The 58,003-nt window shown below is 48.9% G+C and overlaps 3 protein-coding genes across 4 annotated transcripts in view; all 3 read right to left on the bottom strand.

Moving 5' to 3' along the window:
• Positions 1 to 667: 667 nt before the first annotated feature.
• On the bottom strand, positions 668 to 7,141 carry Serpina11 (serpin family A member 11). Its single transcript, XM_013112256.3, has 4 exons — positions 6,499 to 7,141; positions 5,029 to 5,302; positions 2,073 to 2,220; positions 668 to 986 (listed from the first exon to the last, which is right to left on the bottom strand). The coding sequence occupies exons 1-4, from the start codon at positions 7,139 to 7,141 to the stop codon at positions 783 to 785; spliced, it is 1,269 nt and encodes a 422-aa protein (XP_012967710.1). The 3' UTR covers positions 668 to 782.
• A 9,613-nt stretch (positions 7,142 to 16,754) lies between these two features.
• Positions 16,755 to 32,108, bottom strand: Serpina9 (serpin family A member 9). Of its 2 annotated transcripts, none has more exons than XM_013112139.2 (5): positions 31,799 to 32,108; positions 27,180 to 27,832; positions 21,591 to 21,864; positions 18,290 to 18,437; positions 16,755 to 17,302 (listed from the first exon to the last, which is right to left on the bottom strand). In XM_013112139.2, exons 2-5 carry the CDS (start codon positions 27,814 to 27,816, stop codon positions 17,102 to 17,104), a joined length of 1,260 nt encoding a protein of 419 aa, XP_012967593.1. In that variant the 5' UTR covers positions 27,817 to 27,832; positions 31,799 to 32,108; the 3' UTR covers positions 16,755 to 17,101. The 2 variants fall into 2 exon arrangements, with proteins under 2 accessions (XP_012967593.1, XP_040598500.1); XM_040742566.1 differs by lacking the exon at positions 31,799 to 32,108 and adding an exon at positions 30,569 to 30,808.
• A 16,595-nt stretch (positions 32,109 to 48,703) lies between these two features.
• Serpina12 (serpin family A member 12) overlaps positions 48,704 to 58,003 on the bottom strand; it is a 13,949-nt gene continuing 4,649 nt past the window's right edge. The window contains exons 2-5 of the mRNA XM_013112140.2: positions 54,977 to 55,627; positions 53,800 to 54,070; positions 50,236 to 50,383; positions 48,704 to 48,914 (exon numbers count right to left, since the gene is read on the bottom strand). Of these exons, the coding sequence (XP_012967594.1) occupies positions 48,723 to 48,914; positions 50,236 to 50,383; positions 53,800 to 54,070; positions 54,977 to 55,610 (1,245 nt within the window). The 5' untranslated portion in view covers positions 55,611 to 55,627 and the 3' untranslated portion in view covers positions 48,704 to 48,722. The remainder of the gene's footprint in view (positions 48,915 to 50,235; positions 50,384 to 53,799; positions 54,071 to 54,976; positions 55,628 to 58,003) is intronic.

The following is a 58,003-nucleotide window of genomic DNA, read 5'->3' as shown; positions in this document are numbered from 1 at the left end:
AGGTGACACTGCAGGAGGACATCATCTGACTTAAGCCCAGGCTGACAGCTGTGAAGACAGAAGCTTTCCCATTCCCTGTGTGCCCTAGTTGTCTTTTCCTGTGTCCCTGGCCCTAAGGCTACTCAGCAAACATCTGCAGTGGAGGTGGTGGATTTGCAAAGATCATGGAGTGAATGACTAGAAGCTGCTCTGGGCATTGCCCTCGTGCAAGCATGGCTCACGGGACTTCACACAGCCAAACTCAGATTTATTAGAACTGCAGCTCAGGGGTGTTGCAGAATATTACTTTACCTATGTAAAGATGTTTTACATTTGTTTGTGGCTGCATCTGCTTAATGATGTAAAGATGTGTTGCTTTGCCTGCCTAAGGCATCTGATTGGTCTAATGAAAAGCTGAAGAGCCAATAGCCAGGCAGTAGAAGGAGAGGTGTGGCCAGAGAGAATAAGCAGGAAGAGGAATTAGGCAAGAAAAGGGGGAAGAGAACCAGGCAGAAAGAGAGGAAGACACCAGGGCCAGTCAGCCAGACACGGAGTAAGCAGGGGAGTGGGACGTACAGAATGAAAGAAAGGTAAAAACCCCAAGGCAAAACATAGATGAAGAGAAGCAGGTTAAATTACATTATAATAGCTAGTGGGACAAGCATAAACCAAGGCCCAGCACTCATAATTAGTATTAAGTTTCCGTGTCTTTATTTGGAAGCTGGTTGACGGCCCCAAAGAAAACCTGTTCTACAGGGGTCCTGCAGTGCAGGCTGGGTAGCCATCCCGTGGCCTCGCACCAGTTACATGGCAGCTGGGTTGACAACTCTTCCCAGGAAGAGCAGACTCTGTGTGGTCACCTCCCAGAGGAGGAGCAGGAAGGGCCTGTTGAAATAGGCATGTGGGGCTGACGTCATGTTCAGGGACAGGGGCTGGGAAAGGAGACCAGAGGCAGCTGCGGCCTCCGTTCCCTTCTCATTCATGTCCACTGTAGCCTTGTGTGACACCTAGGAGAGAAAACGGACAGAGTCAGCACTCATCTATCCCTTGAGGGCAGAGGCCACCTGTAACCCTTGGACAATGGCTTAGAGCCTGTTCAGGCCCCTCAGGTCTAGGCTGTCTAAGAAACAACTCCAACTTCTATATGTCACCCCTCTCCCACCGCCCACCGCCTCTGTACTGATGCCCCTTCCCTAGGCCAAGTTCCCTGACATGAGGCAGCCTGGGCCCAGCTGAGGAGCTAAGTGCTGGGTAGCCTCAAGTCCAGCAGGTACACAGAGCACAGGCTTCTTTGAACTTTACCTACCCTCTCTAAACTTCCTCTGTCTTCTCATCTTAAAAATGGCTTGTGGTCAATAGCAGGTTCTAAATGAGGAGGGTGGAACAGAGCCCCACGCTGCCCTAAGCACAGAACATTAGAAGTCTCGTTTTTACACAACTTCCTAACAAGAAAGAATTTAGACTTCAAAAGAAGTTGGAGAGTTCTTCTATCTCCAAAAGGGGTCTGTGAAAGATAGCTGAGGTATACAAGTCTCCTGCCAGGAACCCCTCAGCCACACCCTGTAAGTAAGTCTAATGAACTCAATGGCTCCCCAGGATGAATGAACTTGGATGGAATCATACTTTATGCTGCTGTGGGACCTAAAGGAGAATGGGTAGATATGGTTTACATCTCCTCTGGGAATTCTCACAATAAGCCTGTTGTGGTAGTGTGCTGGGATCTAGGGGATGCTCGTTACTGTAGCAATGCTGACCACTACATCTCCTAGACATACTCTATTACTTTCTTCAGCTGCAACAAAGACAGATAGAGCTCCAGGTGCCTGAAGAGGAAGTATTCGAAATAAAGGAATGCTACCTCTAACCTGGCATGATTCTGGCCCTGTGGATGACTTCAAATGATTACTGTTCTACTTATAACCCTATGTTTCTGCCCTGATGAGTGTAAATCTAGGGTAGGGGAGATGAAATTGGGGTTGTCTGTGAATAGAATCTGCAGTCTAGGAAAAAGACTGGGGGACCTTGGTTTCCCAATGCACTTCCCGTGGGAAGAGAAATATCCCTCCTCTCCACGCCCACCCTCCCTGCCTTACCCTGGAGACAGTTTTGTTGAGTTGCCCCATGATTCCTGATAGGTCAGCTTCCACGTCAAACATGGTGCTGAGACCAATGAGGGGCAGGATCTCTTCCAGGTTGTAGGATGCAGAAATTGAGAACCTTGGCAGGTGCAAATCCAACAGACTAGAGGGGGAATCAGAGAAAAGGTACTGTCCTGTGGTGTGTTGCAGCCTGAGCCTCAAGAAAGAGCAGGGTACCCCAGCTTGTGGGATAATCAATCTTCCTGTGATGTGATTGGCTATGGTGGACTATTCCATTACCAACACCCTCCCAAATCTCTCTCTACATAGGCCTCACGGTGATTCGTGACTGGATCTGAGAAGTTTCCTGGCAGAGGAGTCTGTCTCCATCACTGTCCTTGTGTTTGTGGAGAGCGTTCCAGGTGCCAGACACTAACCAGAATTTCCCAAGACTCCGCTGACTGAATCCACGCGATACCAGGTAGAGTAAATACCATGTGCTCTTCCCACCCACCCCCACATCTGAGTCAGCTGCAGCTGCTTTAGGCTCAGTTTCCCAACTGTATCCTAAGTTTATTTACTGACACTGCCCCAATGCGAGCCTCCATCACCTTCTTCCACCTGACGGCACAGAGATGCCAACTCCCTGGGCTGCAGCAAGCATCCAGAGCAGTGGTTCTCAGCCTGTGGTCCCTGACCCCTTGGGCAAGCCTCCGAAAAATGTTAATATTAATATTCACAACAGTAGCAACATTACAGTTATGCAGTAGTGACAGAAATAGTTTTATGGGTTGGAGTCACCACAACATGAGGAACTGTATTAAAGGGTCACAGCATTGGGAAGGTTGAGAACCAGTGATCTAGAGAGAGGGCTCAGGAGTCCTGAACCCAAAGACTGAAACTCCCATCCTCACCATCAGATTGCCATGCTGCCAGGGCTGAATGCAGAACTTTCTTTTAGCTTAGAGGTAATCTACCCTTTTTCAATGACACTAATTACCAGGGCTCTGTAAAATTGTCTGGCTAATAACCAATCCACTTGGGAATATCCCATCTGTAAAGAACTCAGTTTAGATTAATGTTGTCAAGGCCAGTCCACTGTGGGTGGTGCCATCCTTGGGCTGGTTGCCCTGGGTTCTATAAAAAAGCAGGTTGAGCAAGTCACGAGGAGCAAGACAGTAAGCAGCTCCCCTCTATGGCCTCTGCATCAGCTGCTGCCTTCAGGTTTCAGCCCTGCTTGAGTTCCTGTCCTGGCTTCCTCAATGGTGAACAGTGACATGAGAACGGTCCAAGCGTTTCATCATAGCAAATAGTAACTCTGACTAAGACACCATTCTTGGGAGAAAACCTACTGTCTAGAAGGTTCTATGGCCCTTCCTCCTGTAGGGAGGCTCATCCTAGAGGAGCAAGACTACACAGTTGGAACCATGAACCGACAGGAGCTTTACGAACTCAGGTAGCTACTTAACCCTGGCTTTTCCTCTTGACTACGACTTTCTTATTCATTCATTCACTGGTGTCTTAATCTCTGCCCAAATACAAAGCATTCTTCCTCTACTCTTGGTACTGCAGCATGATGCGGTGCTGAGAGGAAAATCTGTGGGTGTGAAGAGAGACGGGTACCCACCACATTGTTCTGGGTTAAAAGCACACCCCCAGAGATCTGGGGCTGCTCTGGCCAACTGGCTATGATAGAAATGACAGCACTCATGGGTGTGCCCATGCCTTAAAGAGTCCTGTCCTTCTGTACATTTCCTCTGGGAATCATGAGCTGCTACATAGCAATGTCAATTATACTGACATGCTCTCTGAAGCCAGCCTTGTGTTGTCAGAAAGAAGCCAGCCCGGGCCCCAGAAACTCAAAGGCAGAAACCTGTGCCTGTGTCTCTGCTGCCACCTGACCCCAGTGAGTGAGAACTGCCTAGCTGAGTCCATTCCGTGAAGAGGACCAAGAGTGCTCACGGGTTTTTTAAAGCTGCTTGGTTTGGGCTAGCCTGTTCTGCAGCAAAGATAACTAGAACTCACAACCAGATTTTATTCCAGACCATGCCATAAAGGCAGATCCCACCCCCCACAAGAAGGGGTTAGTCAGTGAATGGAGATGAGGGAAACTAGATAAAGCTAAAATTGAAGTTGGAAAACTGTAAACCAATTGCAAGGAAGATGACAGGGGGTAGGTCAGGGGTTGTGGAAGGAAGGACCTCCCTCCATCTCTCTTCCTCCCTCCTTCCTTGCTTCCCTTTCCTCTCATCTCTCCCTTCCTTCCTCTTTCTCTTTCTTTCTTCCTATATTGAACCCAGAGCCTTATGCATGCTAGGCAAGTAGTCCACACCAGACCTACACTCCCAGTCTACCCACCTCTGTTTTTATTGTTGTTGTTGTTTTTAAATCTTGAGACAAGGTCTCACCAAATTGTCCTTGAACTCATTCTGTAGCTTGTGATCCACCTGCCTCCCAGGGACCTGGGGTTACAGGCCTGTCCCACCAGATCTGGCTTTCCTGGTGTTGATTTATCCAATTCTTTCCAAATGTTTTTTAAAAGCACTGTTTTAAAACATATGCACTGTTCTGTGGGAATCATGGTCATCTTTAATAGTTGTTCTGATCTTATTTTTTTGGCAGACTTAGCTATTTCATGGTGTTAAATTATTAGAAAATAGAGGGAAGTAAGGGAAAGGAGATTTGGCCAGAAGGACCCCAAGGAGGGATAATAAACACAGCACTTGTATTCTAGTACCTGCCTAAGTACTCACGTACTATCTCCATTCATCCCCACCCCCACGTCCATGCAGTAGGTACCGTGTCCTTATCTTAACACTCAAAGAAACCTGAGCCCCAAAGATGTGGGGAAACCACTGTGAAGTCGAGGGTGAGATGGTGAGGCAAACCCAGCAGATGGATCTTGGGATTGGAGTTGATCAACCTTACCCCGTCTCCTGAGCAAGGACAGACAGCACGTTGGGGCACTCACCTGGGCAGGAACCGCTGGCCCCACCTTCTCAGCGTCTCTGGCTTGAGGGAGGCCTCTACCTGCTGCATCTTCCCAGGGTCAGGGAGGACCAGCAGCAGCAGGGCTGTGCCGCTGTACTCAATCTGAAGGACAGTGCACGATGCTTCCTGGTCATACAGGAACCTGTGCATTTCCTTCTGCCGCATCATAGGGATGCGGAGCACCGTCCTCCGGTCCAGGAAGAAGCTCTCCTGCTTCCGGGTCTGGTAGCGATCAAAAGGATGCTTCCACTTGGCTGAGGGCACAAATGAACACGAGGGCAGGACCGCAATTCAGGGAAGCCTCCACAAGGCCATGCAGGGTGATGATGTCCTCGCGAGTGTGTCGGAAGTAGCAGGGCCCAAAGCCAGGAGGGCCTTGTGTCCCTAGCATCAGAACTCAGTGACCTATGGTTACGCTATACTGAGAGAATTTCCTTATAAAGCAGACACAGGGTGGCCCTGCCTTCCTTGCATAAAGCCTTATTTCTCTCTATTAGGAAAGATTTACTTTTATTTTATGTGTAGAGTGTTCGCCTACCTGTATGTCTAGTCACCGCGTATGTGCAGTGCCCAAGGGGGCCAGAAGAGGGCATCAGATCTCCCTGGACATGGAGTAAACAGTTGTAAGCCTGTTCTAAGAATTGAATCCAGGTCCTTGGAAGAGCAGCCAGCGGTCCTAACCATCGAGCTGTCTCTCCAGCCCCTGAAGAACTCTCTTAAGACACAAGACTTCAGGAAGCAAATGGGTTGGAAATGCGTGATGTGAAGACACAAAGAGTGAGCATGACTTAAGTCATCAGGACGAGTGAGAGCGCGCTCTTTGGAATGTAGTAGGTGTGAACTGATTGACACACCCTGGTTTCCAGAGCCATGGTGGTGTGAGCTGCGGTTGGCAGCCTGATCCTGACAGCACAGCTCAGGTTATGTGGGAGCGCGGAGGCAAATCATCTGACTATGTGCCTCAGCGTCTGTGAGGAGCTTCAAGCTGGGGATGGTGGCCCCCACCTGCAGTGTCACCACTGGGAAAGCTGTGAGGCAAGAGGATCGCTTACGCATGGGGCTGTCTCCTCAGCCCTCCATTCATTTGTTCATCCATTCTTTCTTTCATTTATGCATTTGAGGCAAGGCCTCTCTGTGTAATCCAGACTGATGTCCAATTGGGATGTTCCTGCCTCAGCCTCCCGCTAATGTGCCACCGTCCTGAACTAAATGTTCCCTTTTCTGGGAAGTCATGCCTTAATCCAGGGTCTCTGCTGGGAGTTCTATGGCCCATGTTTGCAACATTCCCTTGAACTGTGATTTCTCTTTCCTTACTTGCAATCCACAGGGGACATGAAATACACAAGAGTAGGGGAAATATCTTATCCATGAGTGGCAAGCCCCTGACCAGCCAGTGAAAACAGAACAGTTACTTACAGAAAGGGTAATATTTCTGTCAGAGGAGTCTCACCTTTGAAGAAGATGTAGTTCAAGAGAACCATGAAGGTGTCATGGCCAAACTCTGGGAGACATCCCACCACCTGCCCGTAGGTCTGCTTCCTCACCAAGTCATTGATCTGCTGCCCTGTGGCACCTGCATCCGTGAAGTTGGCAGAAAAGGCCAGCGCTCCGTACAGCTCCTTGGCGCTGTCCAGGAAGTGCTGCTGAGGCTTCAGCTGCCTGTCTAGGAACAGGGAATGTCCCACTTTCAGTTCCAGTTTGGAGCTGGGCAGGTCAAGTGTGTGCAGGAGGCTCTGGAAGCCCCGGTGGATGTCAGGGGCTGGGGTGTCCGTGAGGTTGAAGCCCAGGCTCTCCAGCATCCGAGTCTGGGTGTCAGCAGATGCCCCAAGAGAGAGAAGAGCCACAATGCTAGAGAGGCTCACGGGGGAGAAGAGCACGTTTCCGGGTACCTTCTCTGCTAGCTGCTTGTATAGACGCAAAGCAAAATTAGTGATGGTGGGAGTGACCTTGTGATAGGCGGGTGCTGGCTCCAGGAGCTGGGGACTGGCTGGTTGAGGCACCCCCAGACTCTTCTCTCCTTGGGCAGGAAATGGCTGACAAGGTACAGGGAGCAGGACCTCGGTTACTATCAGCCACAGCCAAAATGACCCCATTATCTGAAAAGAAGATGGAGAAGATGTTCGTCCTCTTCATAGATGATACCCATCACCCCCAGAGTTTACAATGAAACCACCACCCATGCCTAATCCCTTACTTCACTGCAGAGAGGAAGGGAAAGGGGGCCAACTTAGACTCTAGCTGGAAAATAGATCCTGCAATCCAGGCTTCTTCACCCATCCCTGCCTTCCTGCCTTCTTCTCTGTCTCCTTCTCTCCCTCCTCCTTCTCTCTTCCCATCCCTTCCTCCTCTCTCCTTTCCTCCATCCTTCCTCCTCTTTCTCTTCTTTATTCCTTCCCTCCCTCTTCTTTCTCCACTTTATTCTCTTCTCACTTTTCCATCTTTATCTCTTATTTCTTCCCATCCCTCCTCCTTCCTTCCTTCTCTCTCTCCTGTTCTTCCATTTTAACTTTTATGGATTTCTTTTGGACCCAGTTGTTTTTTAAATCATATATAATGTCCAAGGCTCCATCAGCTCTAAAGGTATGTTAGGCACTGCGTATATTACAAAGAAAAAATTAGCATAGTCCCAAGACTTAGAGTTTAGAGCTACCTAATGCTGCAACTCTTCAATACAGTTCCTTATCCTATGGTGGCCCCAAACTATAAGATTATTTCATTGCTATTTCACAACCGTAATTTTGCTATTGTTATGATTTGTAATATAAATATCTGATTATGATGCAAGGGGTCTTGACCCACAAGTTGAGAACCACTGAAACAGGGCAGAGTTGAGGCAATATCCAGTGTTGGGCTAGGCAGATGCTTATGTAAAATTCATTAGAAATGAAGAGGACGTGGTAGAATAAATGTTCTACATGAACATGGGTGATGCTGGGCCCCTTGAGTGTAGATGTGGGTTAGTTCAGTCAGTTGCAAGGAAGAAGGTGGTGTACAATGCCTCCTTTAGACCCCAAGGAAAGGGGTCCTCTACCATTGAGACCTTACCTGTGAGGAAAGTAACAGGACCTATGGCTCCCGAGAAGAGACCTGAAAGAGATATGTGCTTTATCTCCACATCTCCACACCCCTGCAGAAACAGAAACACTTGTGTGCGAGTATAGAGGGTTACCATCCACACTGTGTGCAGTGATGGAAACCCATGTGCATGGATGCAGGGGTACCATTTACACTGTGTGCAGTGATGGTAACACCCATGTGCATGGATGCCGGGGTACCATTCATCTTGTGTGCAGTGATGGTAACCCATGTGCATGGATGCAGGGGTACCATTCATCTTGTGTGCAGTGATGGAAACCCATGTGCATGGATGCAGGGGTACCATTTACACTGTGGGCAGTGATGGTAACCCATGTGCATGGATGCAGGGGTACCATCCACACTGTGTGCAGTGATGAAAACACCCATGTGCATGGATGCAGGGGTACCATTTACACTGTGTGCAGTGATGGTAACCCATGTGCATGGATGCAGGGGTACCATCCACACTGTGTGCAGTGATGGTAACCCATGTGCATGGATGCAGGGGTACCATCCACACTGTGTGCAGTGATGAAAACACCCATGTGCATGGATGCAGGGGTACCATTCATCTTGTGTGCAGTGATGGAAACCCATGTGCATGGATGCAGGGGTACCTTCTATGCTGTGTGCACTCACAGAAAGACCTGTGTGTATGGATGCAGGAGTACCCCTACACTGTGTGTAGCAACAGAAACACCCATGTGTATGGACACAGGGGTTTTGGAAAGATCTGTCATAGATTGAGTTGTGCCTGTCCAAAATTTATATGCTTAGTTCCCAAACCCTAAGGATTCATAATGCTACTTTGCTTAGAAATTGAGTTCTTGGCTGAGCAGTGGCAGCACACCCCTTTAGCCCCAGCATTTGGGAGGTAGAGGCAGGCAGATCTCTATGAGTTCGAGGCCAGCCTGGTCTACAGAACAAGTTCCAAGAAAGCCAAGGTTACACAGAGAAATCCTGTCTCAAAAGAAAAAAAGAAAGAAAGGAAGGAAGAAAGGGAGGAAGAAAGGAAGGAAAAGAAATGAAGTCCTTACAGATATAATTAAATGTGACAAGTAAAGTAGGTTTTTAACCCCATGCGATTATTGTCCTTGAAAGAAGGGGACTTTGGATTCTGAGAAGCACCCAAGGAGGATATTGGGGAAGATGAAGGCAGAAACGAGACACTGCTGCAAACCACAAAATGCTGAAGGTCCCAGGGAGGACCTGGAATGAGTTTTTGCCTTGACTGTGACCCTGAACTTCTGGAAGCGCAAGGCAAAAGTGTCTGTTTAAACCCCAGCTCCTGTGTACAGAGGCAGCCCACTGCAGGCAAATGCCAAATGTCTTCTGCTCCAGTTTCAGTTATGGAACACGCCAGAATAGCCCTGGGTCACCTCCACGAGGTTCCAAGAGAGGCAGGAGCTGGAAGAACCTTGGCTTGAGTGCGGGGGGGGGGTTGGGGGGGAGAGGAGCCTGCTGTGTAGACAAAGCTGGGCTCACCCCACTTTGCATCTCCTTCCCCCTTTTCCTTTACAGGTGTCTCCCACCCCCACAGCCATGCAGAGGAAATATCCTTCCTCCCCAGCCTGTATTCTTCTGGACCCTGATAGCCTCCTTTGCCCCTACAAACAAGCCCTTACATTTTTTAAAATGACACAGTCAGTAGCTACAAGCTGATCCTTGACTCTAGCTTGTCCTGAAGGCATCTACATTGTGATCAATACCTTCTGTACCTTTGGCCCATGTGTCAGCTGCTGGAGTGGTAAGGGGGGGGGAGCCCTGAACTGCCCCTGGCTCTCAGAATGCCTGCCAAATTACAATAGCCACCTGCTCTCAGAAGGGGAGTGCTATGGCGAAACACATTAAGTCATGGCAGACATATCCCGAAGTCACAGCCTCCCAGCAGCACCAGCTCCATGTACGTAGATGAAGGGAAGTTCTGCGTGCTTGGGACTTTCCCTAGATAGGAAAACTGGAAGATGTAAAAATAACCGAATCATTGGTCTGCCCTTGCTAAAGTAAGGGCAGAGGTGGTGAGGGAACCATTCATGGTCATTGAACTCAGCACCTTTCCCTACCCTGCTGCACCCCGAAGGTGACTCACAGAAGGTGACTCCCAAGGAAGACTGAACTGTAGTCAGGGCTACTGTACATAGCCTGGGATTGAACTAGGGCTCCGCAGTTACTCACCATGCGCTACTGTCTCTGCAATTCAGGACCTCCTTTTGCCAAGTTCAAATAGCAATGCCACCCCCTTTCCTGATTTATGTCGTCTGACATGCAAAGTCTCAGTGTGTGGGAAAGACACTGCAGGAGATTGTCTCACACTTCTCCCAAGGCTTGGTGCAATAGGAATCCAGTGCACTTAACTCGGTCTCCAGGCAGATTCTCCGAGAAAAGTCAGAACTCTGTTCCTGAATTATAAACCTTCTCATTTCGAAATGTTTGCTGAAGTGCTGGGTGCATCGGGCACATTGCATCACTGGTCTGCAGACAGAGGGTGAGAGTGGGTGGCATCCCAGGTCTTATCAATGACTGGAAGGTGAGGTATTGCTTTTGTTTCCCAGCTGAGATGTGAACATCTGGAAGCTACTGAAATGCCAAGCATAAACCACGTTCCTGTGGTGTCTTTGCTCTCTTTTGTTTAAATCAATGCTCCTGAGACCCTCCAGCCACAGAGACTCTTAACCCAGGTGTGCATATAGGGAAACTGAGGCAAGGCACGATTCCAGACCTGGGCTTCTGTGCCCGGGACCTGTTGCCATAATTGAGTTCTTAGTATAGGTTCCTTATTGACTTGCTAATGGTATTGGGAGTTTGTATGTCACGGTTCCCAGTGACTGCATTTTCTAGAGAAGGTGACTGAAAACCTGAGGCTCTAGCTTTAAGATTCAGAGGCAGCACTCAGCAGGGACATCCAGGGGACTTACTGCCCATTTCTGCCTTTAAAGCCAACAGCGATAGATAGACAGACAGACAGACAGACAGACAGACAGACAGACGGAACGACAGAGGCCTAACTCCATTTGGGTATAGTGCATACTCACAGAGAAGTCACCCAGGTGGACCCAGCTCCACACAGCCTCCTATCCACAGAGCAATAGTGTTTGAAGACCACAGCAGCCTGGTCAATATTTGTCAGACCAGGTCAATGCCTGGAACTGACAGGCAGGCAAATGGGACAAGAGGGAAAGGATCTTTTCCCAATGTGTGTCCCAGCTGCTGGTCCCACAAACAAGCAAGTGACTTGTGCCTCAGGGCTCCATTCTATCTGAGGGTGTTGTGACACTGGTGATGGTGGTGGTGGGGTCAGGGAGTGTGTGCGATGCTGGCCTGTGTGCGGGGGCTTTGCAGGGTCCAGCAACCCTGGTGGTGAGGCAGTGAGGAATGTGTGGCCATTCCTACTTCACAGATGGAAGCGTGAGGCCCAGTGGCTGGCTCAGCTGTCACCTCAAGCCTGCGCCAGCATGCCAAAGCAGTCCATCGTTTTACAGACATTTTTAAATAGAGAAGGTGCTGGAGAGAAGTTCAGTAAGCGTTGAAAGACCTATGAGGTGGGGGCTGGAACTGTGGCTCAGTGGCTGAGAACGGATGCTGCTCTTGCATTAAGACCTGAGTTCAAATCCCAGCACCCACTTCCAGTGGTTCCCAGCTGCCTGTAACTGGGATCTGACATCTTTCTACAGACTCTGAGAGAACCTGTCCTCATGCAAACACACACACACACACACACACACACACACACACACACACACACACACACATACACAGAGAAATATACAGAGAGAGAGAGAGACAGAGAGAGAGACAGAGAGAGAGAGAGTAGCTGTAGTTTTCTTGCCCCACCAGGACCAGCTGCTTCAGCCTCAAATGAATACACAGACACTGTATTAATTATAAAACTGTTGGCCAATGACTAGGGCTTCTTACTGGCTAGCTCTGCCTTAATTATTGACCCATAACTACTAATGTATGTATTTCTACATGGCCTTATCTTACCAGAGAATTCCTGGTGTGTCCTGTCCTCCTAGTCCCTCCATGGCATCTCTCCCAGAATTCTCCTTGTCTCCTAGTCCTGCCTATCTTTCTGCCTCTACTGGCTATTGGCTAAACAGTGTTTTATTTATCAGCCAATAAGAGAAACATATATACAGAAAGACATCCTCCATCACACAGAGTATCATAATAAAATAAAAATAAGTATTTGCAAACAGAAAGACCTGTGAAGTGGGATGCTGGGTTTTCTTTTTTTCTTGTTTGTGGGATATGGTAGGGGCGGGGTAGATTGGGGGTGGGCCATGTGTATGTGGAGGTAAGGGGTCAGTTCCAGAAGATGTCATTGCTCAGAAGTTGTCTACCAAGGTTTGTGAGACAGGGTCTCACAGATTGGACCCTGGGGTTCACTGATTGAACCATATTGGTTGCCCAGGGAGCCCCAGGGATTCACCTGTCTCTGCCTCCCCAGTGAGATTTGCAGGCTCAAATCACCACACTCCACATTTTGTGTGGGGGCTAGCAATCTAACCCATGTCCTCATGCTTACGGGGCAGCCTTTACCAACTGTGGCTGCACACAGGCTCCTGTGGGGAGAAGAAGACACAGTGCAGGGGAGTGGGTTCAGGCCTGAGCTTTAGGGAGGAGAGGCCGTGTTCCCTGCCCTAGGGCCGGGTTCTGGGGCCCCCTCACCAGAGCCTCTCTTGAGGCTCACAGGGCCTGTCCTGCATTCCTTTCTAGAGCACTGGATTACAACCCCAGGTGCACTAACCCTCATCTCCCCTTATGTCGCTTGCTGCTTCCTGGCCTCCTCAAGAGGCCAGGCAGTGCCTAGCTGCTCTCCATTCTGAAATATGCCCATTTCCCCCTTACAGTCGCCAGCGAGTCCCTTTCTCCCAGATGCTCATGAAGCGATTACTAAGCTGCCACCATCATACCTCACCTGCTACCCCTGGAACTCTGCTCTTGCTCCATCTGGAACAATCTCTGATAAACACAGGAGTCCTGCTGTCTTTTGTGCACACCCTGTCCCCTGCCTAGAATGCTGCCTCGCCCCTTCTGCTTCTCAGGCTGACACCAGACCCTGAATCTGGGGATTCAGCCCAGATCTCTCCAGCAGAAAGCCACCCTAAAAACAGCCACCCTCTCCCCACCTGCCCTGGCTGTGCTAATTCTTCCCCCCAGGAATGCTTATAGCACTCTATCTCACCCCACATTCCTCCTGCTGGCTTGCAAAGTGCTGCATCTCCCCTTGGTCTGTGAGGTCCTTGTGGAAACAACTTGCATCTGTCTGGAGCTGTGTCTGTTGTCAAAGGGCAAGCACATGAAAACACACACATGTTGTTTTCTGCCCAGAAACTCTCTCACTTTGATGACCTATTGGCAACTAACAGGTTCTGGAAGAGGGAGTGGCGTGTTATCCAACTGTGTCCCCACTGGTGAGTGTACCAGGCTCTGGTGGTGGGTTGTTTCAGAGTCACACAGATGGTGTTAGTTAAATTTTGTGGGACATGAAATCACGCAGAAACTAGTAAATATTGGGGAGGTACCCTTTTGAGGAAGAAAAGGTGCCGGCTGGGGTGGAGAGAAAACAAAAGAGGAAAAGAAAGAGTAACCAGTATGTATTGTATAACATGTATAAAATTGTCTAAGAATAAACTTTATTAATTATGAAAGAAACTCACATTCTCTTCCAGCATTTTGCCTCTGTCAGTATGGTAGGGCCACCTGTGACAGAGGAGGAAGGGAATGTGACTTATAGGCCCGTTATGAACAAATGGCTTGTGACTTTTGGACAGTGACAGTGGCCGTCTCTGTGCTGAGCAGAGCCTGTACCACACACAGGTCCCTGTGCCAGACACCTGCTCTGTGTTATCACACCAATCTTCACAGCCATCGCAAAGCAGGTGACAATATCACTGTCCCCCACACTCATTATATGAGGGCTCCTTTGGGCTGTGGAGAGGGGTTGTGTCATCTCTGGTAAGCAAGTGCGCACCTCGGGGAGGGAGGGTACCCTCTCCTGCAGCCAATTCTGAGCTCCAGGTAGGATGGAGGGTGCCAGGAGGTGGGGGTGCCAGGTGTCATGGGTGCCTCTGAGGATGGGGAAGCGGGGAGGTGGGTGGTGGGCAGGAGCCGGGATGACATTCTGCTTAAATGTCTGTCTTTCTCCGCAGCTCCCAGGTAGGGAATTAGCTTATCAGAAACACCCTTGCTTCCCACCCTCCAGACTAAGAGCAACAGTGTACCTGGGCAGGGCTCACTGACCACCGATTATCTAGGCCGAGTCTTCCTCGGGATTCGCAGTGTGTTTGCTCCTTTGACAACCTAACGACATGGCTGCCATGGATTCTTAAGACAGAGTCCCAAAGTGTGCACAGTCAGGGGTTGGGGTGGGCAGGGCTGCTTTTCCATTCTGCCTGAGAGAGCCTGAGCTGAACCCCTGAACCCCTCTGTAGTCGTCCGTCCTGAGCTTGGTCCCTTCTGCCTCTTGCCGGCAAGCTGGGTACCTGTGATGCACGTGAGGTCCCCAGTGTCAGACCCCAGGAGCTGCTCTTACCTGGGTGTGTGCCCTGCAGGGCAGAGGCAAGTGGAAGCCATGTCACTGCACTTGGTGATCTTCCCAGTGCCTTCCTCTCCTCCTCCTACCCCACCGCAAACCCCACAACGTGGGAGTGCCTCCTCAGCACACCCCAGCCTCAGGGCTGCTGCTTCTACCCACAGTAGGTGGCCAGCTCAGTTAAATGCCTGCAGAGCAATTCACTGAGTAGGCGATGAAGAACGGGCATCCACTTAGAAATTCCAAATACCTGATGCCCTGGGCAGGGTGCCCACATGCTCTACAGTGCTCTTAAAAATATCCCTGCACAGACAGGCGTGGGTGGCCGGGGTTTTTATTTACATTCTAAGGTGCTTAGGTAGCTGCCACACAGCCAGCTCAGCCACCCACGCTGAAGGCTGATTAGCACTGGGAAGCCCATATTCTGCACACCCCAGCCGGGTAGAATACACAGTGAGAGCAGTGAATGGTCTGTGGAGAAAGAGAGATGTTCCACCGAGGAAATGCCTGGTATGTAAGGTGCAACGCCTTGCTAGAGCAATTCTTATTGTCGCATTGCTGTGACCAAAAATCAGCCTGACAAAAGTGGATTACAAAAAGAAAAGTGTGTGCCTCACAGCTTGGGGTACATTTCAGAGACGTGTCAGTGGCTGGTGTTAGAGGCAGGTGGTCATACTGCATCTGTAGCCAGGAAGAAGAAAGCAATGAATGCTCGCATCTGGGTTTCTCCTTTACATTTAGTCAGAAACCCCAGCCCAAGGAATAGAACCCCTACCTCAGTGGCCCTCATCTTCACACCCATTGAAGACACACAGAAGCTTCTCCTTGTCTAGCTGACCATTGCAGCCTGAAACATCGTACAGGGGACTCTGGGATTGTATGAGCAGGCCAGCGCCTGGTGCTCTGGGTTCAGGACTGAAAATCTATAGTTGTCTGTCTGTTTTGATGCCCTAGTCACCCTGGGCTCTATTCATAATACTGTTAGTCGTCTTGGACCAGGCACTCATGCCAAGCTCAGTCATTCTTGACATCCTGTAGCTGATGAGTTTGAAGTCATGGGCCAGCCTATAGGGATGATTAGTTCCTGTCCACACAGAGGGAACAGTCAATCCTTCCTGCCTGCGTTTTGCTTGCTGACCAGCAGAGGGCACCCCACCTGACTTCCTTCTGAAAGCCTATGGCTGTTCCCAGCTTAAGTCTTTCTGTGTAATGTAACAGAGCATCGGGAAGGCCCCTGGGTGACACATTTAGAGTGTTGGGGCACTGGTACCTCCAGAAAAAGAACTCCAGCTTTGCTGGAGGCTGTATGGGACACGTCAGTGCCGAGAAATGAAGTCCTCAGGCTCCCACATGGAACACCTGGCAGTGGGTGACAGATGGGACAGTAGGGAACGAGGCAAAGACTGTGAGTTGCCTCCGCCTTGGAGCCTCCAAGGCCCAGGGCATTCGATGTGGCTTTCAGTGTACAGCAGACTGTTGTCACTACAAACAACCACAGCCAGGGAGAGGCTGCGTGCTCGAGGGCTGTGTCACCAGGCCAGGAAGCTGACTGCATTTGAAGAGGTCTTTACAGCCCACACTGCATTGATACTTGCTGTCTTCCTGCCCCAGAAACCCCATGGGATTGCGCTTCCCATCCCTCACCTGGCTTAGGTGGTCTTCTTGGTGAGTGTGCATTCATGTGCAATCCTCTCTCCATTTACCTGAGTGCCAGTGTCCACCTTTGTATCTCTGACAGACAGCGACATTCCGGCCACAGGGCCTCCCCACTGTCCCTCTGAAGCTGACTCACTGCAGAGCCCCGTAACACTCTCACGCCTTTCTCGTGAGTGCCTGGGCTAACCCACACAGCCTCTGGGGCATTTACCCCAATTTGTCACAAACTCTTTAATCCACAGCTTTGTTTCATCCCTATTGAATGGTCTCTCTCTCCTATCTAGACCCAGCATGCCAGGAACCTTGTCCTTGAAGTATTCAATAGGCTGAACAAATGAGTCACGACTGACAACCCAGCCACTCAGATGTGAGCAATGCCTCATTTTCAGATAGGACCCTGGTGATGGGATGGGGTGGGGCCTCTGGTCACTGGGTTCACATCTCAGGTTTATTGAATGCAGTGCTGGAAGCCAGTGATAAAAGCAAGGGCACTGAACTCTGTGTGGTGCCATCCCCAAGAGTTCTGAGGGGTGGAGCCCTGCCTGCCCTGCCCCACTCCCGGAACAGGTGACAGGGACCACTGTTGGGGTAACCAAAGTCTGTTGCCAATTCGATGATTGAGCCTCCAGAGAGCCCTCCCTGAAAAAAATGTACCCCTGGTGGGGTCAGGTGGATCTCAAGGGAGGAAGAAAGTCTTGACATCGCCCTGCAGGTACCATCCAATGCATGCCTTATTTCTTAGGCATCACAGTGTGAGACCAGCCAAGAGTTCACATCCCAACTACATCTTTGTGGGATTTTCAACTTTCCCTAGAAAGAGAATAGACTCTGTACTTCTATCCAAGAGTAGCATCAGGAAGGGTTGGTTGAAGGAGATGACAGAAGAAGGGCTGTCTCTTGAGCGGACTATAAGCTTGGTGGTGGTGGCTGCCGCAGCTTCTGTCCCCTCCTCACTGACGTCCAGCACGGCCTTGTGAGCAACCTACAAAAGGGGGGAGCAGATGTCAGTGGCTCCCACAAAAGCTGTCACATGAGCATGTTGCAGCCAAAGACCGGTGCTGCTTCCTCTTCTAGGGAGGAGGTTCCAGCCTGCAACAGTGGCCAAGCTACAGGACGGGCTGGGAACCACCCGCGAGGACAGACACAGTGGCCAAGCTACAGGATGGGCTGGGAACCACACGCTACGACAGACATTCGTTTTCCCAGGTACATGTGCATGTTTCTCCTTGGGCAAAGCTCTTCCGGGCTCATCATATCCCATGGGAACCTTCTAGCCTTTCTTCCCTGGGGACCGATGACAAAAATGTCCCCAGAACCACATCTGACCATCGCAATCCACTATCAAATCGACATATTTAGCTAAGGATCAAAAACCTGATGGATCTGGACTTGGATGTGGATAGAGGCTAGACAGTAAACAAAGAAACCTTCTGCGGGAATAGGGGTACCTGGGTCACCTGCCGGGCTAAGAGTCTTCAGATGCAACAATTGCTATGCCGTGTGGGAATTGGATTCAACAATTCCTCACAAGAGAACCAAAAACCTGGAATTTTATATCCGACTCCTCCTCCACTTCAGGAAAAACACCCCATCCACTGGTATGAAAGGCACCTGGGCAGTGTCTGCCATTATATCTGCTTGGAAGTTCAGCTGTGTAGGGAAGGAAGTGTCTCTGGATGCTCTCTGCTCTTCCACAGCAGATTAAGTGGCAACAGTGTTGCTTGCTGGCAACAGATCTGCTTTTCCAAGAAACTCAGATTATTTGTTTGAGGGGGGGGGTTATGGGTACCTGTGAGTCAGATTGTAGTGGCCATAATGGCCCAGGCCTGGCAGCCATGAGACTCGGCCTTTGTTTTGGCCATTTAATGCTTCAGCCTCTCTAGTCTGTCACCTTCTCAGTACCTTGAGAGTCCTTTGTTAGCTGTCTGTTTCAGCATGGACTTTCTTACAAGCGTCTCCATCAACTCACTTTAGAAACCTGCAGGATGTGTGTCTTTGCAATGCCGGAAAAGTCAGCGTTTCCGTCGAAGGCATCGTGGATCCCCATTTTGGGCAGGATAGTTTCGAGGTTGTAGGAAGCAGAGATGGAAAATTTGGGGATGAACACCTTGATCCACCTATGGAGAACAGAAAGGGAATAGGTTGGGTCATGACGTCTCCATCTCTGCTTCCGTGTGGCATTTCTGGAGACTCTGATGTCTCTGGCATGTTAGTGACTGCTAAAGCAGTCCCCACACCCCAGCCCCAAACTACCAGGCTGACTGTGAGTCTCCCAGCTGAGCAAGCCCATCTCCGGGGATCACAATAAACCACCAGGACCCTATAATGAAGTAAGAACTGGAGGTGAGATGATGGTCCAGTAAGTGGTGACATCAGGAAGTGATGGTAGCTCGCCTACCAGCTGCCCCACCTGGCCGTGCTCAGAAGGACTTCCTGAGACAAGCAAGTCTTGCTAATCTCTCAAAGTGACACCCCCCCCACACACACAAGAATGCACCACTGTTGCTGAGAATATACCTAAACCTTCCCTGTTTGCTGGGACTACAATTATACCTACCCTGTCCAATATGGTTGCCACTGGCCACATGACTACTGAACAATATGACACATGCCTACAGCAAAAAAAGGAGCTAACCTCTTACTCTAATTAATTAATTTGCTTACATTGATTGATGGGGCTTGGTGTCACATGTGTGCAATATAAATAGTGTGTGTGTGTGTGTGTGTGTGTGTGAAGTCAGAAGACAACTTTTGGGAGTCAGTTCTCTCCTTCTAACTCGAGGATCTTGGGGATCAAACTCAGGTTGTTTCGTTGGAAGAAAGAACCTGTATCCAGTGAGCCATTTCACTGTCCCCTAATATTATTTCATTTTACTGATTCAAATATAAATGACCACAGTGGCCAGTGGCTACCATATGGGATAGCACAAACTGTGTTATCTGCCGTGCTATCTTCTTCTGCACTAGTTTTCTTACCTCAGAACGCATGCCCACCATTTACTGAGTGAGCAATTACCTTGAGTCCCTATCCCAGGCACACCCAGCAATGGTTCTCTCACCTTTAGAGGTGGTTAAGCTTAACTGTAGAGCTTTGCCTATGTTTACATTCTTAGCTTCTCACAGATATGAAAGCGTAAGACACTGGAGAGACACACCAGTCTTCCTGTCAAGTCTCCTTGACACCTAGTGCCACAGACAATTCCCTCTTCTGCTGGCCTGGGTGTCTCTGCATTCTCTGGCTCCCTCTGTTCTACCTTCCTTCAGCCTCCCCCATGCCTCGTCTTCTTTCTCCACCCAGCACTGGTGCGGTTAGAGAAGAGAAGAAACCCCGAAAGTGCCTCTTGATTCTTCACCTTCCATCTCTCTCAGAGATGTGGTCTGCCTCAGAGATGCTCCCTCATCCCCGTCTCTATGAGTTTCTGTCCCACCCGAGGCAGGCAAGAATAGGGGAACAGCTCAATGACATGGGACTCCAATTGACCTGGGCCCCTCCAAAATATGTACCTAGCAACCTGTTGGCCACCTAGGACCCCTGAGCTGCACAGAGTTGCACATGCAACTGCTTTATCAATGGAATCACTTACTTCCCTTAAGAACCCCTTGATAAAAGTCCTAAAACACAATCAGGAACTATGGACAATGGGCCTATGCAGCCTAGACTGGTTTTAGATGCTAATAAATAAGGTAAACTATGTGAACTTTTAGGGAGAGCTCCCGTTTTAGCAACTTATGTCTGTGCACCATTGGGTATGCAAATGGTTAAAATGAGACGCATTATGAGAAGAGACATGAACTGCAAGCAAATGACCTAATATATCAATCAAAGCAGGGATCCACCCTTGCTATGCCCTTAGAAATCACACTCCTCTCCTGATCCTCTGAAAAGGAAGCTCCAGGCAATCAGGCCTTTGAGTAGCCCCAGTTGTATGACCCACGACCAACCTTGCCGTCCTGTTTCTTTCTGATCTGTATTGTGGCTTCACTTTGAAGAAAGTTTCCTAGCTACTTTGAAATCTATGCGGTCTTGCATTCCATTTGAATACGAGACAGGAACCTGGAAACATCTAGCCAAGACCCTCTGCCTGTCCATGCTTGTGGCAATGCCATCACTGTCCCCTTGAAACATTCCTGTGCCGACAGCAAGCTCCCTTTGCTCATGAGCTCCTTCCTGGGCACTTTGCCTGTCTTCCTGGGACGTTTGGTCTTTGTCTTACTTAAATGACTATTATTCTTAGACTTAGCTTTTCTTTCCTCTTAGACGACAAACACCTGAGGATGATGAAGATGCCAAGGAAATCACGTAAAGAGATTTTAAATAAATATTCAATAATCTTTTGTATCATGTAATTAATATCCTCATTCTCTCTATGGTATGTGCAGAGCTAACAACATTGCTGTTCGTTAGGCACTTATACTGCCCAGATAATCTCTGGTACTTTCCAATGTGGCTTCAGCAACCTCTAACTCCAGTGCTCCAGTGACACCGTGGCCCTCGCTTTACAAGTGAGTGCTGAGATCTTGATAGGTTTGCTTTCTTACTTTTACAAACACAATTTCATAAATCTCAGTATCACTTTAGCTTCTGGGGTGAACTCTGTTTGAACATAACAGCACAGTGACAGAATAGCTTTGCATGTGTGGCCTTGGGTGATTCACTGTGGTGGTCTGAATGAGAAATGCCCCCAGTAGGCTTAGGCATCAAAACACTTGGTCCTGGTCGGCAGGGCTGCTTGCAGAGCCTATGGGGGATGTGCTGCCTTGCTGGAGGAAGGACATCACTAGGGTGGGCGTCAATAGTTTAAGCCTTTCCCCCTCTCAGTTCACTCTCTGCTTCATGCTTGCAGTTGAAGACATTGTGTCCTAACTTCCTGTTCCTGTCACCATGCCTACACTTGCTGCCATGCCTCCCTACCGGGACGGACTCCTACTCCTCTGGAACTGTAAGTCAAAGTCAATTATTTCCTCCTTTGGTCATGGTGTTGTGTCACAGCAACAGAAAATAACTAATACATTCACTTACCCTCAAGGATCCTGTTTCCAGCTGGGGAAGGGGGAAGGAGGAGGGAAGGGGAGAATGATGAAACTGTTCCTGTACCAGGTGATGGTGAGGTTCATGTGTGCTGTGTGGACACAGTACCAGATTCACCATCTGGCAGGCAGTGGAGGCTGGCACACAGGACTGACTACTGCATAGCTCCTACCACGTTCCCCACCGTCCGCCAACCTATCCTTGGATGAACAGCTCCTAGCAGACTGACAGAGATGCACACCTTTTCTGGAGTGAGCGGCTCCACTTTCTCAGCCTCCTGGCTGACAGACTCTTCTCCAGCTGTGACATCTTGCCCTTGTCAGGGAGGACAAAGAAGGCCACAGCATCTCCCCTGTAGTCCATCTGCAGCACGGAGCAGCCCAGCTCTCTGTCCACTCCAAAAGCAAACAACTCTGTCTGCTGCATCATGGGAACATGCACGGTGGTGCCCTCGCTCAGAAGGAATGGGAAGCTCTTGATGGTGTTTGCAGCACTGAACGGCTGTGTCCAGTTGGCTAGCATGGAGAAAGAAGAGAGGGAGGGGACTGTCAGTGCAAAAGAGGAGAGGGCTTTATGTCCCTGCAGCCTGCCAGGTAAAGAGGGGTATGAGGATACATGAAAGCTCACTTCCCTAATAAAACAACTATGAGTAGATTGCCAGGCTAGACTTTAATCCCCAATACACATGTGCATACATGCACACACTACACATACCATACACACAAACCCCACATATATATGTAACACCACACATACACATACATATACATAAAACACACCCAAACACATGCATGACATACACTCCACACACAGAGGCACAAACACTTACACCACATATGTCCCCCACATATACATAACACATGTATCATATACCACACACAAATGCATACCATACACACATATCATATACCATACACATATACCACATATCACATACACACACCACAAACATACCACACATACCACACACACAAGCACTTTCACATATACACACCATGCACTACATACATGCCACACACCATACACACTTCCACATACATAAATATACCCCAAATATCACATATCACACACACACACCATTAACATTTACACCACACACATTTGCACACATATGAATACACCCCACTTATTGAACATTACATACACACACCCTACAGCACACACACACACACACACACACCTAGCCAACAACAGTAAGAATCAATTCATTTCTTTTTTTTTTTTTTTTAGTTTTTATGAGACAGGGTTTCTCTGTATTGTTTCGGAGGCTATCGGTCCAGCCCGGCCTCGAACTCACAGAGTTCTGCCTGCCTCCCAAGTGCTGGGATTAAAGGCGTGCGCCACCACCGCCCGGCTGAATCAATTCATTTCTAACCTTAGAAAATACTTAAATCCTTATGGCTAACTGAGAAACAAAATACGAATGAAAATAAACAGCCTAGACTCCATTCTCTGTTCTTTTTTATTTATTTAAATTAGAAACAAGCTTGATTCACATGTCAATCCCAGCTCCCTCTCCCTCCCTTTCTTCCCCCACCCCACTAGCCCCCACAATCCCCTATCCCCCTCCCCTCCCAAGGGTGAGCATGGGGGATCTCCAAAGCCTGTCATATCATTCAGGGCAGGGTCTAGGCCCTCCCCCCATGTGTCCAGGCTGAGAAAGCCCATTCTCTGTTATGTATGGTCGTGAAAAATAACAGCCAGCATTTGCAATGAAATCAAGATGGGGCTGGAACACTTTACAGACTCATTCTTAGTCAGGCATGATGACTCCCACCTGTAATCCAGAACTCGGGAGGCCAAGGCTGGAAGACTATCTCAGGCTACAGAAAGAGAACATATTTCAAAACAACAGCCATAGACTAATCCCCAAAGAATTGCCTTCCTTTAGTTGACCTACCCATCCTGCAATACCAAATAAACGACTTATAAAAATCTGTCTTTATTTAACCTGACTTGGAGTTCAGCCAAGGCAAATATCATTTCCCCAAGGACAATTGCCAAGACAGTGGCAGGCGGGACTCTGAGACACCTCGGGCAGTACATAACAGTTGAGACAAATAATCCACTAACCACAACGTTTAAGAGGGCAAGCTGAGAAAAGAGGAGGAAGCCCCTGCCAGAAAAATGGCACAGTAAGTCCCTCTACATATCCACCCTTCCCTAAACATGGGTCCAGTCTTTTAGAACTCTGACAATCAAAGCCTTGTGGTGACCCGAGGAGAGCTCATTTAAGACAGATGGCTGAATCTTGTGTGAATGGCCAGCTTTGTGACACCTTTACTGGCATTAGGCCCATCCTTAGCCATCCCACAATTCATCACAGAAGTGGTCTAGAATTGTACACTGGATTAGTGCAACCAGAGGGACAGGAACACAATTGTAGGGAGAGGCTTTCAATGTGTCGTTACCAAAGAACTATCATGGCGCGACCTGCATGGGGATGGGTCACACAACTGATTGAGGCTTACTTGGTGCCTAATGCCTTCTCCCTAGAGTTATGGGGGTGTGTTTCAAATGCAATTACAGGCAAATGTCCTCACTTCCTGGCTGCCTGGGGGTGCCAATAAAAGATAAGACAACAGAGAAATAAACAAACAAATTGTCTAAAAAATCAAATGTTTACAGGACACTAGGAAACTTCCAGTATATCTGAAACATGCAGAGGTCCCAGACATGAGCAACGTTATTGGCAGCTGGGGAAATGTCTACGTATTTCAGGGCTCTCACTGTAAGCTGGCCTTGAGCTTCACAAATAGAAAATGAAGGGTGAGTCAAAATTATAGACTGCTTAGTCGAGTGTGGATGCCAAGCTGCAATATGCATGCAGAGACCCTCTGTAAGCCTGGGATATCTTCCAGCCAAGAAGACATCTGTGATTTTAAAGAATTCATTTGGAAGAAACAGGAAACAAGTCCTACAATGAACAGCCCCATGGATGGACCTTCTGGAAGGGGACTTTATGTCTAGAATTGGTTTACGTTATTTACAATGTTAGATTGAAGTCATACAAAGGGGCTAGAGAGATGGCTCTGAAGTTAAGAGTCACCTTCCAGTGGGCCCAGCTCAATTCCCAGTTTAAACTAAAAATCAATAATAAAATGTTTTTAAGAAAACAAAAAACAAAGGGGATATGAAAAGAAACAAGAACATTATGGGATGGGAAAAAGTTAATGAAAGTGTTCCTAAGGAAACCCAGATATGGTTCTTATTAATCAAACATGTCAAAGCAGCTATTTTGAACATGCTCAAAGAGCTAAAAGAAATTGTACTTGAATAAGCATTTGCCCGCAATGAAAGAAATGATCTGAAGCTGTCACATAGAGGCTACATCTAGAAAATATGCTCGCAGAGTGTAGTTTCTGTAGAGATACTCAACAGCAGATTACAGTTAACGGAAGACAATAACCAGTGAACCAGAAAAAGGTGTCAGAATGTGAGAAATATTGAGAAAAAAAGACAGAGGAAAACCAGCAACACACCAGACACCCGGGACACACCATTGAGCATGTCAATACACACATCATGTGAGTCCCAAAAGGAAAGAGAAAGAAAGGGAGAGAGTGGCTATGGAAGAAGAAACATCCAGAAACTCCCAAAATCTGATTTTAAAAAAACTAAAACCTTGCAGCATAGTCAGCGATTTCCACACCCAGACATGTCATAATCAGTTCAAAGGAAAAGGAGCTTCACAAGTAACTTGTCACATTTCAGGTGGCCTCAATAAGATCAACAGATGAATTATGATCAGAACACACGAGAAGCCAACAGTAGTTGGATGAAACTAAGCAAACAAGCTTTTACCAGTGCTACAGGAGCCCCTCAGGTTGGAAGGAGACAGTATGATAGACCCATATAAGCAATGCAGGCCTCAGTGAAGGTTGTTATACTATTGAACATGAACACAAAGGCCTGGGGGTGATGAGGCCTGGAATCCTATTTTACTTTATTTGAAATGTCTGAAATAGGCAGGTTGCAGAAACAAAAAGTAGATTGCTGGTCTCTGGGGGGAAGGGCAGGAGTTGGGGGGGTCTTCGTCTCTCCAGAAGGAGAGAACATGCTGTGGAATTACAGAAAGCAACTGATATCTGCCTTCAAAGCTGATGCTCACTCAACTTCAGAACAGTGCTCCTTAATACACTGTCCTGGGAAACAGCAGAGAACAGATGTGAGTACCCTACTTCCAACCCAGAACAGCCTTGGTGAAGATGCCAGCAACCGAGGACACCAACTTGGACACTTTCAAATGGACTTCTGCTGTGTGCATGACCCTTCGTTAGAACTAAACCAAACTGGAGAATACACAGCAAACGACGATAACTCACCAAAGAAGGAAAGCAGCTCAATTGTCTTTCCCTTTTTTCTGTGTTTGGTGGATGTGTGGGTGGATAACTAGATTAATGGGCAGATTGCATTGGTTAATAGGAAAAGGAGGATGCATGGAAGAAAAGTTGAGGGAGGAAGCACTGGTTGGGTAAATGGAAGGATGGAGGGAGGGAAGGAAGCACAGAGGAAAGGTGGGGGTGGGGAGGAAGGAACCATGACACAGTGTATGACACAGTGCCACACACAGCTCTGAAGTCCAGGCACTCAGCTTCCAGTGTGGCCCTGTGAGACTGTGTGAGCTTAGTGACTGCTCAGCCGAGCAGCTTAGACAGCACAGAGTGGCCACTTAGTCCTTGGCAGATTTTTCTTGCAGCAACACACGTAATAGTGTCGGTAGAGATCTCACATACTCACAGCACTGACCACACCCGTTTGGGTGTCATCACAGGTAAGTGGGGGGAGGCAGAGATAAAGATCACGCTCTCTGGAGGTTGCAGTGGAGGTCTGAGACCAGCAGAGCGCTGACTCTCTGCTTCCCATGTAAGTGACTTCACTCTCTCTAATAAAGTGTCATATGACTTCCCTTCCCTGAATACTTGGTGTGGCTGGATATCCCTCATCATAGGAGCGTTGAACAAGAGAGGGGCAGGGCTAGAACCCAAACCCAGAGCCATATGATTTCAGAGCTGATGCTCACACTGCTTGGGAACAGTGCCATTCATAACAGTGTCTTTGTAAGCAGCAAAGCCCTTGTGAGTGACAGGCTAGCTTGTCCACACTTCCAAACCTTTGAAACTGTTTTCACTGTCGAGGCAGATTTTCTAATCGGCCTTGTGTCACCTCTCTGAAGTTTACGGGGAGGAGTAAGATGGGCACTGGTGGCAAAGGTCTTTCTCTCCCAAATAGTTCCAGAGCCCATTTCAGGGTCCTCTTTGCTGAGCACAATGTCAGTCAGCCCTTTAGGACAGCCCCTTGTTTCATGCTAAGACAAAGTTGAATGAGGCTTCATGTTAATTAATGAATGGCAGCTGGGAGAGAGAGAGCAGAAGGCAGCCAAGGATGTGCAGGTAGCTACTTGCGAAGCTGACGAGAACTCAGGCACACCCTGCTGTCTGGGGCTTGTTGTACACACTTGTTTCCTTGACTACACAACACCAAGAAGAAAAGAAATGTAAATCAGGGGTGGACTAGCCTCCTGTCTCTGTTAGTACATTTGTGGTGCGTGCACAGAGCCCTGGGTTCAGTCCCCCTGCGTAGCGGGGTGTGGTGAACGCACCTATAATCCCAGCACTAAGGAGGTGGAGGCAGGAGAACCAGATGTTCAAGGTCATCCTTAGCTACATAGCATGATGGAGGCCATCTTGAAATACATAAGACCCCGATTCAAACCCAATTCAAAAAACAAAAACAAAACAGCAAACAAACAATCAAACACCCAGGCAAATAAAAAGGGAAGGAATGGGGAAAAAGAAAAGAGAAATGAAGAAAAAAGAAACAGCCTCACCTTTGAAGAAGATATGGTTCACCAGGACCATGGCTGTCTGAGAGTCAAGGTCTTGGATCACATCCACCACCTTCCCCTTGGTCTCCTTCTCCACATAGCTGTTGATCCGTGCCTGGGCACTGGCTGTGCTTGAGAAGTCTTCAGAAAAGACTTTTGCCCCATAAAGCTTCTTGACACGGTCCAGAAAACTAGCCTGCAGCTGCAGCTCCTTCCTGATGAAGAGGACACTGCCCATCCGCAAGTCCCGCGTTTTGTGGCACACGTTCAGGGAGTGGACCAGATGCTCAAAGCCCAGATGGATGGTGGGCTCTGGCACTGCCATGAGGTCGAAGCCAAGGCTCCGAAGGATCTGCATCTTGGTGGCTGAGCGGGCCCCCAGGGACAGCATGGCCAGGGAAGTCGAGATACTCACCGGAGAAAAGAGAACGTTTTCACCTGGGCTGTCCTGAACCAGCCTCTGGTACAGGAAGAAGGCGAACATGGTGTTGCTGGGAGACACCTTAGAGGCTGGGTTGCTCTTCATGGAGGGAGGCTGGGGGGACTCCCCATTGCTGGGATTGTGATTGGATGAGAACAGGCAGAAAGTTGGAGCAGTGAAGCCAACCAATAGGAGAACTCGGTAAAAGGAAGAGCCCATTTGGCAGGAAGGAAGTCTGTAAAATAGAAGGGACCCATTGTGGGGAGGTAGGCTGAGGGCCCAGGTGGGGGCCTTCCACTCTGCCTTGGAGTCTCATTCAAATCTCACAGAAATCCTGTCAAGTCAGTGCCGTGTATGTTCTGACCCTCCTCATGAGGGTGTGGTCGAATAACTTGGCACAGTTCATAGGTGAGGCTGTATGCTAACTAGGGTACCAGTTAGGGCTCCATCCCAAAGCTCAGGCTTTGCACTGTCTCTGATTTATGCTTTAAACCATCAGGATATTGAATGCGTGTTACCTTGCAAACGCGAGCACGAAAGTCCTGATCCTCAAAGTTAGAAATTCAAGGCCATCCCTACTATGTAAGCGTTCAAGTCCAGCCTAGGCTACACGAGACCCTGCCTCCCCTCTAAAAGGACAGAAAGCCAGCCTTTAGTTCCAGCACTAGGAAGGCAGAGGCAGAAGCAGGAGGATCTTTGTGAGGTCTAGGCCAACCTAGCTTATACAGAAAGTTCCAGGCCTACCAGGGCTACATAGTGAGACTCTGTCTAAAAAAGTGGCAGGCATGTATGATAGGGTGTGCCTGTAATCCCAGCACTGGGGAGGCTGAGGCAGGAGGACTGCCATGAGCTCCAGACCAGCCTGACCTACATAGCCAGATTCTGCCTCTGAGATTGCAGGTAGGTACCACCGTGACTGTTAGCTGGGGAACTCTGAATGGTTTATGATCTATACAGTTGCCTAATTCTGTCATTATAAATAAACCTGACTGAGATCTGCAAAACCAGAGCTTGGGGAGGAAGCCCAGTCAGTGCAGTATTGCCTTACAAACATGAGGACCTGAGGTGAGTCCCCAAAGCCCAGGTTTAAAAAAGCCAGACACGTTGGCACAGCCTTGTAATCCCAGCTCTGGAGAGGCAAGGACCCGCAGATCCCTGGGACTTGTTAGCAGCCAGCCTAGCCTACGTGATGGATGCTATACCAGCAAGAGGCCCTGTCCCAAAAGCAAGGGGGAATGGTACTACCCATGAGGTGACACCTAAGATTTTCAAACATCACACACACACACACACACACACACACACACACACACACGCACACGGAAGATACACAAGATTGGCTCTGTTGTCGTCTTCCATTTCACTGAGATTAAGTGGCTCAGCGGCAGTAAGAACCTCCAGTAGAACAGGACTGGGTCTGCGTTAACTTTGACATTCATCACAGGCAAGGAGCCCATCCCAGTCTCAGCTCTCAGTTTGGTTTCTGTAAACAGGAGTCACCCTTGCAGGGTTAGCCAGCTGAGAATGGTACAGCGGTTGCTCAGTGACTTTCATCGTTGCTATGCTTTAATTGACTTCCGCAAACTGATTTAGGACGATTTTGTGCAGCAATCTTTCTAGGCTTCCCAGCCCTGTTTGGTTCCTAAACCACCCCTGTGGTACCGGCAAGAATTCTGCTTTAACACATTTGCACAGAGGCCCCGTGGCTTGACTCCGCGAGTCTGTGACAGGGGGAGATAAAGGACTGAAAGGCAGTGTGTACAGGTCGGAGCCAAGACAAAGGGGAAAAAAACAGCACTTGTTCCAGCAAGTAGTGAGCTTCTGAAGGCTATTCTAGAACATTCTCCTTGATTTATAACCGCTTCTCTATGGCCTAGACAGCCTTCACTCCGTTGCCCTGTTATAAGCCCCTTCCCACAGTCATACTTTGCCCTCTGGTCAGTTACACTGCATTGTGAACAACTCCCACTTATTCGTCTCATGAGGACATATATGTTACTTCTGAGAAGGAAAGACTTCACACCCAAAACAATAATTTAGCCAACAAATGAAACAATAATTTCATCAGACACAGGAAAGGGAAAAGGCAAGAGGAGCTTTGTGAAAAGTCACAAAAATATCCACACAGTTCCTCGTCCTTGTCACACCTGGCCTCATGGGATGGCCCAGCACTTCCTGCAGCATCTGCTACGATTAAACTTAGAAGGAGCTGCACGGGGAATCCTTTTGCAAACTTCTAATTGCAGGTGTCTGTCTGGAAATCTGGCCATCTCTGTAAGTCACAGTCTAGGGTCTCACTTCCTGGCTTCTTCTCAGTCTGCTCCATGCTGACTCTGAGACGGCTGAGCAGAGTTCAGTGTCTTCCTTCTCCAAGAGACCACACTACGGGGTGCCAGGCAAGTTGCAAACTTCTCTACCACCACCGTCTTCTCTTTCCTCTCTTCCCCTCCTTCCTCCCTGCATTGTCCTGAAGGCTCTGCCCACCTCTGACTATGTGTCCTTCAATAGAACGTCCCCATTATCTCCACTATCTCTGCCTGCAGAGCCTCTTGGGAGTGCAGGCAAACACCCTCCAAGGGTTGACATCTCCTTCCGCATTCCACTCCGATGTTCGGTGCAATGACCACCTGTTTGCTCGTACTTGGCAGTAATAGCTGTCAGCTGTGATTACCACCCACCACTCTTCCCGCCCCCTGACCCAGCAGTATTGGTTCACCTCTCCATCCCCCCAGTGTCCCCCATTGGCACAGAGGGTGTCTCAGATGGAAAGTGGGATGATGTCTGCATAGCGGTAATGATGCGCGTGGTGCACAATGGGCAGGGGCTTGAGGCAGCTTGTCCTTCTTGCTTTGTGCTTGGAAGCAATATACAGACCGTCCCTGACTATTCATGGACATCAGAGAGGGGAGGAAACTAAAGAAAGGGAACACCAGCTTTACACATGGAGAGAGGCTGCCTCCATCCCTCTGACCTCAGGCAAGCGGCTGCATCTTGAAGGAGTTTAGAGGATGGAAGTCCAAGGTTCCTCAAGACCCCAATCATCTCAGTCGGTGGAGACGTCATCAGCCGGTTTTCAAATTCAGCCTCATTCCCTCTTCACTCTTCCAGACAGTTGAAGAACTGCCATGGCTGTCCCAACTCTTGTCTCTCTCCCAGCCCTGCCAAGCCCTCTCCCCTGCCCTGTTGTAGCTCAGGTGTGTGTCCACATGCTGCCAGTGGGCTCCACCTGTTGGGGGTGACAGGGACACTGTCTTTCCCGGGCTTGTCTCATCTGGGCCCATCCCTCCCATTAGCCTGGCTTTAATACCACCCTCTATTGTCTCTGAGGGCTATTACTCAAATGCCTGCCACCCCTGTCACTCATCCTGTCACTCCTCACACTGCACACAGGTCAACTTCCTTATGTGGGGTTGACATGTCCCTCCCAGTTCCTCAGGGTCCCCTTGGAGCTCAGAAGAAATACCGAAGCTTTCCACTAGGACCAGTCTCACCTGCAGGTGCCCAGCTGTTTGGTCATCCTACAGGGACCACAATTCCCAGTCTCAAGGACTTCCTGACCCAGCTTGGGTGCAGAGCATTCCATCCAACCCCGTACCCTCCCTGACCTCGTGTCCTAGCCTGGTGGCTCTCAGCCTGGTGGAGACCATTCATGTGTCTCCTCTTTGTCCAGCATGCTTGGGGAAGTTGGCTCCACTGCTGGTCAACTTATCGTTTGCAGGAAGCCATCTTCCCAATAGGCCTTCACCCAGAAACAGAGCACATGCATCCATGTACATACACATATACATGAACGCAAACATGCATGAGCACCCATAGCCAGGCTTTTCTCCCACCCTGCATCTAAGACAGACCCTCAGTGGAGGAGCTTCTCCATCCTGTGGGAGACGATGCTTTCCCATCCATCCCTACTCCACCAGCTGCCACTCCCCTTGCCCCCATCCCAGAAACCCCAACTCCATTTTCTGTATTCAGTACGCCTTCTCCCCACCAATCTGGATACTGACTTTAAACAACCCCGCGTGTAGTCCCAACAAAGAACCCAGTAACCAGATGCAACCTCCCTCCTCTTATGCATTCAGGTTCCGCCTTGTCCATCCTCAAGCATCCCTGACCCTGCACCCTCATTTTAAACTCATAGTCTGGTTTCTATAGCCGTAGAACCCTGACCCACCCAGTGAATGCGTCTGAATGTTCACCTCACCTGCCTTCCCTGGAGGAGGACAACAAGGGAAACCTCAGCTCCTGCTCCGGTCAGCCCTTAGGCAGCTGGATTTTGTTCAAACCTCTGCTCCTCCTCCTCTTCCTCCTCCTCCTCCTCCTCCCCTTGATGGGGTCCAGTCCTCCGGGTGATCCTTATAAGTCAGCTGTGCTCAGCTGATGCTGGCAGCTCTTCGTCTCCCCCACAGATCTCACCACACCCACAGTCTCATTGGGAAGAGAGGCAAATGACAGAGCACTTTTCATCTCCAGCCAGGTCCCTTCCCTCTGCACTCCTGCATCTCTACCTGCCTACCTGCCAGCGCCTCCTGACGTCACAGGCAGGTTCCAGCACAGCAGAGCAAGCTGGAATCAACTTCCCCAGACGGCTTCCCTACGAGAGTCCCAGACAAACTTCTATCAGCACCTGCACCGGTGGTACCCCATCCGCCATACCCGAGGCTCATTCCTCATTCCCAGTGTCATCCATCACCAGTCTTGTCCATGTAACTCAAGTTGAGTCATGGGGAATGAGGAAGAGTCTCGGCACAGGTGACTCTCAGGCACCCTGGTGGATGGTGGTGGCACTGATGCAGCTGCAGGTACAGGTTCCACTGTAAGTCTGGTTGGGAGGTGCTGTCTCCCAAAAAAGCTGGGAGATCCGCCGTTCACCTGGCACAGTGGGGTCTCTTCAATCTCCACTCTGCAAACCCTATTCTGCCCCATTTTGGGATAACCGCTTTGGTTTTGGTTGGACCCTATTCCTAGAGTATCTTTCTGCCATTGCCCCTGCCCCTCATTAACTCCTATTCGTTGCTTAGGTCCTAAGTGACATCACGGCCTCCAAGAAGCTGCCTTTGATGACCCACATGATTCCTCAAGGCTCCCGTAGGTGTCTCTGTGCTGCTGCCATCAGCTAATTGACAAAACAATTACCACTGTGCGATTTCACATCTGTGTGTGTTATTGAACACTGTGTGAGTCAGGGCTCTTGCCTGGCTTGCCCTCCCTGCATACCTACTGTTTGGTCAACACTAAATGTTCTGTGAGTGCCTGCTGAACGGGTCACTGCGCTGAAATGGAATTAAATGAGCAGCTTGCCTATGAGGAGTGGTGCTGACTGGAAATGGGCAGGAAGGTCAGGGTGATGAAAACTCTTTGGCTCCATCAAAGTGCCAGTAGCACAGGAAATGCATTGCGACACTTGGGTTACACTTGTGTTCAAAGCAGAGGAACTAGGATTGGTATAAATGGAACCCCTAATGCCCCATGCCCCCTAAAACCAGTAAAAATGAATGGAACCACGGAGACGCTGGAAATCACATATTCAAGTCAAGACCATCAAAAGTGGAGAGCCCAAGGGAAGCTGGGAGATGCCACATAGTGTCATTGGAACTGAACTAATTTTGGTTTAAAGTTGCACTAGACCAATCCTAGAGCTCAACAACATGATCTGACAGGACCCTAGAGCAAAATAATGGTGCCACAATGGCCCAATACCAACCCCAAATTTCTAGACAGAGACTAGTGTTAGCATAAAATCAAAACTGTGCTTTATAGGAAATATAAAAATCACTTATTCTTAGCCATAGCCAGAGAAGACAGATCCAAGTGGCCCTCCACCGTGGAAAAGACTGTATGTTATGGTCACATACCAGTGGTCTTGTGGGCACCTCAACTAAGATATAAAGTGAGAAAATCTATTTTTACAAGATTCAGGTAGTAATCACAGTCTTAGCTTTGGAGTTGGTGGAGGGTTGAGGTCTGGAAAGATTAGCTGTGCATTCCAACCCAGTGGCTAGCAGGATATAGAAGCTGATAATAATTTGCTATTGAAATGGACTATAAATAGTTGGGGATAGCTTTGGCTCTTGATCGGCAGCATTCCACATCCCCACAATCATGATGCTGTAGCCACCCCAGGTCAAGCACTTGAACATGCTTCTCCACAGAACTCTGCTTCACAATGGGAAAATGTTACTTGATGCAAGAAAAATGAGGTGATGGGAATGGACCCATCTATGACTTATGTTAAGGGATTCACAGGCAGGCTTTTAAAACAGGGCATTAAAGTATACCTTAAATTGTTTTCTTGAAAATACATTTTAACAATATATTTTGATCACAGTCTCCCCTCCCCTAAACTCCTCCTAGATTCTTCCTATTTCTCCAACCACCCAAATCCCTGCTTTCTTTCTCTAGATCACTAGAAAAACAAACAGGCATCTAAAAATGATAAAATAAAATAAAAACAAACACACCAGAATAGAACAAAACAAACAGAAAAAAGTCAAGAAAACACAAGAAATATATACAGATGCAGAGATGCACATGCTCACACCCAGAGGAAAAAAAAACATTAAAACACAAAATTGGAAAATACAGCATATAAACAAAGGACCTTTAAATGGGGGTGGTAGCTCAGAAAAAGCATTATGAGACAAACAAACAAAGCAAAGCAAAAACAAAAAGACCTCAAAAACTATCACTGAGCTTGCTCTGTGTTTGTCACCTACTGCTGGGCGCAGATGGGCCTTCCCTGAGTTGTTCATTTACCCAGTGAGACTCCACTGGAGAAAGCTAATTTTTGCTTTGCAAGTGTTTGTCAGAGGGAGGCAGCCTCTGAGTTAGGGATGGGGGCGTGTGCCCACGTCCTCTCTCAGTTCTGGTACCCATCTGGGCTAGGCCTACGCAGCCCCCGTGTTTCCTGCCACAGTCTCTGTGCATCATCTCATGTCAGTCCCATCGTGTCTAGAGTGACTTGCTTTCCTTGTGTCTTCCACCGCATTTGACTCTTATGATCCTTCTGCCTCTTCCGCAGAGTTCTCTGAGCCCCGAGGAGAGGGATCTGATAGAGACATCACTTTTAGGACCTAGAGTTCCAAGGTCTCTCACTCTCTGTACATTTTCCAGCCATGGACTTTTGTGTTTGTGTCCCATCTAACTGTGAGAGGAGGAGGCTTCTCTGATGACGGCTGAGCAGGACAACGATCTGTTAGAATAGCAGAATGGAATTTATTTGTATGCTCTCATTGCAGAACAGTGGTATGTGGTTTTCCTCGAGGTCCACGTCTCCTCTAGGCTTAGGTTTTTGGCTACCTGAGCAGTGTCAGGCGTGGGTCCCATCTCCTGGAAAGGGGCTTAAACCAATTAGGGAGTGGCTGTCCCATAACTTTTGTGCCAATATTAGACCAACTTATCTGGCAGGCAGTCGCCACTGTAAATTGAAGGGTTTGTACCTGGGTTGGTAGTTGCCCTATTCCTCTGGTAGCATGCAGAGGACATTCTAGTACCATGAACACAAGTCAGCAAGTGTGAAGGCTCTAGGTAGGCACGACCTCAACTTCTTCGTATTCGGTGAGTCACACGGGCAATGTCTTTAGCAATAGTTCTTTATCATCAGTTTGTGGAGAGCAACCTATAGACTTGGCAATAATAACCTGGGTTGTTTGGGGGTTTCCATGTGTCCCCATTGACCAACAACTCAATTAGATATAATTTATTCCCGGCATTAGAAGTTTCATTTGGTAGCAGGAGATGTCTTGTTGGGATTCCCATGTTATTTGGTGATTCCACTTAGATTTATTCCATATATGTGTGTACTTTAAGAAGTTTCTACTATAGCAGGTTTCCATACAACCCCTCAAACGGTCTTTAGTTTCTGTGCCTTCTTTGTATTCCCTCCCTTACTCCCTTCTTCCCTGCTCTCCTTTTAACCCTCTCACTCCAGTCTCCACCCACCATCCTCACCTCCATCTCTCCATAACCATAAATCTATTTCCTTTTCCCTGGGAAGTCTTTTCTTCCACTTCAGTCCCTTATTTTATACCTAATCTCTACAACTACACAGATTGTAGCCTGTGCACCAAAGACTTAAAGGCAACATCCATATATAAGCAAATACATACCATTTTATTGGTCTATTGGGGTCATCTAGGATGATTTTTTTCTACCTCGATCTACTGGTAAAATATATGCAAACATGGAATCTGTTATAATATGAGGAGAAAACATAAAACAGAACCAACTTGAGCCTCTTGAGAGGATAAATTTGATATCTGAAAGCAAACATGTGCAGTGTGAATCTGAAACAGCATAAGAAAAGATCAGTGAGCTTGAAAACTTGGGTCAGGAGAGGTGGCTCAAGAGTTAAGAGCACTTGTTATTCTTGCAAAGGGCAGAGTACAGTTCCCAGCACCCTTAGAGGGCAGCTCACAGCAGTCTGTAACTTCAGCTCCAGGGGATTCGATGACCTCTTCTGGTCTCCTTGGGATCTGCACACAGAGAGATACACATATTCACTTAAATAAAAATGAAATAAAACATTTTTAAAAAGAAAGAAAATGTATCTGAAGGACCAGACTGTGGAAGACTGCTAGTTAGATAAAGAAGCAATAAAAGTGTCATGGTGATCTCCTACCTTATTATCTTATGGGGAAATAGGAATTGCTAACATGTATCATTGGAGTTCTGGGTGTGAAAGTGGAGAGGACACCGAGAATAGAAGAAAAATGATTGAAGAAACCTGTATGCTTTGGTAGAGAACCGTATTCTTTGGTAATCCAAACTTTAAAAGAAATAAAGGCAACAAATGTAATATAAAGGCAACAAATGTAATCAACACAAAGTCAGCTCCAACATTTCTTTACTACTTAAGTGCAGTCCCCCATGCTTCTCTGACTAGACTCCCTCCTCACGTGACATCCTCCTTTCTATGCACGAGCTACAGCTCAGGTCCCCCACTTCAGTGTTTCCGGACCACACAGTCTGCCTCTTCCATACTGGTCCCTGAAGCAAACCTTGGCTTTTTGCCTCCTTTTATGCCTGTCTTCCTGGCTATAATGTCTAGACATAGTGGGGGTTCCCCAAGAGCAAAGGTTAATTAGCACGTCCTAGAGAAGATGAGGTGAGAGAAAGACGAATCAAAGAGAATGTGAAGGTGGTGGATGGAGTGGGAGGGTAGGGGGAGAGATGATGGGAACCCCAAGTGCCAGACCTGCCGACTTGTCCTGGCCCAGTGACTTTGGTCCGGTCTTACAACTGCTGTGTGGACAGGAAGGCAACCTGAAGGATTCAGGGCTTCCAAGTTTGGTTAATCAGCTTCTTCTCAGGATGTGAGTCTCCATGCCCCACCCAGAAGCACTGAATCTTATAGCGATATGTTATTTTTGATTTATTAAAGCTTGCCTGAGGATTTAGAAGGCAAAGTCAGCCAGAAGCCATAGAAGCCAGGCACACACCTGTAATCCCAAGAGCCAGAAGCTAGGACTCAGAATGGGCAGATCTTCTAGTCCAAGGACACCCAGATCTACACAAGATTGAATGGGTCTAAAAGAGAATTATAGCTCACACCTTTAATCCCAGAACCAGGGAAGTATATAAAACCTTAGTGGTAAGAAGCTAGTGGTCAGCTGTTTTGCTTTTCTGATATCCAGCTTGAAGTTTGAACCCCAACATCAGTCTCTGGGTCTTTTATTTTTCGTGTTACAGAATCTGAGTTTCCAGAAAAGGCTAGGAAAGAGCTGACAGTAAGGTATGAAGGTGTCCCCCCACCCCCAGCCCCCACCCCCGCCCATGTGCGTATGCCTACCCCAGCTTCCCAGCTTTAGCCCAGGAAGAAGTTCATCCAAGTTCACCTCCAATGCTGAGCCGGGGGCTTGAGGTCTCAGTACCACCTGGAAAGCAAAGGCCTGTTTCTTTTGCAGTTCCTGAACCTAATCACAGTGGAGCAGTGAGAGGACAAGGCCAGGTCCTCATGGGCCTACATAAGGGTCATCACCGTGAGTGTTCCCACCCTCCTCCACGGAGCCTCTTCAGTGACGTTGAGGTAGCAGACGTCTAAAATCATTCTGCGATGTGTCTACTCCACATTCATTTAGATTTTGAAGATAGCTTCTCGCTAAAGCAGTCCTGACTTTCCTTTAAGCTAGAGCCCCTCCATCCACCCAAGGGATTATAGACATGTGCTGCCGTGTCCCTTTAAAACACGGCTATAACAGTCATTCATGGTGGCGTACACTTTTAATCCCAGCAGTCATGAGGCAGAATTAGGTGTCTCTGTGAGTTGGAGACCAGTCTGGTCTACATAGCAAGTTCCAGGACAGCCACTGATACATAATATTGAGGCCCTGTCTCAAAGAATGCACAAAGTAAAAATTTAAAAGTAAATAATTAATAAATCATGGCTATGGGCAGGCTTGATGACCTCTATTCAATCCCTGGAGCCCACATGGGAGGAGAGAACTACTCTTGTACATTATTTTCTGACTTCTACATGTGCATTATGGCATACATGTGCCGCAACACACACACATACACGCACACACACACACACACGAATACACATAGTAAAAATTTTTCAAGTTTGGCTACTTTTATACACATTTGTGTTTAATATCTGTGTATTTCACCTCAACAGGGGAGCAGACTGCAGCCTCAGCGCTGAACCTGACCACCACTCACTGAGAAACCTCACATCTGATGGTCCGAAGCCTCCGCAGCTGAGGCCACTGTCTCCACTGTGGAGCTGCCCAGTGGGAGGCATCCCTCAGAGCCTCCACTGCTGTGTGGTTCACTTCTGGCCCTTCCCAGGGGTCTCCTCACTTCTGTTAATTGGGGACAAACTTAGGGTGAGATGAGGAAGGATTCAGGCCTTGACAGACCCCCTAGGACCCAAGGAATTCTCTCTGTTGTTCTTTCTACATTGTGGGACAGATGAGATTTCTGTCTTGAGATAAACTTCATCCTGGAGCGGGACTCTGTGCAAACAAAACAACCATCTCTCTCTGTGCCAGGTCAAGAGGCCTCGGAACAGTCACCGAGACTAGGCAGGGGCTGTGTAGACACGTGACCAGTATGCCGCCTGATCCCCAACAAAGGATCTTGATGGTCGACACTGAGAGCGCCACCTCTCAGAGAACACTGAGACAGTCATGTGACTTACTGAGCATCCTAAACTAAACAGGTGACCCATCTGCAAGTTCAGCTTCATCCCATGTGACTCTGGGGCATCCCATCCACCTTCAGCCCCTTCAAGGACCTGGAGATACCCTTGTGGTTGTCATCCATTATATCACATACCCTGGATGCGATCCTGGAGCAGTAGGAAGGGTACTAATGATGATACTGGTAAAATTCAAATAACGTTCAGAGTCCACTTACTGGCACAGTACCAATGTCTACTCCTTCACTGTGACCAGTGTCCTGAAATTATGGAAGAGGATGGCATTAGCAGAGGCTGCTGGAAACCACACCTCCCATAGTGCTCAGAGACGTCATGATCATGGCAACTCTTAAAAAGGAAAATATTTGATTTGGGATGGCTTAGAGTTCAGAGGTTTAGCCTATTATCATCACGGTAGAAAGCATGGAGACAAGCATGACAGCATGCAGGCAGACATGGTGCTGGAGAGGTAGCTGAGAGGTCTATCTACCTGAAAGCAATCCCCAAACTTAACAGTGTATCCAATGATGCAGCTTAGGGGTAGAACATTTGCTTAATATGTGCAAGGTGCTAGGTTCAAGCCCTCGTATTGCCAAAGATAAAAGTTAACCAAAAGAAGCTAAACAGTCAGGCACATAAGCAAGAAAAATGTTTCCACCTCAGCCCAAGGCCCAGTCACCTTTGACCTCTGGAACTTAGATTCTCCTGTTGTTTCTGTCAGATCCCATAGGTAGGGAACCTGTTGCCTACACATAGCTCTTCTGATGGAACAGGCCCTTCCAGATAGCAAATCCCTAAATGGAGAAGGGCTACAGGCACGACAAGCCACCCCTGTCCTTGACAATCTGACCAGGCCTGTTGTTCTTCTAGACATGTCCTTGAGCCTTCTCAAACAGCTGCCTCAGCCAGAAATACAAGGAGACATGGTGCCTCTTAGTCCAGTTTGGTGGCACCGGCTGACCTCTCCCTTCCTTCGTTCCTCACGGGGATCTTTATAAGGCCTGGATCTGCTCCCCCAATCTACACTGAAGCTTTGTGCTTCAGACCCCACCCGCCCATATTGCCAGCCGGCCTGAAGGATATTTCCACTCTGCACCCCTCTTTGAACCTCACCCCTTCTCCCAACCCAAACATTTCTACCCATGGCATGGTGCCTTGTGATGAAGTCTATGATCTCTGTGATTTCCTCCAACAGGAAGGCTTATGTCCATACTAACTTCATAAGAGCTTTCCCAGGCTAGACTGACTCTTTTGGGCAGGATTTAATCTGCACACTCTCTGTTGTCACTGTGTAACTTCCCTGGCCTGAATAAAGGTGTTCTATAAGACTCTTGGCTATCAGACTGTTGAGGCACTGGACACCGAGACGCTACAGTTCCACAGGAAACCCATGTTGCAAGAAGGAAAAGGTTGAAGCCTGTTGCCATCCATGGAAGGGACTTGTCTCCAAGCAAAGAGATTTCAAGGTTCTGAAAACAGACTGGAGCCCAGACAATGACGGGCCAGCCAAGGGTGGGGCCACTCCTTCACCAGTACATGTGGGCCACTTGCCCTATTCTTCTTCTTCTCTTCTTATTTAACATTTTTCCTTTATTTTACATACCAACCACAGTTTCCCCTCCCTCCCGTCCTCCCCCTGACTCCCATCTACCCGCTCCCCATCCATTTACTCCTCCCCTGTCTCCACTCAGAAAGGGCAGGCCTCCCATGGGCTTGAACATACCGTGGCACATCAAGTTGAGGTAGGACTGAGCTCCTCCCCCTGCATAAAGGCTGGGCAAGGAAATCCAGCATGGAAAACAGGTTCCCAAAAGCCAGCCTAAGCAACAGGGACAGGTCCTGATCCCACAGCTGGGAACATTACCAACAGACCAACTCCACATACATGCAGAGGGCCTAGGTCAGTCCCATGCAGGCTCCCTAACTGTCGGTCCAGAGTCCATGTGATCCCACAAGTTCAGGTCAGCTGTCTGCATGTGTTCCTCTGTCCTGACCTCGACCCCCCTGCCTCATACAACTCCCTTTCTTCAGGACTGTCAGAGCTCAGCCCAGTGCTTGGCTGTGGATCTCTGCATCAGCTTCTATCAGTTACTGGATAGAGGCTCTCTGGCGACACGTATGGTAGTCACCAATCTGATTACAGTAGATTTTCCCTAAATTTAAACCAGAGTCCCCTGTCAGGGCTCCAGAGATGGACTTGGGATAGTCACTAGATGTCTTTGTCACTCTTGCCAATGTGGCCACGTTGAATAAATCTTTTTCTGTTTATTTAATTGGCAGATGGAGGAAGAGTGGCCAAACCTAACTTCTCTGGGCTCAGGCTCTGACCTTAAGAAGCAGCTTGTCTAGGTTTACAAACTGTCCCACAGTTTTAGGAGAAATTAGACAACAGAGGGTTAACAGTTTTGTAGAAAACAACAGAACAAAGGGGAGGACATCCAGGGTGTTAATTCAGCTGTGAGCCGATCTATGAGAAGCCCCACCCTCAAACCGGCTGACACTAGAGTCCATCTTTTCTCTTCCCCAGTGCAGGATGCCTAAGGGGAACAGAGGCTCCTTGCACTGCATTGTTTTAGCCATAGCTCTCCGTAGAGACACCAAGTCTTCCTCCCAGGGGCACACTTACACTGTTGCTGTTGGGTATAATTAATTTCTGTGTGATAAAGTTGAATTAGTTTTCTATGTATGATTGCAAGATTATGTCTTTCTGTTTAAATAATTTTATTTTTATTTTAATTTTTATTACAATGACTGGAGAGGGGTACTTGGGGCTCACCACTGCATGTGCATGTAAGTCAGAGAAAAGTGTTGGCAGCTCACAGCCACCTGTTAACTCCAGCTGCCAGGATGCAATGTCTCTACCTCCGTGGGCAACTGTATTCATATGCAGATACCCTGGCAGATACCTTCTGCAGGCCCCTGTACTCATGTGCAAACACCCACACATGCGTGCATGTGTACACACACACACAAACACACACACACGTACACACACATATATACACATGATTTTAAAAATAAATATATTTGTAAGTATTTGATGTGCATTCAAGAGGAATACTAGGTATTGTTGTGGGAAAGGGAGAGTAGAACTTTCTTAGAAACGTTACTGAGGCCCTCAACAGACAGACAGCAGCATGACTGGGGCTCTGAAGACAGAATTCAGGCCCCAGCACCAGAGACAGACAACACAACAGAAGGCAGGGCTCTGAAGAGAAGCATCAGGACTCCCATGGCAGAAACGGTGTCTCTTTATAAGCTTTCCTGAGGACAGGGGGTTTCACAGCCTGCAGCCAGGTTCTCTGATTCTCAGGTAGGAGGAAGGGAAGGGGTGGGGGACAGGGTATGTGGCCACCAATACCCGTTTGTCATAACCCTTTTCCTTGTGAGAGAAAAGCTGGCTCAGGGAGTCTGTTAGCTAGAGACCCATTGTCTCAGTGGAGAGCCTGTGGGCAGCCGTGAGGGGGAGGGGCTGCTGCAGGGACTCACATCTGAGCAGTAGCTGGATGCTAGAGTTACATTCTTACAGTCAGAGGACAACTTGGGAGAGTCCGTTCTTCTCCTTGGACCCTGTGGGTCTTGGGGGACTGAACTTGGGACCATCAGCTTTCATGGCAACTGCCTTTACCTGCTGAGCCATCTTGCCAGTCCCAGGTTTATTTATTTATTTTTTAATGTGAACAATTTTAAAGATAGAACTTGACCAGTAATACAGTGTTTTGAACTCTATGAGGTGGCAAAAACATCTGTGAAATTCTAACCTTTGCTCTTTTTTCTAGGCTAGTGACACGTGGTCTGTGTCACGCCTCCCCATCACCTCTGCGGCGAGAGGAAACCACCCACAAGCTTCAGGGTGCTGGTTCATGAACTGTGGTGCCCAGACAATTAGATGTCAGGTATTTTCAACTTGGGGTGGGGTATGCTCGTTGCTATGCAACGAAGCCCAGCATAAGTCAAAGAATGTCTGTAACACAAAAGAGGAAACGGTTCAGCCATAATTGTGCATGTAGGTCAGAGATGAATGAAAGCTGGGAAACTGAGTGTGAATGGAGTATGGGCTCCCTGAAGAACAAAAGTCGCCTTGGTTTTGCACCCCTGTTATAAGAGCTGAGCACCGCTGTGGTGACCAGCAAGGCGGGGAGCTCTCAGGCTGGGCCTGACTAGGACATCAGGAGATGCAGAGGATTAAGGTCACATGATAATCTTCTTCCAGGCTATGCTTGGGCAGCTTGCCCCACTGCTGGTTTCCTGTGTCTGGTTCACTGTCTTGGTTCATAGTAGATGCTCAGTTGATATCTGCTGACTCACTGTCTGCCTGCAAGAATGCCTGCTTTGTCATGCGGAGGTCTCTGTGGCTGCCCAAATGGAGAATGGGAGCCAAGGCTCAAGCCACACAGGGAGTGTCTGGAAAAAGCAGGGCAGAACACTGGGACTTCCCACTGGTGGCCCTCCCTGCCAGCACATAGCCTGCCACTCCTGGAGCATCCCACGAAAATGACCTCAGTCAGAGCAGGTGAAGTTATGGGCTGAGCTGGCACAGACAGGAAGCCAGGATCCTGGCCCTGTGCCTGAAGAGATGCCCAAAAGCTGTGCCAAGTCTCCATGCACCCCGTGGAAGGCATGCTGGGTCACACCTGAGGGGACTCTCTCACGGGGATTCTGGTGTCAGGGGTATACATAGAAGAGCTCATCTCTGTGTCGGTCAGCAGTGTGCAGGCAGCACCCAGGGCCAGCCATGTAGCAGACTTTGCAACATGGAACCACTTAGCTGTTTAACTAATGAGCACCCCCTGCTGGATCATGACCCCCTCTGCCACCACCACACATATGCCACCACACATATACCACCACACATATGCCACCACCACACATATACCACCACCACCACACATATACCACCACACATATGCCACCACACACATACCACCACACATATGCCACCACACATATACCACCACCACCACACATATGCCATCACACACATACCACCACACATATGCCACCACCACACATATGCCACCACCACACATATGCCACCACACATATGCCACCACACATATACCACCACACATATGCCACCACACATATGCCATCACATATATGCCATCACACACATACCACCACACACATGCCACCACACATATGCCACCACACATATGCCATCACACACATACCACCACACATATGCCACCGCACATATACCACCACACATATGCCACCACACATATGCCACCACACATATGCCACCACACATATACCACCACATATATACCACCACCACCACACATATACCACCACACATATACCACCACACATATGCCACCACATATATACCACCACCACCACACATATGCCATCACACACATACCACCACACATATGCCACCACACATATACCACCACCACCACACATATGCCATCACACATATGCCATCACACACATACCATCACAATACACCACCACCACAAATATACCATCACACATACACCACCACACATATACACCACCACAAATATACCACCACCACACATATACCACCACATATATACCACCACACATATGCCACCACACATATACTACCACACATATGCCATCACACATATGCCATCACACATATGCCATCACACATATACCACCACCACACATATACCACCACACATATGCCACCACACATATACCACCACCACACATATGCCATCACACACATACCACCACACATATGCCACCACACATATGCCACCACACATATGCCACCACACATATACCACCACCACACATATGCCATCACACACATACCACCACACATATGCCACCACACATATGCCACCACACATATACCACCACCACACATATACCACCACACATATACCACCACACATATACCACCACACATATGCCACCACACATATACCACCACACATATACCACCACACATATGCCACCACACATATGCCACCACCACACATATGCCACCACACATATGCCACCACCACACATATGCCACCACACATATACCACCACCACACATATACCATCACACATACACCACCACACGTATATACCACCACAAATATACCACCACCACACATATACCACCAACACCTCCAGCCAGCCACTCTTGCCTGCTCTGTTAAATGTCTTCCTCATTGCATATCTTGCTTATTTTCTGCCTCTCCAAACAGTTTAAAGCCTTCACAAGGGTGAAGATCCTTGTAGATTCTGTTAGCTGGTTTAATTTAACTCAGGTTCCTAGAACAATCCATGTCACAGAGTGGACAGATGGATGGTTGGATCAGTATGGGGATGATGACTGGGACGATGGATGGATGGGTGGAAGGATGGATAAGTACATATGAATGGACTGGTCAATGGATTGGGTGGGTGAATAGATGGATGGATTGGTAGGATGGATAGGTTTGTGGGTGCACAAATGGGTGGATGGGCAGATGGGCCAAAGGATGGGTGGGTGGATCAATGAGAAGAATAGGTAGAGGGATAAGTAGGTGGGTAGATAATTGAATGGATGGATGAATGGAAAATGGATAAATAGATGGGTCATTGGGGTAGATAGGTTGGTGTGCAGGTAGATGGATGGATGGATGGATGGATGGATGGATGGATGGATGGATGGATGGTTGGATGGATGGATGGACAGATGGATCAAGGGATGGATGATTGGGTAGATGAATAGGTAGGAAAATGAGTGGGTAGATGAATTGATGGACAAAAGGAGAGTAAGGACACTCATGGGACTTCCATTTGATCCTAGCCTTGCTGTTTTCTAGCTGTGGGTCCTTGGGCAGGATGTGTGATCTTCTTAAGCTTGAGTTTCCTTGTCAGCTACATGGAGTGGTTTCACCATGGAGGTTGGTGAGTTTGAGGATCGATGAGCATACCCATGTAGCGTAGGCTTCAATAATTGACTAAGAGGTGTTGGTTCCATTGAAGTCAAGCCCATGGATTCACCTGCTCACTCATTCATGAGGTCAGCCAGTCTACAACCATGTGAGCTGGGAAACCTTCGAGAAGGAGGAGCTGGCTTTTCCTGGGAAGATGAGTCAGGCTCTGACGGGCAGTGGAGTGAGCAGCACCCAGGCAGGGTGGGATGGCTTGAGTAGACACGGGAGGTGATCTGCAGATGTTGTGGAGAAGCAGGCAGGCCACTTCTCAGGGGACAGACCTGCCAAACCTAGCACAGCCCTTCTGTCCCAGAGAACAGGGAGATTGGATGACAGCCAGCTGTCTGCAAGCGGCTGGCCGCGTGGCAGTCACATCTCAACACCACATACTGAGCACACACTTTGTAGCATGTTCTAGTCTGGCACTTGGATGCAAGGATGTGACCAACTGCTGGAGGCACACGTTTGCCAGCATCGCTCCCCTCTGTGGGAAACAAGGCCCCCACCTACTGTTCAGTCTCACCCCAACTCCTCCCGCCCTATTTTGTTGCCCTAGCTACGTGGGTGTCGGTTTTGCTCCTCATCCGTGCGGCTTACAGGACCTCTGCACGTGTTTCTACTGAGTATCTCTCTCCTCCCACCCTCACCTCTTCCTCTTTAGAAAGAAATGTAAACACATGGTTTTTGTAGTGAAGAGGCGACATGTGGCTGCTAAGACAAGAACCCATATTGAAAAATATTTAAGATAGGCAACAGCCATTCTTTAAAAGGTAGACCTTATGTCCAATTTCTGTTTGGAAGACAAATAGGTATCTTGCCTCTTACTAACTCTGCTGGAAAAGCATTGTAGTTTTAACTACTTTACTTTCATTTTTAAAATGGCATTGAAGTCCCCAAGGGCCTCCCACTTGCTGGGCAAGTGCTAGCCCACTGAGCTGTAATGGGAATTAGAAGCCATAGCTGCGGTGCTCTCCAAAAATTATACCCCTCGGGAAATCTTTCTGGGGTTCCCAAGAGACATTCCTGCCATGTTCTCTCAACTACCCCGGGTCAGCCTTCCTTATGGCTAGCAGGGACTGCAAACATGAACTTAAAGTTGAATGACAGCATGTAGATATGAGTGTGACTATTTTCCCCAACTGGACAGTGACTCTGTGTGGCCAGGAGCCAGGCCTATGCGCCTCAGCCAGCAGACCACAGTGTGCAGCTCTGAGAGGCCTTGGGTAACGCTGATTGATCGTAGCTCACATGGAAGTAGGGGACATTCAGACCCACCAGCCAACGGGCCGGGCACAAAGTGAGTGATCTCCTGGGAGAGAGGCCATGTGGGTGATACCGAGAAAGAGGGCGAAAGCCCAGGAAGAGGTCGTAATGAACTGAGGACTAGCGGGTGAGTAGGAGCATTAGAGGGTGATCAGGGGCTGGGGGGGTGGCGTTCCCATGGCAGTGTGGGGGTAGATATCTGGAGACGATCTTCTCAGGAAGCCCCTGGCCATCTCAGAGGCTTGAGGAGATGGCGGAAGATGGCAACCCAGGGTGTCACTGTAGAATTCCAGAGGACTTTACTAGTAAGCCTGGTCCTTGGAGGCATCAGTCGTTATTCCCCCAGGATTCTCATTGGCCCTGGCTCCAGCCAGGCTGCTCCAAGTCGCAGTGGCTAACCTGGCTGTGCAGTATCCCCCGCATCAAGACTCGCTTGCCATTCAGTACTGCAGTGCTCATGGGAGCTCAGCCTCTGGTCCACTGGCTTCTCCCCACTCCCACCCTCACCCAGAGGAGCTGCCGACTCTAACTTTCAGTTTACAGCCTTCAGTCCTCAGCTCTCTCCACAGGCCTGGCCTCCGAGGATCCTTGCCCCACAGAGTGGGGCAGAGATGCAGAGCAGATGAGAGCCTCCTACCACAAACTCCAATACTGCTGCCCAAGGCTCACTGTAACACCACCTGAAGATATCTCGTCTTTCCAAACCTGACTTCCTCCATCTCTCCAAGCCTCACTTCCTCTACGGGTGTGCTCATTCTGGCTGCCCGTTGGACTTTAGAGATCCAAACAAGAAGGGTACAGTGTTCAGAAAACTTCCAGGCAAGAAGTGGCAATTGCTGCTTCATGGGTACCAAGCCTGAACGCCCCTCATGCAGCGCAGCAAGTGAAGGCCATTATCGCCAGAGAAAAACGGCATCTTTCTGCTGCCCGGTCTGACATTATTGGGCTAGCCCTTGCTGCCCCCTAGTGGCCACAAGTAGATCCTGCAGGGCCAGTTTTCTGAGATGGGTAGAGACCCTAGTTTCCCAAAGGTTCAATAGTGGAATCTGCCTTTGGTCGCCGGCCTGAGGAGCTCCACAGTCCTCCTCCGGCGCCTGAAAGAGATCAATCAACAAAGCTGGCAGTGACTCTCAGCTTCTTCCTAAGGCAGCCTTCTCCTAATGCTGCAGAAGGGTCTGGGCCACTTCCACTGTGCTCCTGGAGGTCTGACTCGGTTAGCAGCCCCATCAGGACACCCGGGAGGAAGGCCATGTAGCGCATGTGTCAGAGTTCCCAGCCTGGGACTCACAACGGAGAATGAATTCTGCTAGGGATTGGTACTGATCTTCTCAAAGCCTTCCTTAGAAAGGATTAGCACAATCTTCACTTCAAAGGGGTAAGCAGAGGCTCCCAGACAAGACGTGGGGCTTCCCTAGTGACACCTTCTTCTCAGATGCAAGCCCACGAATCTCACTCAAACTCTGGTTACTTTCTGTGGCCCCCACCCTCCATGAAGTATCTACCTGGCAGCTAGCACATGCGTGCGAGGAGGTGGAGTTTATTAAATAACAGATGTTCCCTGCCTGGTGGGGGAAAAAGTGAGGGCATACTGGGGTAGGGGCTGGCATTTAGTCCAGGGGTGTTGATGGTTAGGGACGGGCTTAAAGTGGATACGGCGTTCAAGGCCCTGAGAGCCAGCTGGGCTGCTGGTTCAGGTGGCAGTATAACATGGTGAGTCTGGAGGGTGGCGTTACAGTGAACCCGTGGCCGCCTCCATGTCAAGGGGTGCAGTGCTTCCAGCCCTAGGAAATGGGTGAGGTCTGAAGCCAACAGAGAATTCCCGTTTATTTCCCACTAGGGTCATAAACCCTGGCCAAGAAGAGCATGGAAGGCAGGGACTTCTCATACAGCATCATCAGGAAGGGGCTGTTTAGCTTGAACCTCTGGGGGGTCTCCATGGGCAGCGTCTGGGCTCCGGAGCTCGCGGCCCCTTCCATGCCCTTCTCGTCCATCTTCAGCTCAGCCTTGTGCACAGCCTGTTGAGCCAAGAGACAGTCAGTGGCTGCCGATCTTCTCCGGGGCCATAGCAGGCCAAACGTGGGGAGCCCGGAGAGGGAGACAACTTAGCCACAGTTGCCCAGCATAGTCGAGAGGATGGTGTTACCATGGAAGCGAGGGGATGGGGGTGCAATGGGCTTGCTGTTTTCCCTGAATTTCAGGGGGCTCACCCACAGTGAGGAGGCTGTGAAATCCTAGCTCCACCTGGCAGGTAGCTGAGCACCTGTGTGATCCTGTTCAGAGGGCAGGATTCCTCCCATAATCCCCTACCACAGTTCCCTCCCAGGGTGACTTGACTTGCCTCCCTTTACAACACTTAGCACCAGCCAATTCCCCAGCCTCCCACACTGGCCACACCCCTCCCTCAGATGGGCACACCTCACGAGTGTGGTTAGAATGAGAAATGTCCTCATAGGCTCACATATCTGAACCCTTGGTCCCCATTGGTGACTCTATCTGGAAGGGTCCGTGTTCAGCCTTGCGGGATGAAGCATGCTGTCTAGGGGTGGACTTTGAGGGTTCAGAGTCCCACCCCACTTCCTGTTCTCACTCTGTACCCCCTGTATGTAGATGAGATGTGATTGGCTAACTTTCTGCTCTGGCTGTCTGCTATTGGGCCTTCCCTTTTCAGGACTGTCCCTCTGGAACCACAGACCAAAATAAACTCCTCTGTAAGTTTCTTTTGGCCATTTACAGAAACATAACTAATACACCCCATTTCTAAAATCTTGCCCTTCTATGCTCTTTAACCCCAAAACTGGGTGGCTAAGAATATAAAATATCTAGTTAGATTGTCATTCGTGATAAGCAATGGTTATGTTCAAGTGTGAGTATTCCCCCCATGCTGTGCTCTAGACACACTTATGCTACAAAACAACTATATATTATGTCCCTGAAATTCAAATCCAACTGAGAGTCTTGTGTTGTGCCTACTAAGTCTGAAGACCCCAGATACACTGTCCTCTTCCCCTGTCCTGATAAGCAGATTGCAACCTTGCTTCAGACCATACCTTCTTCCTGTCTGTCTCTATGGTGCACGTTCCTCCTTCCTTCTCCTGTGAAACCCTCAAGACAAGGTTGGGGCCAACCTCAGACTGGGTATGGGTCTGATAAATGTCCCAGCACTTGTTCCCTATGCAGGACATTGAACTGGCTTCCAGTACAGACCGCGTGAGTGACCATTCTGACTTTAGAGTTCTAGAATCAGAGACTGAGGCGTGGTCTACCTGGGACCACAGGGCTGAGGCCGAATGGGGACTCCTGTGTAGGAGGGGACAGTGGTCTGGCCAGGTAGCTTACCTCTCCCACTTTCAGGCTGCGATGAGATGAGATCCTCGTGAGGTCACCATTTTCCTCAAAGATTTTGCTGATGCCCAGGCGGGAGAGAAGCTTCTTCATGTTGTAAGTTGAAGAGATATGGAGCCTGGGCATCCAAATATCTACCACTCTGTGGAGAAGAGAAGGAAAGGGTGAATGGAAGGACTCTATAACTGTTCATGGTGGGCTCCTGAGAACAATGAGACCTTTATCCTCTCAGCATTGAGGCTCAGGGGTCTTTCTGGCCTTGGAATGAGAAAGGCTCAAGTCTGGGACTCCAGACATCTCAAACTCACTGACATTCCTGCTTCCTGCCCAGCCTGCTCCAGAGCACTCACCCACTGGAAACATTGCCCAAGCTCCTTACCCATGCTCTCTCTGTAGCAAGAGCTGCCTCTGCTGCACCCTGAGTCAGTTTAGACCCCTGCCAGCCTGCTGCTGGAGACAGCAATCCTAAAACCTGGAGCCAGTCAGACCTGAGTTCAAGTCCACCCTGCTTTTAGAAGTCGCGTAGCTGGGGCAAAGGATCTTGGTCTTCTGAGCCATGCACCTGAGGAGGACTGCACCTGTGACCTGGGCCCTCTCCACCTTTACTTCTCACTCGCTACGGGATCTCACCAGGTCTCAAACTTCATACTTGGCCTGATAATCCCCAAATTTACTTTTCCACTTGCTTTTTTGCTCAACAAATAGTTTTTAAGCACCTACTATGTGTGATGAGCAGGACAGGCAAAGCCCTTGCCCTTGCCCTTGCCCTTGCCCTGTGTTCCAGCAGGGGAGATGGACAATGAAATCAACACTAACGAAGGCATAGTGTGGGCATTCACAAATATTGGTAGTGAAGAGGCACTAAGTATGAAGGAAAAGGAGAAAACAGATCAATTTGTGGGAATAGGGAATTCTGGGACTCAGAGATGTTCGGGCCAACCTGAAGTGGAGTAGGGCAAACTGGATTTTCTCCTTCAATCAACAGGGAACCATGGCAGGATTTTCGGCAGAAATGTGCCATGGTCTTGATTAAAATTGGAAAGGATGGCTCTGCTGTTTTGCTTACAATACGCTCTTGGTGTTCGATGCTGAGGACAGGCATGGTTGATAGGTGATAGACCATTGACAGGCAGGTTGTATGGGAGCCTCAGAGATGGAGGGAAGGGGCCAAGTCCCAATTTGCTCCCATGAGGGGGTAATGGAGCTTCCTAACACATGCAGGAGAAACTGGCCAACCTTGACCCATTGGGTCATGCTTGAGTTAATGAACCGTGGAGTTGCCCTGGAGACAGGTGGGCCTGAGCAGCTGTGAATAGGTCTTTCTGAGCACATGGAGACCTTAGATGTCCAGGGACCTTCTGGGTAAGTCAAAAGGAAAAGGGTTCTGAGGATAAGGATAGTGTCATGGTTGACATAGTGTAGAAGGCTCTGTGCCTGTGGAGGTCACCAGGGTGTAAAACTAGACAGCAAAGAGCTTGGAGGCTGAGCCCCGTGGCATTGGGCTCTATGGTAGGGGTGGGGGAGGGGAGTCAGGAAAGGGAAGTGGCAAGCAGAGCTGTGTCACATGGGGATAGCCTGGGAGGAGAGGGTGTGGCTGGCCAGTGAGAAAGAAACGCCCAGCTGCTGACCCTGGACTCTGCAACACGGCCCCCTTAGTCATCCTGGTCTCTGAGCAGAGTACAAACACCTGGTCAAGTGAGGCTAAGGAGGGGGAGGGGGAGGGCCATACAGGTGGGTGCTTCAGGCACTCACAGGAGAGGGAACCAAGGGACTTGAGTAGTGAGCAGAGCCCCTGGGAAGGGTTAATAGCATCAGGGGTTTCCCTCAGGCCGGCACAAGGACTAGGCCTACCAGCATGGGGGTGGGGCGGGGATGAGGAGGGCGCACATAGGCCTCGTGTTTGCTGTGGAGAAGTCACTACTGTGTGCTGTCAGTTATCCTAGCCCCCACGAGGGTGACTGGACTGCAGGGAGTGTAACAGTGTCCTTCTGTTCACTGGTAGTGACTCCGAAGAAAGCATGGGCATTAGCTGATGCCTAGAGGCTAGGAGCAAAGTTCTGGAGTGACATCCCTGAGGAGGGAAAGGACACAGGATCGGTGTGCAAATATGGAGACTGTAAAAATATGCCAAGACGACTTCCGTGCTTGTCCATGACAAGGCAAAAAGCACAGGGCCCATCAGCCAGAGATCGGATAAAGAAAACGGGGCACTTACACGCACAGTGGAGTTTTTGCCAGGCTGTGGGAATGAAAGCATCATGTTTGCAGGAAGAGGGATGCAACTGGAGGTCACGTTAAGAGAAAGAAGCCAGGCTCAGAAAGACACGTGTCTAAGCCAAGTGTGTGACGCGTGTCTGTCATCCCAGCACTCAGAAGGTGGAGGTGCAGGGGCAGAAGTTCAAGGTCATCCTTGGATACAGGGGGAGTTCCAGGCCAGCCTGGGTTACACGAGATCCTGGCACAACAAACTGTTGATGCTGACGACTGATGGGAGTTAGGGGACCCTTGAAGCTGACTGATAGGAAGGTGGAGAACTCTTGAAGTTGATTGATGGGGAGGTAATTGTTTAAAAAACCCTGGCAGCTTTCTGTTTCCTCTGAGGAAAACCTGAGCTTTGCTCTGGAAGTCTGCAACAGCAGGCTTCAAACTCTGTGAAGGCTGCCTTCAGTGTGCAAGCCAGGTTGGAGAGTGCTGGAACCTGAATTCCAGATGTGTTCTATACTCTTGGAAATCAGGAGTGTTGGTGGGAGAGGTTAGGCATGCGCCTGTTGATGTGGTCCCTTCTCTTAGAAAAGGGTGTAGCCCTTCAACCTCTCCTGGGCCTTCCATGGTGGGGAGTGGCTGCAGAATGAAGAGCCAGTCTCCTCCTCCTCCTCCTCCTCCTCCTCCTCCTCCTCCTCCTTCTCCTCTTCTCTTTCCTCCTCCTCCATTGCTCAATAAAGGAAGATGAAGATTTCTAGTCTTGACTCCCTATTCAAAATAACTTCATGTCAACCTTCTAGACCAAATGAGCCTGAAGAGTGGGAACATTGGCCCATTGTGTGTGTCCTGAAAAAAATGAAATGTTCCCTTTAGTAGACATGGGAAAGTCCACTACCCTGGAAAGAGATGGAAGCCTTCAACAGAAGAGAGGGACATAACTGCTGTTGGCTACTCCAGGCCCAGAAGGGCTGGGGGATAGATGCATCTCTACTGAGAGTGTCTCCTTGTCCCTTGATACCCCAAGAGTCCATCCTTGGAGTTCCCCTTGTGCAAGATCCCATCACTCCTCTTTCTTCCCTTGGCCTTGAAGCTGTACCTCAAAGGCCGCCTCCTCTGCGAGGCTCTCCCTGACTGCCACCCTCCAGCAGGACTCGTTACCCCACACTCGTACAGCTTCAGTGCGTGGACCTTGAAGAGCCAGAGTCTCACCAGCTCCTAGATGCATCCCCAGTCCCCTGCCCATCTTCACCGAGTCCTAGCGAGGGCGTGGCTGTGCACTAAGGGTAGAAAAATGAAGAGAGATGGAGGTAAGAGAAGAAGAAGCAAGAATGTCTATGGGCCAGGCTCTGGCTTTACCTTTTTGAGAGCAGGCTTTTCCATTTGGCAAAAATGTCCACCTGCAATCCCTGCTCTACTTGCTTCATTTTGCCCTTGTCGGGAAGGATGAAGGTGGCCGTGATGTTTCCTCGGTAGGGCATTTCCAGGATGGTGCAGGAGAGCTGGCTGTCATAGGCCATGTCATACATGCCCCCTCGGAACATCATGGGTACCTTCACAGCCTTGCCTTTATCTACGAAGAACTCTTCTTCTCTGGTTTGTTTTGGATCGAATTCATACTGCCACCTGGCTTAGGATTGAAGACAGACAAAATGGCGTAAGTGTCCAGAAGAAAAGGAGGGGAGCAGACCTAACTGGTCCTTGACCACCGTCCACACGGGTTCAGAGGGAAGTGATGGGATGTCAGGGAAGGGCTCATGAAGTCCTTCTCCTCCATGCCTGCACGGCCTCTGTGGGTTGGACACAGGCCCAGGGAACCAATTAAAAGAGCCTGGTACCAGTGTTGCATGACTGCAGGAGGCACAGCACATTACCCTAAGGTCTGAGGACCCTGAGGCTGTGTCTGAACAGAGCCTGGATTGCAGTTCTGGGGGTTGTTTGACTTTGTGAGAGGGAAGCCAACCTCATGTAGGGGTGAGAAAAACCACAGGGACAGAGAGCTGTGGGACCTTGCTGCAGAACTCTGTCTGAATCCTCCCCTTTTATCTAGTGATTATTACTGGTGTGTGTGTGTGTATGTAGATGCCAAAGAGCTCTTGTCTCTTGCCTCTGTTTCACTATTCCAGAGGTTAGGGTTGTAGATATGTACCAATGTGCCTGGATCTCTCTCTCTCTCTCTCTCTCTCTCTCTCTCTCTCTCTCTCTCTCTCTCTCTCTATCTCTATCTCTCTCTCCTCTCTCACCTAAGAAGCAGAGACTCCAACTTCTAAACCAAAACTTGGGAGGACGACCAGGCACAATAAAAACGCACAGGGAATAATCTGGACTGCAAAGCTCCCTTCCCCATCATTTCTGCTCTGAATCCCAGTAACTTCTTGGTGGGTTATGTATCTTGGTGTTCAGTTTAGAGCCAGAGGGGCAGAGTCCTGGATCTTCCTGACAAAGAGGCTCAGACTCATAATAGAGCAAAGGACAGGGTCGATTTTCTAACCCAAGTCCCTCCACCTTCTCCACACTGGCATACCCATAGCCTTACCTCGAAAGTAAATATAGTTTGCAAGAAGCATCACCGTGCCTGGGTCTATGCTTTTGACCAGGTTGTTGATTAGGTTGTGAGTTTTCTGACTGATGTACTTGTTGATTTCCCTCTGAGCACTTTCCAAGTCCTGGAAGTTAGTGAGCACCATGTCCGCATCATACACCGACTTAGCCAGTTTCAGGAACCTCTTCTGGGGCCTCAGCTTCTGGTCCATGAACAGGGCATTGCCTAGGTTCATCTTTACATCCTGTGTCTCTTGGTTGAGCTTGTGGAGAAGGTAGTAGAAACCCAAGTGTACGTCCCTTTCTGGCATCTCCTTGAAGTTGAAGCCTTCCTTGATTTCCTTCAGTGTGGAGTTCTGGGCCCCCAGAGACAGCATGGAGAAGGCAGTAGACATGCTCAATGGAGAGAAGAAGATGTTCTGATGAGGGCTGTTGGCAGCCAGTTTCTGGAGTAGCTTAAAGCCAAATTCCATGTTGCGTCGACCAAGTGTTCGGGCATCTTTCTTGCCCTTCCACTCTTGGAGCTTGAGTGGAGTCCCATAGGTTTCTAGAGAATCATCTGCCTGCAGGAGACCTTTCACAGTGAGAAGACCTGCCAGAAACAGGCCCAGGCCCAGCACGAGGTTCATTGTCCTTGGAGATTATCCTGTTGAGCAGTAGATGTGAGCATAACATGTGAGAAGAGAACCCTATGGCTCCTGTCTTATCCACCGGGAAGACCAGGGGGAGAAGACAATGGCTGTGGGCTACTGAACACCATCGTTGCGTGCTTTGAGATCCTTGATAGCTTCTAATCTTTGTCATCTCCCCAGGGACTAGAAACTGTTGTCCTCGTGTCCTAAGTGAGAGGTCTGAGCATAGAACACCATTCCCATTTACATTTTTTTGCATATGTTTGCTTATTGTTCTAAGCGTTCTTGCACATACGTGAATGTGTGTGTATACAGACACATGCGCACACCACAACACATGTGTGAAGATCAAAGGACAACTTACGGGGATTGGTTCCCTCCTTCCACCATGTGGTCCCAGTGCTCAAACTCAAGTCATCGAGCTTGACAGCAAGTGCCTTTATTGACTAAGCCATCTCGCTAACCCACCACTCTTGCTTTTGAGTACTTCTCTCTTATCTTTGTGTATGTGAATGTATATATGATACATATGAACATGTGCACAGGTATGTGTGTGTGTGTGTGTGTGTGTGTGAGAGAGAGAGAGAGAGAGAGAGAGAGAGAGAGAGAGAGAGAGAGAGAGAGAATTTATGTGTGTGAGTGTGGGCACATATGTCCCATGGTAGATATGTAGATAGCAGAGGACAACTCTCGGTGTCAATCCCTGCTTTCCGCCAAGATCTCTTGTTGCTTACTGCTAGTTGGTCCAGAAGCTTCTGGGGACAGTCCCATTTCCATCTGACATTTTGCCATAGGAGCACTGAGATTAAAAGTATTTGCTATGGCCCCCGGCTTTATGTGGGTTCTGAGGGTTCAAACTCAGCTCCTCATGCTTGCAAGGCAAGTGATTTACCCACTAAGCCATCTTCCCAGATCCTCCTTTGTCTTAAGATAGCAATGTCTCAAAGTGTTTTAGGACATTCTACCCTTCATAATGACAATACGCTGAAGCATGGTCTTGTGACTGACAGTGTGCCACTTTATACTGTTGCTACAACTGTTCCATGAGTGAGAGTGGGACTCAACTCAGGTCACTCAGTGATTTTCCTGGGGGACACAGAGTCCTCTTAAAAGTGATTGTTTTAATGACATAACCCCAAAACCTGAACCTGGCCACTATCTCCCACAGGTGGACAGAGAGAAGAGAAATAATGGTGGAAAAAGAAATGAGAGTCACATCTAATGACATCTTGAATCCCTGAATCAACCTGGTATCTAGCTGCCTCCATTTCTTTCAAACCAAGACAATAGATTTCCATTTGGAGGTTGGCTGGCTTAAGCTAGCTTTGGTTTTCTTGCCTGATTCTCAGGAATCCATCTCCCTGTAGAGGACCCCAAGGCATGAAGGGGAATGAGTGCCCTTCAGAAAAGAAGCCAGGTCTTCAGTAATCCCTCCCTTTATCATTTCCAGGAAAGGAGAAGGGGCAGTGTCAATGAAGACAAAAGCTAAACCTGTCTGACTTAAGGCCTGCTTCTCCTTTCCCTGACCCCTCAGGCCGTGCATCCTCCTGTGAACTTTCAGGGTAAATAATTTCCCTCCCTGTTTCCCTCTCATTTCTAGACTCATGGCTCCACAGAGCTGTCTAAACTGTGGCGTTCCAGAACATTTGTTTTCTCTAGCCAAGTTTTCAATGATTTATGCAAAGTAAAACGCAGGCCTCTGGGTGAATCTCTGATGTGCCACAATGCTTCCTGTGGTGATATCTTGCTTGTACAAATAAAGCCTGTCTGAAGATCAGAGGGTGGAACTTGCCACTAGCTAACCATAGAAATCTGGAGGTCTGTACAGACAGACAGGAAATGAGATGGCTGGGCAGAGACAGGAAGTGAGATAGGCAGAAGGAAACAGGAACTCTCTTTTCTACTGGGAAGCTAATGAGGTAAAGGTGGATTTGGCTTGCTCCTTCTTCTCTCTGAACTCTCAGTATTTTCCTCTATATCTGACTCCAGGTTTTTATTATTTACACAAATTAGAACTCCATTTACAGTTTCCCCTAGTTCCAGTTTCTGGAGTCCAGGGCCCATGGGAAATAGTAAACCCATCAACAATAAAGGCTATCCCTGGTGGCATAAGATGGGTCCCTACATTGGAGCTGGAGGCAGGATGAGAGCTGTCTTAGAGAAAGCCTGTGGGGAAGTAAGAGAGCCAGGATGATAGGAGGGGACAGAACAAAGATGCTATCCAGGTGCTAGCCGACCTTGGTCTGGTCCCAAAGCAGGATCTTTTTGTTTGTTTGTTTTTGTTTTTGAGACTGGTTTCTCTGTATTGTTTTGGAGGCTGTCCTGGAACTCACTGTGTAGACTAGGCTGGCCTCGAACTCACAGAGATCCACCTGCCTCTGCCTCCCCAG

Source organism: Mesocricetus auratus, unplaced genomic scaffold (assembly GCF_017639785.1).
Source record: "Mesocricetus auratus isolate SY011 unplaced genomic scaffold, BCM_Maur_2.0 Super-Scaffold_15014, whole genome shotgun sequence".
Taxonomy (NCBI): Eukaryota; Metazoa; Chordata; class Mammalia; order Rodentia; family Cricetidae; genus Mesocricetus; species Mesocricetus auratus.
This window is presented reverse-complemented; position numbering and strand designations above follow the sequence as displayed.

Bases quoted from the DNA above. Each gene is read 5' to 3' on its own strand.
- Serpina11 (XM_013112256.3), bottom strand. From the start codon at position 7,141: ATGGGGTCATTTTGGCTGTGGCTGATAGTAACCGAGGTCCTGCTCCCT. The intron at 5,303-6,498 runs GTGAGACTCCTC...TTGTGCCCTCAG, and splicing joins GAACTACATCTTCTTCAAAG to CCAAGTGGAAGCATCCTTTT. The intron at 2,221-5,028 runs GTGAGTGCCCCA...TTCCCCCTCTAG, and splicing joins GGCCAGCGGTTCCTGCCCAG to TCTGTTGGATTTGCACCTGC.
- Serpina9 (XM_040742566.1), bottom strand. From the start codon at position 30,660: ATGACGTCTCCACCGACTGAGATGATTGGGGTCTTGAGGAACCTTGGA. The intron at 21,865-27,179 runs GTGAGGCTGTTT...TCTCCATGCTAG, and splicing joins GAACCATATCTTCTTCAAAG to CCAACTGGACACAGCCGTTC. The intron at 18,438-21,590 runs GTGTGCATCTCT...TGTTCTCCATAG, and splicing joins AGCCGCTCACTCCAGAAAAG to GTGGATCAAGGTGTTCATCC.